This window comes from Pristiophorus japonicus, chromosome 15 (genome assembly GCF_044704955.1).
Source record: "Pristiophorus japonicus isolate sPriJap1 chromosome 15, sPriJap1.hap1, whole genome shotgun sequence".
Classification (NCBI taxonomy): domain Eukaryota; kingdom Metazoa; phylum Chordata; class Chondrichthyes; family Pristiophoridae; genus Pristiophorus; species Pristiophorus japonicus.
Window position 1 is genome coordinate 36,051,231 of NC_091991.1, and position 72,089 is coordinate 36,123,319.

The 72,089-nt window shown below is 42.8% G+C and overlaps 1 protein-coding gene across 4 annotated transcripts; it reads right to left on the minus strand.

Moving 5' to 3' along the window:
• Positions 1-17,541: 17,541 nt before the first annotated feature.
• On the minus strand, positions 17,542-44,435 carry ing3 (inhibitor of growth family, member 3). 4 transcript variants are annotated; one of them, XM_070900314.1, is made up of 12 exons: positions 44,264-44,434; positions 44,056-44,127; positions 40,869-40,969; positions 39,462-39,527; positions 37,413-37,509; positions 28,171-28,242; positions 27,523-27,639; positions 22,241-22,404; positions 21,332-21,519; positions 19,509-19,695; positions 18,490-18,528; positions 17,542-18,293 (listed from the first exon to the last, which is right to left on the minus strand). In XM_070900314.1, the coding sequence occupies exons 1-12, from the start codon at positions 44,289-44,291 to the stop codon at positions 18,177-18,179; spliced, it is 1,248 nt and encodes a 415-aa protein (XP_070756415.1). In that variant the 5' UTR covers positions 44,292-44,434; the 3' UTR covers positions 17,542-18,176. The 4 variants fall into 4 exon arrangements, with proteins under 4 accessions (XP_070756415.1, XP_070756416.1, XP_070756418.1 ...); XM_070900315.1 differs by lacking the exon at positions 44,056-44,127 and having other exon boundaries at positions 44,264-44,435; XM_070900317.1 differs by lacking the exons at positions 44,056-44,127; positions 44,264-44,434 and adding an exon at positions 43,841-44,049.
• Positions 44,436-72,089: the final 27,654 nt, after the last annotated feature.

Consider the following 72,089-nt stretch of genomic DNA (forward strand, 5'->3'; position numbering starts at 1 on the left):
TAAGGGATGGTTTTCTTGACCAATATGTCGAGGAACCAACTAGGGGGGAGGCCATCTTAGACTGGGTGTTGTGTAATGAGAGAGGATTAATTAGCAATCTCGTTGTGCGAGGCCCCTTGGGAAAGAGTGACCATAATATGGTGGAATTCTACATTAGGATGGAAAATGAAACAGTTAATTCAGAGACCATGGTCCAGAACTTAAAGAAGGGTAACTTTGAAGGTATGAGGTGTGAATTGGCTAGGATAAATTGGCAAATGATACTTAAGGAGTTGACTGTGGATGGGCAATGGCAGACATTTAGAGACCGCATGGATGAACTACAACAATTGTACATCCCTGTCTGGCATGAAAATAAAAAAGGGAAGTTGGCTCAACCGTGGCTATCTAGGGAAATCAGGGATAGTATTAAAGCCAAGGAAGTGGCATACAAATTGGCCAGAAATAGCAGTGAACCCGGGGACTGGGAGAAATTTAGAACTCAGCAGAGGAGGACAAAGGGTTTGATTAGGGCAGGGAAAATAGAGTACGAGAGGAAGCTTGCAGGGAACATTAAGACGGACTGCAAAAGTTTCTATAGATATGTAAAGAGAAAAAGGTTAGTAAAGACAAACGTAGGTCCTCTGCAGTCAGAATCAGGGGAAGTGACAACGGGGAACAATGAAATGGCAGACCAATTGAACAAGTACTTTGGTTCAGTATTCACTAAGGAGGACACAAACAACCTTCTGGATATAAAAGGGGTCAGAAGGTCTAGTAAGAAGGAGGAACTGAGGGAAATCCTTATTAGTCAGGAAATTGTGTTGGGGAAATTGATGGGATTGAAGGCCGATAAATCCCCAGGGCCTGATGGACTGCATCCCAGAGTACTTAAGGAGGTGGCCTTGGAAATAGCGGATGCATTGACAGTCATTTTCCAACATTCCATAGACTCTGGATCAGTTCCTATGGAGTGGAGGGTAGCCAATGTCACCCCACTTTTTAAAAAAGGAGGGAGAGAGAAAACAGGGAATTATAGACTGGTCAGCCTGACATCGGTAGTGGGTAAAATGATGGAATCAATTATTACGGATGTCATAGCAGCGCATTTGGAAAGAGGTGACATGATAGGTCCAAGTCAGCATGGATTTGTGAAAGGAAAATCATGCTTGACAAATCTTCTGGAATTTTTTGAGGATGTTTCCAGTAAAGTGGACAAAGGAGAACCAGTTGATGTGGTGTATTTGAACTTTCAGAAGGCTTTCGACAAGGTCCCACACAAGAGATTAATGTGCAAAGTTAAAGCACATGGATTGGGGGTAGTGTGCTGATGTGTAGTGAGTTGGTCTTACCGCAGGAGAAGGGTCCACAGCCAGATAGGGAATGGAAGACCAGCAGGAAGAGCAGTGCAAGAAAGATAGTGCAGGGGTCCCCTGTGGTCATCCCCCTGCAAAACAGATACACTGCTTTGAGTACTGTTGGGGAGGATGACTTATCAGGGGAGGGCAGCAGCAGCCAAGTTCATGGCACCGTAGGTGGCTCTGCTGCAAAGGAGGGCAGGAAAAAGATTGGGAGCGCGATAGTGATAGGGGATTCGATGGTGAGGGGAATAAATAGGCGTTTCTGCGGACGCAACTGAGACTCCAGGATGGTATGTTGCCTCCCTGGTGCAAGGTTCAAGGATGTCTCGGAGCGGGTGCAGGACATTCTGAAATGGGAGGGAGAACAGCCAGTTGTCGTGGTGCACATTGGTACCAACGACATAGGTAAAAAAAAGGGATGAGGTCCTACGAAAAGAATTTAAGGAGCTAGGAGCTAAATTAAAAAGTAGGACCTCAAAAGTAGTAATCTTGGGATTGCTACCAGTGCCACGGGCTAGTCAGAGTAGGAATCGCAGGATAGCGCAGATGAATACATGGCTTGAGCAGTGGTGCAGCAGGGAGGGATTCAAATTCTTGGGGCATTGGAACCGGTTCTGGGGGAGGTGGGACCAGTACAAACCAGACGGTCTGCACCTGGGCAGGACCGGAACCAATGTCCTAGGGGGAGTGTTTGCTAGTGCTGTTGGGGAGGAGTTAAACTAATATTGCAGGGGGATGGGAACCTATGCAGGGAGACAGAGGGAGACAAAAATGAGGCAAAAGCAAAAGACAGAAAGGAGATGAGGAAAAGTGGAGGGCAGAGAAACCCAAGGCAAAGAACAAAAAGGGCCACTGTACAGCAAAATTTTAGAAGGACAAAGGGTGTTAAAAAAGCAAGCCTGAAGGCTTTGTGTCTTAATGCAAGGAGTATCCGCAATAAGGTGGATGAATTAACTGTGCAAATAGATGTTAACAAATATGATGTGATTGGGATTACGGAGACGTGGCTCCAGGATGATCAGGGCTGGGAACTCAACATCCAGGGGTATTCAATATTCAGGAAGGATAGAATAAAAGGAAAAGGAGGTGGGGTAGCATTGCTGGTTAAAGAGGAGATTAATGCAATAGTTAGGAAAGACATTAGCTTGGATGATGTGGAATCTATATGGGTAGAGCTGCAGAACACTAAAGGGCAAAAATCGTTAGTGGGAGTTGTGTACAGACCTCGAAACAGTAGTAGTGATGTTGGGGAGGGCATCAAACAGGAAATTAGGAGTGCATGCAATAAAGGTGCAGCAGTTATAATGGGTGACTTTAATATGCACATAGATTGGGCTAGCCAAACTGGAAGCAATACGGTGGAGGAGGATTTCCTGGAGTGCATAAGGGATGGTTTTCTAGACCAATATGTTGAGGAACCAACTAGGGGGGAGGCCATCTTAGACTGGGTGTTGTGTAATGAGAGAGGATTAATTAGCAATCTCATTGTGCGAGGCCCCTTGGGGAAGAGTGACCATAATATGGTGGAATTCTGCATTAGGATGGAGAATGAAACAGTTAATTCAGAGACCATGGTCCAGAACTTAAAGAAGGGTAACTTTGAAGGTATGAGGCATGAATTGGCTAAGATAGATTGGCTAATGATACTTAAGGGGTTGACTGTGGATGGGCAATGGCAGACATTTAGAGACCGCATGGATGAATTACAACAATTGTACATTCCTGTCTGGCGTAAAAATAAAAAAGGGAAGGTGGCTCAACCGTGGCTATCTAGTATTAAAGCCAAGGAAATGGCATACAAATTGGCCAGAAATAGCAGCGAACCTGGGGACTGGGAGAAATTTAGAACTCAGCAGAGGAGGACAAAGGGTTTGATTAGGGCAGGGAAAATGGAGTACGAGAAGAAGCTTGCAGGGAACATTAAGGCGGATTGCAAAAGTTTCTATAGGTATGTAAAGAGAAAAAGGTTAGTAAAGACAAACGTAGGTCCCCTGCAGTCAGAATCAGGGGAAGTCATAACGGGGAACAAAGAAATGGCAGACCAATTGAACAAGTACTTTGGTTCAGTATTCACTAAGGAGGACACAAACAACCTTCCGGATATAAAAGTGGTCAGAGGGTCTATTAAGGAGGAGGAACTGAGGGAAATCTTTATTAGTCAGGAAATTGTGTTGGGGAAATTGATGGGATTGAAGGCCGATAAATCCCCAGGGCCTGATGGACTGCATCCCAGAGTACTTAAGGAGGTGGCCTTGGAAATAGCGGATGCATTGACAGTCATTTTCCAACATTCCATTGACTCTGGATCAGTTCCTATCGAGTGGAGGGTAGCCAATGTAACTCCACTTTTTAAAAAAGGAGGGAGAGAGAAAGCAGGGAATTATAGACCGGTCAGCCTGACCTCAGTAGTGGGTAAAATGATGGAATCAATTATTAAGGATGTCACAGCAGCGCATTTGGAAAATGGTGACATGATAGGTCCAAGTCAGCATGGATTTGTGAAAGGGAGATCATGCTTGCCAAATCTTCTGGAATTTTTTGAGGATGTTTCCAATAAAGTGGACAAAGGAGTACCAGTTGATGTGGTATATTTGAACTTTCAGGAGGCTTTCGACAAGGTCCCACACAGGAGATTAATGTGCAAAGTTAAAGCACATGGGATTGGGGGTAGTGTGCTGACGTGGATTGAGAACTGGTTGTCAGACAGGAAGCAAAGAGTAGGAGTAAATGGGTACTTTTCGGAATGGCAGACAGTGACTAGCGGGGTACCGCAGGGTTCTGTGCTGGGGCCCCAGCTGTTTACATTGTACATTAATGATTTAGACGAGGGGATTAAATGTAGTATCTCCAAATTTGCGGATGACACTAAGTTGGGTGGCAGTGTGAGCTGCAAGGAGGATGCTATGAGGCTGCAGAGTGACTTGGATAGGTTAGGTGAGTGGGCAAATGCGTGGCAGATGAAGTATAATGTGGATAAATGTGAGGTTATCCACTTTGGTGGTAAAAACAGAAAGACAGACTATTATCTGAATGGTGACAGATTAGGAAAAGGGAAGGTGCAACGAGACCTGGGTGTCATGGTACATCAGTCATTGAAGGTTGGCATGCAGGTACAGCAGGCGGTTAAGAAAGCAAATGGCATGTTGGCCTTCATAGCGAGGGGATTTGAGTACAGGAGCAGGGAGGTGTTGCTACAGTTGTACAGGGCCTTGGTGAGGCCACACCTGGAGTATTGTGTACAGTTTTGGTCTCCTAACTTGAGGAAGGACATTCTTGCTATTGAGGGAGTGCAGCGAAGATTCACCAGACTGATTCCCGGGATGGTGGGACTGACCTATCAAGAAAGACTGGATCAACTGGGCTTGTATTCACTGGAGTTCAGAAGAGTGAGAGGGGACCTCATAGAAACGTTTAAAATTCTGACGGGTTTGGACAGGTTGGATGCAGGAAGAATGTTCCCAATGTTGGGGAAGTCCAGAACCAGGGGTCACAGTCTAAGGATAAGGGGTAAGCCATTTAGGACCGAGAAAAGGAGAAACTTCTTCACCCAGAGAGTGGTGAACCTGTGGAATTCTCTACCACAGAAAGTAGTTGAGGCCAATTCACTAAATATATTCAAAAGGGAGTTAGATGAAGTCCTTACTACTCGGGGGATCAAGGGGTATGGCGTGAAAGCAGGAAGGGGGTACTGAAGTTTCATGTTCAGCCATGAACTCATTGAATGGCGGTGTAGGCTAGAAGGGCTGAATGGCCTGCTCCTGCACCTATTTTCTATGTTTCTATGTTTCTATGATGTGGATTGAGAACTGGTTGGCAGACAGGAAGCAAAGGGTAGGAGTAAATGGGTACTTTTCAGAATGGCAGGCAGTGACTAGTGGGGTACCACAAGGTTCTGTGCTGGGGCCCCAGCTGTTTACATTGTACATTAATGATTTAGACAAGGGGATTAAATGTAGTATCTCCAAATTTGCGGATGACACTAAGTTGGGTGGCAGTGTGAGCTGCGAGGAGGATGCTATGAGGCTGCAGAGTTTGTTGGATAAGTTAGGTGAGTGGGCAAATGCATGGCAGATGAAGTATAATGTGGATAAATGTGAGGTTATCCACTTTGGTGGTAAAAACAGAGAGACGGACTATTATCTGAATGGTGACAGATTAGGAAAAGGGGAGTTGCAACGAGACCTGGGTGTCATGGTACATCAGTCATTGAAGGTTGGCATGCAGGTACAGCAGGCGGTTAAGAAAGCAAATGGCATGTTGGCCTTCATAGGATTTAAGTACAGGGGCAGGGAGGTGTTACTACAGTTGTACAGGGCCTTGGTGAGGCCATACCTGGAGTATTGTGTACAGTTTTGGTCTCCTAACTTGAGGAAGGACATTCTTGCTATTGAGGGAGTGCAGCGAAGGTTCACCAGACTGATTCCCGGGATGGCGGGACTGACATATCAAGATAGACTGGATCAACTGGGCTTGTATTCACTGGAGAATGAGAGGGGATCTCATAAAAACGTTTAAAATTCTGATGGGTTTAGACAGGTTAGATGCAGGAAGAATGTTCCCAATGTTGGTGAAGTCCAGAACCAGAGGTCACAGTCTAAGGATAAGGGGTAAGCCATTTAGGACCGAGATGAGGAGACACTTCTTCACCCAGAGAGTGGTGAACCTGTGGAATTCTCTACCACAGAAAGTTGTTGAGGCCAATTCACTAAATATATTCAAAAAGGAGTTAGATGTAGTCCTTACTACTCGGGGGATCAAGGGGTATGGCGAGAAAGCAGGAATGGGGTACTGAAGTTGCATGTTCAGCCATGAACTCATTGAATGGTGGTGCAGGCTCGAAGGGCCGAATGGTCTACTCCTGCACCTATTTTCTATGTTTCTATGTTTCTATGCACCAAACTTGGGGTTCAATTTTCCCCAATTATTTGCGCCGTTTTTTTGGCAAGCAGTTTTTTTTGGAGTAAATTCAAATCTCCAAGTTTCTGCAAAGTTTCTGCGCTAGTGTAATTCACTCAGGTAGGATTTTTATAGGCTATGATTTTTTTTACCACATTGGGGACGTAACATGCCACCCACACCAATTCTGGCCATTTAAGCAAGTTCGGCCAGCTCCGATTTTCTCCAATGTTTCTTACGACGGCATATGTGACCACTCTGGAAAAACCTTCTGAGCAGTTAACAAAATCGCCGCAGGTAAGAGAATCAGTGCAGCAGATGCAGTTCCACGGCCCAGACAGCAGCAGCAGAGAGGGGGAGGGGAGAGAGGGGGAAAGGAGAGAGTTGCGAGGAGAGAGGGGCGAGGAGAGACGGGAGATGGGAGAGGGGAGAGGGGAGGGAAGCCTTTCGGCCAGGATAGGAGCAGCAACCGGCACCGTGAGGAAGGAGGCCTTTCGGCCAGGGTTAGGAGCAGCAACCAGCACTGGGAGGAGGGGGTAGGAAGGCCTTTCGGCCAGGGTTAGGAGCAGCACCTGGCACCGGGAGGGTTGGGGGGGAGGGGCGGGGGGGAGGGGCAGTGGGGAGGGAGGGATAGACTTTTGGCATAACCTCTTTAATAATTTAATACTGCTAAGCTGCTGCAATGTGTAAGGTGCTTGTGCAGGTTGCTGTGAGCTGGCCAGAATGTGTTGTACGTTTCACTTTGCAGCTTCAGCCCGCAGTGTGTCCCTCGTTACCCTGGCAACCCGATCTTTTTGGCGCAGATCTTAGGCTCCACCCCTAAAGCTAAAGGACAGGCTATGCGGCGCCAAAATCAACAATTCAAACGGGGAAAGTTGGATGATTTTTTTTTGGCGTAGTTGGACCCCAAAAAACGGACATAACTCTTCAAGTACGCCAAAAAACGGCTTTGGGGAAAATTGAGCCCTTGTTGTTGAACTGCTGAGCAGACTTGCAATGGTTTAACATGCTGCGCGAGATGGCAGGTGTAGCTGCAAAATAATTTACCAACATAGGCTTATTAAGGCAGATTTTTCAATCATCTTCATGTTTTAGTATTGTTGGTTGTGCAAGATATTGTCAACACCAGTGGAAACAACGAGGGAATATCAAAACCATTAAATGTCTGTATTAATATCTCCAGGCGTTACGTATGTCAATTATCTTTTACATTAAACTGACCTAATAACAGGGTCACAGATTCGCAAATTATTCTCAAAATTAATTTTTTAAAGACTATGTATGAGCTTTTAAAGTTCCCAGGAGGTCAGATGATAAGAGCCCTTTGAAAACTTGACTTGACACAGCATTAAAGATCCACACGGTGTTACCCCAACCTCCCAGAGGCACAGTTAGCAGCTGGGAGCAGAGCTCTGCATATGCACATTTACAAACTCTTTCTGCTGGCCACATTGTGACACTTTGCACTCTGCAGCTTTCTGTCTCACCTAATAGAGCATAGTCTTAGTTTAAATGGGAGGACAATGAGCTGTGATAAACAAAATATAGCATTGGTTTTACATATCTCTAATTTGATATTAAAGCCTTTAGGGCTAGAAATTGCGTTGCGTCCCATTTGGGGCGATAACTTTTCAGAGAGTACAAAAGTATCGGTGGGTGGAAAAGTTTTGCTTGATCAGGGAACTTCCGCTTTAGCGCTCCAAGAGGGAAGTGGAGCGCTAAATTAATCGCAACCACTTCGCTTAACGCGCTAAAGGGACTGAGAGGGGTGGTATTGGCAGAGTGCTGAGCAATGTTCGGGGCAGCGTTGCCATCTTTACAGGCTCCTTCCCTCCCTTAAAGGGAAGGGCCAATGCTGGATTGAATGAATCCTCAGGCTGTGTCTGTTGGGTCACGGCACCTGTGCTACGTGCATAGCGGTCCCAAGGACTCTGAGAGAGTGGAGGGCTAGCAATCCCGGGGGCAAAAGAAAGCAGGTGGAACCATAAATTTGGCCCTACCTGATAACCACTACATTTAAATATTGCTCCCCAAGTGGCCAGCCGAGGTGACAATGCCTCCTGCAGCTGCCACAGTTGAACCCCGGCAATGCTGCAGGGGGAGGAAGCGAATATCAAATCCGGGGCGGTAACAGGGCTGTGCACTGGATGATGTCACGATCTATGGGGCGCAAGAGAGCGAGGTGGTAAGTGTTAGCACCAGCGCAAAACCGCCAGGGAAGTCCGCAAGCGCGGTGATTTTGCCACACCCAGTCGGTAACCCATTAGAGCCCATTATCACCCCCCGCAGGAGCTAACGGGACACGCAAACCAGACCAAATTCTCCCCCATAATATTTTATCTGAAACATATTATCGCATTCTGCAATCTGAAACTATCCCTTCTAATCTTTTTTCTCCTTTAAGCTAAGGATCTGACTCTGGAGTTATGCTGGACTTTGCATTGATGACATGACTTTAGGCTGCACATTAATCATAAAATGGTAGTAAACCTGTATCCAGTACCTCTGATTAATCGGCACTGTTAATATTATTGGAATCTTTTACCGTATTAATTTCTCTAATCCACTTGAACTCACATTTTGAAGACAACAATATATCCATTTCTAGAAATATTTTGTAGTACGAACATACGAACAATGATGGACAGGTAAAGACCATCTGGTCCATTGAACCTGTCCCACACAGTAAGTCCTTGTATATATCAAACTTTATTTATGTCTAAACGATCATCCACTTATATCTAAAGGCTTGATTGAAGCTCTTCCCTTGCAAAAATAATAAATCAATTGAGAACTGTCTAATAATGAAGTTATAATAGACCTTGAATTCTTAGTGCAAGATTTCTTTAAAAATATTAAATAGGTATTATTTTGGTTACGTAAAAAAATAAAAACAGAAAATGCTGGATATACTCAGCAGGTCAGGCATCTGTGGAGAAAGAAACAGAGTTAACGTTTCAGATCAATGACATTTCATCAGGACTAAAGTAATATCGCCACAGATGCTGCCTAATCTGTTGAGTATTTCCAGCATTTTCTGTTTTTATTTCAGATTTCCAACATCCGCAGTATGTTGCTTTTGTATTATTTTGATTACGTTCGAACTATATAGGACTGGTACAGTTCATTGAAATAGGTTGGTTTAAGCAATTACCATTTTAATTCTCCATCCCATTCCCAATCTGACCTTGGCCTCCTGCACTGTTCCAATAAAGCTCAACGGAAATACGAGGACCAGCACCTCAGCTTTCGATTAGGCACTTTTCAATCTTCCAGACTCAACATGGAGTTCAACAATTTCATATCGGAACCACTGTTCCCATTTTTTCAGACAGCAGGTGCTGGTAATGATTCTGCTGTACATTTAATCACTCCTGCCTGCCACCCTATAATAGACCATCCCCAACCTGAAATGTTGGCCCAGATTTTACGGTGCTTCAGAATGGCCCTGCAAGTTCCAGGTTTCTGCATGTGCTGCGTAAGCGCGAAAACCCGGAACTTGCGATTTGTTAAGTTTCGATTGGACAGATTCACTGCATTCATTACAAAATCACTTTCACTAGCGCAGAGTTGGGCTATTTGCCCAACAAATGCCCACAAAACCCTTATGCCTGGTAAAAGCAGGCGTAAGGTCTTCTTTTATCAGCGTAAGGGTTAATATAATTTGTTTTAACGATTTAAACATTCACATACATTTAAAATTAGTTTAGATTAATTTTGTCCTGTTTTAAAATGTTTAAATGTGTTTGTCAAAAAATAAAATTTTGATTTTAAATGCTTAAAGGGTCTTTTAATTAATTTTGAACATGTGATCAGTTATTTTTATTTAAGTGGTGTGGAATTTTAATTATTTGGGGATTTCTATTATACTTCTGGAAATTCCGTACGTAAATGGAATCCCCACAAGCATCATAGGAATCCCCCTTTTTGATTGGTTGGCATGGCCCATGTGATCCCAGAGGCACTTCCAAACCGCATGTGTTCCTAGGACCATTATGCAGGCGTGCACCTGCAGACCCAGAAGAGTCCAAAGCTCCGGAGACACCAGGTAAGCTCAGGTTTTTTTATTCCGGGTCTGAGGTGCACGCCAGCGGCAAGCCTCCGACCGCAATTTCCAGGCCGTTAACTCTATTTCCCTCTCTCCACAGATGCTGAGTATTACCAACAGCTTCTGCTTATATTTCAGATTTCCAGCATCCGCAGCGTTTTGCAGTTCTAACTTCAAATTAACAGTGAATCCCAATCAATTTACATATCAGTTCAGTTGGAAGAATTTTGCAGGAGATTGAATAACCGGAATAATTTGAATGTACGTGTTCTGTTGACATATGCCCAAGTAAACTGATGCTTTAGGAAGGACTGGGGTGACCCAGTTAACCCCTTTTTAACAGAACATTGATATTTGATCTTGAAAGGGGGCATGACTCATTGACATTTAAAATATAAAAAGTTTTCCCCCTTCTCAGCAGTCAAAAGTCATGGTCGGGCAGGGCAAAAGACAGAGGACAAATTCAAGGATGAGCAAAAAGGAAAGATCAACACTAGAAGGTTTTGTGAAGTTTCAGAAGTTAGACAAGTTATAAAGAACCATTAAGCGGTTCTGAAAACGGAGTTTTAAGAGTCAAAATCTAACCCAAGTAAACCTTCCAAAGTGTATTGCTAAGTTATTTAATCACATGCCTCCAGGCATAAGAATTTGGAGCAGGAATAGGCCATTTGGCCCCTCGAGCCTGCTCTGCCATTCAATAAGATCATGGCTGATCTGATCTTGGGCTCAGCTCCACTTCCCTGCCCTCTCCCCATAACCCTTCACTCCCTTATCGCTCAAAAATCTGTTTATCTCCACCTTAAATATGTTCAATGGCCCAGTCTCCATAGCTCTCTGGGGCAGAGAATTCCACAGATTTACGACTCTCCGAGAGAAGAAATTCCTCCTCCTCTCAGTTCTAAATGGGCGACACCTTATTCTTAAACTAGGCCTCCTAGTTCTAGATTCCCCCACGAGTGGAAACATCTCTGTATCTACCTTGTTGAGCCCCCTCAGTATCTTATATGTTTCAATAAGATCACCTCTCATTCTTCTAAACTCCAATGAGTATAGGCCCAACTTGCTCATCCTTTTTTCATAAGTCAACCCCCTCATCTCCGGAATCAACCGAGTGAACCTTCTCTGAACTATCTCCAATGTAACTATATCCTTCCTTAAATAACGAGACCAAAACTGTACACAGTACTCTAGGTGTAGCCTCACCAATACCCTGTACAGTTGTAGTAGGACTTTTCTGCTGTTATACTCCATTTCCCTTGCAATAAAGGTCAACATTCCATTTGCCTTCCTGATTACTTGCTGTACCTGCATACTAACGTTTTGTGTTTCATGCACAAGGACCCCCAGGTTGCTCTGTACTGTAGCACTTTGCAATTTTTCTCCATTTAAATAATAATTTGATTTTCTATTATTTCTGCCAAAGTGGATAACCTCACAATTTCCCACATTATACTCCATCTGCCAAATGTTTGCCCACTCACTTAGCCTGTCTATTCCCTTTGCAGATTGTTTGTGTCCTCCTCACAACTTGCTTTCCCACCCATTTTTGAATCAACAACAAACGTGGCTACATTACACTCGGTCCCTTTATCCAAGTCATTGGGCTCAATTTTGCCCAAAGCTGTTTTTTGGCGTATTGCCAGAGCTATGCCTATTTTTGTAGGCCACAACTGCTCCAAAAATAGATGTGCCAAGTTTCCCCGTTCTATTTTTTTTAATTGGCGCCGCGCAGCCTGTCCTGTAGCTCGGGGGGGGGGGGGGGGGATGGAGCCTAACGTCTGCGCCGAAAAAATGATGCTGCACCTTCTGCACAGGCGCGGGAAAAAAAGGAAGTTTTTGACGTGATTCCTATGGGGGGACATGCCCAGTACAGCTCCCGGTCTGCAATCGGCCATTTTTAAAGAGCCAGTTGTGTGTGTGAGAACTTTAATTATCATTGGAAAAATCGGAGCTGCAATACAAGATGCAATGCGGCGCAAGGACCAAGAATTTCTCACAGGATGAAGTGGAGGCACTAGTTACTGTGATTGAGGGCAGATGGCAGGAGCTAGACACCAGCAGAGGTCACATAAAAGTTCCACCCAAAGAAATGAAGAAACACTGGAACCAACTTGCAGAAGATTACTGTGCAGTGAAACATAGAAACATAGAAACATAGAAAATAGGTGCAGGAGCAGTCCATTCAGCCCTTCTAGCCTGCACCGCCATTCAATGAGTTCATGGCTGAACATGAAACTTCAGTACCCCATTCCTGCTTTCTCGCCATAACCCTTGATCCCCCGAGTAGTAAGGACTTCATCTAACTCCCTTTTGAATATATTTAGTGAATTGGCCTCAACTACTTTCTGTGGTAGAGAATTCTACAGGTTCACCACTCTCTGGGTGAAGAAGTTTCTCCTCATCTCGGTCCTAAATGGCTTACCCCTTATCCTCAGACTGTGACCCCTGGTTCTGGACTTTCCCAACATTGGGAACATTCTTCCTGCATCTAACCTGTCTAAACCCGTCAGAATTTTAAACGTTTCTATGAGGTCCCCTCTCATTCTTCTGAACTCCAGTGAATACAAGCCCAGTTGATCCAGTCTTTCTTGATAGGTCAGTCCCGCCATCCCGGGAATCAGTCTGGTGAATCTTCGCTGCACTCCCTCAATAGCAAGAATGTCCTTCCTCAAGTTAGGAGACCAAAACTGTACACAATACTCCAGGTGTGGCCTCACCAAGGCCCTGTACAACTGTAGCAACACCTCCCTGCCCCTGTATTCAAATCCCCTCGCTATGAAGGCCAACATGCCATTTGCTTTCTTAACCGCCTGCTGTACCAGCATGCTAACCTTCAATGACTGATGTACCATGACACCCAGGTCTCGTTGCACCTTCCCTTTTCCTAATCTGTCACCATTCAGATAATAGTCTGTCTCTCTGTTTTTACCACCAAAGTGGATAACCTCACATTTATCCACATTATACTTCATCTGCTATGCATTTGCCCACTCACCTAACCTATCCAAGTCACTCTGCAGCCTAATAGCATCCTCCTCGCAGCTCACACTGCCACCCAACTTAGTGTCATCCGCAAATTTGGAGATACTGCATTTAATCCCCTCGTCTAAATCATTAATGTACAATGTAACCAGCTGGGGCCCCAGCACAGAACCTTGCGGTGACCACTCTGAGGTCTGGAGGCCAGTGCAAAAAGTGTCAGGACCTTGGTCAAGTAGTTAGTGTAAGCAATATTTTTATTTATTCAATGGAATTGCAATTGTAACTATGACCATCTGTATATGTCCCACCCAGCAGAAAGACACCCTCTCTTAAAAGGTATATTTTCATCTTTGCAGACGAAAGCGGCACACAACAAACGAGAAAGAACTCAATCAGGAGGAAGCCCAGCAAATCTGCACCCACTGACACCCTTGGAAGAGAGGGTCGCTGCTTTGATGGGTCCTGCCTGGAGAAAAGCAACCACCACTGCACAAGCTGGGCCCACACTCGAAGGAGAGGATATGTACTGCAAATTCCAGAGTCTTGTTTTGCTAAATGTTAAGTACTGTGCGAGTTAGCTATGCTTCGGTTCATGTGGATGTCTCCGTCAGCTTCGCTTAGGTTGATGCAATGTGCTATCATTCATCGTGGTCCTTCAAATGAGCCTACTCATACTACCCACCCTGCCCCCTCCTCTACTGCTAACTATTTGTCTTCTGTTATATTTTGCAGAACTTGAGGCCAACCCTAATGATGTAGAAGATTCAGACGAGATCGAGCCTGAAGAGGAAAACATCTTCCAATTCCATTTTCCAGACCAAGAGAATGGGGGTGAGGAGGATGGGGAGAGGATGGATGAAGTCCACAGTGTTGTACTCACTTTGGTGGAGGTGCGGGTGCCGCCCATTGAGGTGCTAGCCCTTTCCCTGAGTAGTGGTTTGAGGGTTGGTGGGACATTCCATGGTTTCCCACCGTCCGAGGCTGTGGGTCCCACTGGGATGCAGCAAGGCACAACCAGGGCCCCATCGTCCGAGGCTGTGGGTCCCACTGGGATGCTGCGAGCCACACCCAGGGTGAGGAGGGGAAGGAGCTCGACCATGCTCTCCTGAGGTGCTGTCAGTGAACATGAGGGAGGGAATGTTGCACGTAGTTGACACACTTTTGCCCAACATGAGGGAGGGTAGGTCACAGTTAGCTGAGACAGTCGGTGAACATGAGGGAGGGAATGTTGGAGGTAGTTGAGACACTGTCAGGGCAAGAGGGAGGGAATATTGGAGTTAGCTGCTGCAATAAGGGAACACGCCCAGACCCTGCGCCCATTCACAGAATCAACTGCCACTCCCACTCCAATCTCCAGACCAGCCTCTGAAGAGGCCCAAGCCGGACCTTCCACATTACCGCCTCCCCCCCCACCCCATCAAGAAGTGCACATTACCCAAGATGTTCGAAAGAATAAGCTTGGTACCAACCCGAGAAACACTGCGCCACCGCCTGCAAGCAGGGGTAGTGGAGTCACCAAGACCAAGCGCAACGGGCGGTCTCAGAATAAGATGGAGGAGAGATGGTTGGGTACAGCCTTTCTTTGCTGCTATTATTATTGTAATTATTCTCAAATTAAAAGTTTTTTGTAAGTTATGTAAATTTACAAGTTTAAAAGTTTTTAAATGATTTTAGAATTTGTAAGTGATCTTGTGAAAATTTTCAAGTTTGATAACTTTAATAAACATATTCTAGTAAGTTAAAACAAATGTTTGTTCAACTTTTGAACAAACATATATCTAAAATTATAACTGAATCATTTACATTATTTGTTCCATTATTAACAACTTTTTGAACTAAAGAACTTTCATTATTCTGAGCCAATATCATTTCTCACTACAGCACTGATCTCATTCTTTAACAAAGCTACCACACCTCCTTTTCCTTTCTATCCTTCCGAATTGTCAAAAATCCCCGGAATATTTAGTTTCCAGCCTTGGTTACCTTGCAACCACGTCTCTGTTAAGGCTATCAGATCATACCCATTTATATCTATTTGTGCCGTCAACTCATCTATCTTGTTACGAATGCTGCGTGCATTCAGATAAAGAGCTTTTCTAATTTTTTCTTTAACATTTGACCCCAATTTCTGACACTCTTAGTTTTATACATTCTGTCCCTTCCTGTCACTCTGGTTATCATTTCCCCCACCGCTACCCTGCTCTATTGCCTTCTCCTTGCTCTTTGACTTTTTTAATTTCCGCTCATCTGTGACTCTTGCATATTGTATGACTCTTGCATGTAGTAGAGCCCTAATAAAAATACATTTGCATGGTGGCTGAGCCAGGATAAGAAGACAACAGCCACAGATAGCAATGTATTACACCTTTCCAGAAGAAAGTCAACAGACAAGACCACAAAACCCAATCCAGGAGCCAGGTCTTATGTAATGATGTTAAATGGTCAGCGCCATTGAATCAAACAGTAAATCTAACGTTGCCAAGTCATACATCAACTTTAGACTTGAACCATAACTTTACTATTCAATAATCGAGAGAGCAAAGCTGTGACTGAAATATGGCAATACACTTAATGCATTTCCATAGGAACAGGAGTAGGCCACTGAGCTCCTTGAGCCTGTTCCACCATTCAATGAGATCATAGCTGATCTGCGACTTAAATCCATATACCCGCCTTTGGCCCATATCCCTTTGGTTAACAAAAATCAATCTCAGATTTAAAATTAACAAGTGATCTCGCATTAATTGCCATTTGCTGAAGAGAGTTCCAAACTTCTACCACCCTTTCTGTGTAGAAGTGTTTCCTAATTTCACTCCTGAAAAAGGTCTGGCTCTAATTTTTAGACTGTGCCCCCTATTTTCTAGCTTTTAACCATTTAGAAAGTACCCGGCTCTATCCTTTTTAGGTCCAAAGTGGATGACCTCACATTTGCCTACAATGAATGCTATTTGTCAGTTTTGCCTATTCACTTAATCTATCGATATCCCTCTAATTTTATGCTTTCATCTACACTGCCTACAATGCCACCTATATTTGTCTCATTGGCAATTTGCATATATGGCTTTCTATGCCATCATCTAAGCCATTAATAAATAGTGTGAATAGTTGACGTCCAAACACAGATCTCTTTGAGACACCACTTGTCGCATTCTGCCAATTAAAATACCTACCCATTATCCCGATACTCTGTCTCCTGCCACTCAGCCAATTTCCTAACCAGATCAATAATTTACCTTCAACTATCTTAACAGTCTCTTATGTGGGACTTTATCAAATGCCTTCTGGAAGTCCATATAAATAACTTTCATAGACAATCCCCTGTCCACTACCTCAAAAAATGTAAACAGGTTTGTCAGGCATGACCTATCTTTCACAAATCCATGTTGGTTTTCTCTCATCAACTAAAAACTTGAGCTGTTCAGTCGCCCTATCCTTAGTTATACTCTAGTAATTTCCTAAATGGATCTATAATTCCCTGGTTTCCCTCTCTCACCATTCTTATATAACAGACAGACATGTGCAATTTTCCAATCTAAAGGAACGGTTCCTGAATCGAGATTTCCATGCCTGCAATGATTGTAATCTTTATCCAAGTGCCAATTCTTACTTCAATGCTTAACCTTATGAAGATATTAGTTATTTTAACTTTAATGTTTTGTAATAGTTATACATTTCATTCGGCCTCATCTTTAAAGACTCTAGCAAAAAGGAGTAACTCAATCAATTAGGTTATACTGCGATTCTATGTTGATTGGCTTGAGGTGTAATTATTAAAATCACAATGATGATATGATGAATTATTAAAATCTTTGGACTGGATATGGAAGTTTAGAGCAACCTAAATTTGGCATTTTATAAATGTTAGAAATCTGGTTGTCAGTACATGCAAGAGAGGAAAAAAGGACAAAGATTAGTGTGATAGCCTTAACATATTTAAGCTGATTATCGGAAGTTCCAATAGTATATTCGAAATGCAAGAAAGGAAAAGAAATAAAAGGAAAGGAGAAAGAGAAGGAAAGAAAAAGAAAGGTCTGCATTTATATATAGTCTTTCACGACCTCAGTATGTTCTAAAGCATTTTACAGTCAATGAAGTACTTTTGAAGTGTAGTCATTGTTGGAATGTATGTGTAGGCTGTGTTTTCCATCTGCACGGTTATAATACAATGCACTAAAGGTGCATGAAATGGTTTGTTCATGTAAACAGTTTTGTTATTCTGCAAATGTAATCCAATCTCGGTTCCAGAAATTTAAAAAATGAAATCACACTTCACCGATCATGATGTTTTTACTGGTTAAACACTAATGTCATATCTAATACAAGTGAAAAAAAACCATGTATTTTCCACATACACAAGTCATAATGTTTTTCAATCAGTTTAGTATCAAAGACATTCTGATCATTTTATTTTTATATCCTTTATATCAAACGTGCTGCACCAAAACATTGAACACTAATGGCACAAACTGGCATTCATATGATAGAAATGTTTGTTCATGTATTAGGACACTACCATTTGCCAGCTCTACAAGATTTTATTGCCCATATTGCATTTTACTTCAGCCAGCTGAACTTTTAAGTTTCACAGAAGTAATAATTAAACATGAAAGTAAAGCATCTTTAAACAAATATTGACTATATATTTGGAATTTTTTTTGCTTCAGTTAGATTGTTTTAGAGAATATTTTGAATAAAGATTGATAATTAGTCATCTGGTGTTTTACACAAAAAAAATCAATGCAAAATCCAAGTTTCATCAATAAGCTTTACATTCTCAAATAGAACCATATACAAGTGTACTGCAAAAATATCACTTATTGCAGTCATTTGTTGCTCTCATTCAATGTTATAGTTAAAATTTGCATGTTTGGACAAAGCACCAGTCAAACTAATTCCTCTGCCTTGGAGGTTCACTTGTGGCGACTGCCACGCCTCTTCATTGCTGCTGTGCATTGTGGACAGTACCATTTTCCTTTTGGAGCTTCTGTTAGTCCAACACATCCATAATGGAACCACTCAATGGGGCACTTTGAAAGAAAATTAATTGTTTTTAGAAAGGTTGCAACCCAGCTTCATTTTACCGTGTTTTGATTTGGAATATATTTATGCACTGATGGTGAATTAATGATGCACAATGAATCTTTCACTTATTTCCTTATTTACAACCAAATTTTACAGCTTGTTGTAATGGTTCAAAACAGTTAGATAATGTAAAATACTTACATCTTGATTATCACATCCTACCATTTCACCATAGGATACCTGAAAAGAGTAGGAGAAAAAATACAAGTACATTTTCAGGTATATTTTCAAGCTCAGTGAGTTATTAGTGGGCTATTCAACTATTTGGGCCATCAACCCAAGCCTGACTGTACCTTACCGGGGAGCCACACCAATCAGTCTAGATTATTAAATTAGTGTTATTTTAACACCAACCTGGTTAAAATAAATGATTTAACTTTTTTGCGGCTGCATTTCTGGCCATTTAGAAACACTCTCAATGATTAGGACATTGTCACAACGTTTGTGCCTCACCAAGAAATACATTTCTGATTAGATAACTCATTTACCAGGTGCCCAGCACCTTTTACAACTGCATTCACATAACATGAATCAATGTGCTGGAGTCTTAGTTAAAGTGAAAACCATTTCCTTTCCTTCAGTCAGTCAGTCATTTAATTGAGCTTCCACTACATTTTGATCCCACAAGTGATTGGGGGTGGGGAGGTGGAGGAATGAAGGACGAATCAAGAGTTTGAATGAAGTTGGGATTAGGATTCAATTTTGGGTCTTCACATCCATTAATACACTAATGCACGATGACAGTATCAGATCTGATTTATTCAACAAAATTAAACATATTTCTAGAGGTCTGTAATGGGCCCTAGATTTGCTCAAATAATGGTTCTCATCCAAGTATCGCTGGTACTGTCTATTAAAATGACACACAACCAACCTTTTTTTCCATTCTCAATATCTTCTACAATTTAGAAACTATTACAAGTTTATTTGCTTTCAAAGTATACACCTGTGGATAATGTAAATTCGCAATCTTTGGAACCTGCATTGAAATCTAAAGCTACATTTCTACCATAAAAGTTCTAGCATAACTGTACCCACCTTCTGAAAATGTGTGTCTATTGCTTTTAAACATACAAAAATAACAGAACATTAAGTGTGCTTAGCATTGTGTTTTTGTGTCTATTTGTTCACAACTTTGTTCTTTTTAATTCCAAACTCACCTGATTGCAGATACAATAACGAGGCTCATTAGGATCATAGGTCCAATCCACTTGGCTATTGGAATCAGACTCTGGTAAAGCTGGAGTCTGCTGAGGAATCTCTTGTGCTACTACAGATGAAGAAGAGGAGGATGATGACGATGAAGATGACGATGAGGACTGGTGATTTGAGGACTTGTTGCTGTTTCTGAGAAAAAATGAATGAATATATAAAAATTATAGACTGGCAGCCTGACTACAGATTATAGATATTTATATAGTTCATATCTTATCAATACGTTGGCGGTATAAAAAAATAAAATGTTCTTAGAATGCTAACTAGACAGCAGAGCACAATCAAATCAAAGCTGGTACTGGTGACCACTGGTATACCAGCACTTAAGTATCCAACCTTCTGTGGCACAGCACAGCTGAGTGATCCTCAGCAGAATGCATAGGAGTTAGCTAGAAGTGAGACCTCAAACAGGCAATTAAAAAAACATATTAACCTATATTTTAATAGTAATATTTTATTAATATTTTTATTGACCAAAAGTAAGCTCAGTGCAATCTCGTGTTGCAAGCTTTTTTGGTTCTGCAACGGTGATTTAATACTTTATCCCAAAATTGTTATGAAGGACTAACACTCCCACAAACATTGTATTTTGGATTAACTAACTTCATTTGTCACTTGGACTAGTTGTTCATTTATATTTTTGTGGGGGAAAGTGCGACAGGCATTGGCAGCTTGCACAAATAATATTAAGAGGCTCAAGGCCCAATTTAAAGCTGGCCTCAGGCCTCCCAATTTGGTCGCACACTCCATGCACAGTGCCCATTTCTGGCCTGACACCATCTACTCGAATTTCATTTTCTTGCATCGTTTTATGTTTTTCCTTTTCAAATACTTATCCAATTCCCTTCTTATAGAATCAATGAAAGAATGAAAAATAACAGTCTATTTTCTAAACAATATTGGTAAGATCAGAAAAAATATTTCTGCCAACACCAACAGAAATTATACTGCTCAATGCATACTATCCCATACATTAAAGTCATGGTAGGTCTTTCCCAGAAAACACTTCAACTTACAATAAACAACTCTTCTTCTGCGTAACCCCTTGCTCTTTTATCTTTTCCCTCAGCTAGTTAGGTAACAAAATACCAGAAACAAGAAACTTCAAACAATCGCCAAACAGAATTGACAAGTAATAGAGTCTTACAAATAATATAGTCCACAACTGAATAATGTAATTCAAATGGCCTACTCCTGCTCCTATTTCTTATGTTCTTATGAGTAGTTAGGATCTGGAATGCACTGCCTGAAAGGGTGGTGGAGGCAGAGTCAATCGTGGCTTTCAAAAGGGAATTGGATAAGTACCTTAAGGAAAAAAAATTGCAAGGCTACAGGGAAAGGGTGGGGATTCTATGAATGAATTTTCACTAACTGCAGCTTGGTACAAAATCGTTTGACACAAAATAAAATATAAATATAATCTAAAATTGGAGTCCAGGCCCAATGTGACAACAAAGTGAAGCAGAGTGAGACTCAGAAGAGTTTCACTCCAAAGTGAAGTCAGGTCTTAAATCCGTATTAACATTATGCTGAACTGCCAGTGTCAATATAGCCTATAGAGTTGTAGTAGCTATTATTAAAATGAACAAAACTTTAAGGATGGATGTTATAATTGGCCATTATGAGATTTGTTTTGGCACATAGTTGACATAGGCTGTTTTTGTAGACATTTAATAAAATATATAATATATTCTAAACCTTGTTAAAGAAAAACAGTAACCACATAAAAGCAAAAAAACCTGAATTCCCCAATAGTAAAAACACTTACTTGTTTTTTCGACCACTGCGTGAATCTGTGGCTGACGTAGATAATGTCTGTGTCAGTGTAGAGGCTAACGTTGAGGAATATCCTGTTGATTCTCTGGAGATAGAGAATTCTCGTGCAAGCTGAAAGTCATTGTTTTTGAATGCTTCATAAGTGGCCTTTATAGTAGATGTCCTCCTCCCTTCCTTCATCTTGTACAACAAAAACAAAAGTAAAATCTTTGCATTTCAGAATAAGTGCATCACAAATATTTACTGTTTAAAAAAAAAATTAGACATCATTTCTACTTACTAATATTTGTAGCAAACAGTTCTTTAAAATATTTGGGAGATTACAGCTCAGTAACAAATAAATCATAGCTGCAAAACAGTACAAGGATACAAAGATTCGACACTGGGATTGTGGGATACACAACAAACTAAAGCCCAAGTCCATAGCTAATGTTGATGTCCTCAATTCAAGAGTAAAACATGTACATTTCTACAGTATAACTAGTAGAGAAATTTGATACAATTCATTTTAAACTGATAATTTACCATTTAACCCTATTTATGGACAAATTATCAGGCAGGTTTGATGAGACTACATTCCTATAGATATCCCTGCATTCCTATAGCTATTTCTAACATTTGAGTAGCTTTATTACCGTACATACGAGCTGAAAACTTTTGAAACTACCAGTTGATTAAGAAATAAAACTCATGACCAATTATTTCTTAACACTATTAATATATCTACATCAATAGAGCTAACGACAATTATAGAAGCATCCAGTTAGCATCATCTGCTCGATATACGAGGCTATCTGGGATTAACAGGGACGGTGTAAGTGGTGGGGACTGTATTAACTTATGTTACCAAATATGTTCACATTTCTACCAAAATAAAACCTTTGAGAACCATTTAAATTACCTGTGCTGTTGCTTGAACAGCCTGGGCTGCTGCCATCGTAATGGCTACAGCTCCTGGTCCTGCTCCTGGAGATAACGAGGTTAGATTGTACGAGCTGAGTGGCTGTGATGAATTAATATTGTAGACACTGTTAGAAGTTGATGTTAAATTACTGTTACGGCACCCTGAAAAGAACAAAAAAATACAATCAAGGAAAAGTGGGAACACATTCCATCAACTGCCAAAATATTTCTAATTAAAAGTAACCATATATGATGTATCACACTGATAATCCAGTGTTACTGTGCTTTTTAATAGTTCTTCCAATGAACAGACTGACTGTGGCACTTTGCATCCCTTAGGAGAATGTGAAATAGAAAATGAATTAGCTTTGGTTCAAATGTTGAAAAACATTAGAAATAGATAGCTTATGCTTTTGCTTGGAAGGGGAGGGGGACAATATTGGTACCACAGGGATGTATATACATCATCACAGTCTGTACTGGATTTAGCATTTTCTGAAGTGCATGATTGATGAGTGATTACTTTTATATTCTCACAGTTGGTGTGTAACGCGATGATAAGAAAATTACAAAAACTCTGATTGAAATTTGAATGGAAAGAAAATAAATTAGACACTGGGACAAAGTTACCAAAACTGCCAAAAAAAATCAGTTGCTGCATTAAGACATCTTTTCGTTTCGTTTCAGTTTTCAACTTCTTTTTTCAGCATTAAGCATGATCGGATCATGATTTTTTTTTAAAACTGTGGATATCCCTAGACTGCATTAAACAAACTGTGATTGTGACCCTTTTTAAAAGAAAAAAAGCACAAAGGTTCAACAATTTCTCCCATTTAAAAAGTGTTTTCTTCACCATACCCCATTTATCTTATATGTCCTGCTATGCGGAGCAGCAGGTTCCAGTCAGAAGATCAACACCATCAATACGTATCTACGTTTTAATCACCTACAATACCAATAGGGAATTCAGGAGAAACTTCTTTACCCCCAAAAAGTGGAAATAATGTGGAATGCACTACCACAAGGAGTAGTTGAGGCAAATAGCATAGATGCATTTAAGGGGAAGCTAGATAAGCACAGGAGAGATAAAATTATAGAAGGTTATGCTGATAGGGTTAGAAGAAGAGGGCTGGGAGGAGGCTCGTATGGAGCATAAACATCGGTATAGACCAGTTGGGCTGACTGACCTTTTCCTGTGCTGTACAGTCAATGGATTTTTGCTTAATGCTGAAAAAAGTTGAAAACTGGAACGAAAAGGGGTCTTAATGCAGCAACTGATTTTTTTTGGCAGTTTTAATAACTTTGTCCCAGTGTCTAATTTATTTTCTTTCCATTCAAAAAGGATTTTTGCTTTTTTCAAATATTTAGAAATTTCAGTCCAAAGACTACATACACAGAATAATTTACTTCACTTTGGACATCCATTAAAAGTACTGAACTAACACATTTATTGCACAAAAAATTCTCAACTATTTTGACACTGAGCCACACACATGGTGGTATATGCAGAAGCAATTTGTTATTTTAATATTCTACTAGACTCGTCGCCATAAGTGGCATGACATAATAAACAACTGGGTAGCAATGTACGGAACGATCTCACAGAGGACTTTGGAGCCCACTTATTATTATGGTACTCACTGAACACATACCAGCACAGCTCTCCATACAGCCATCTAATCTCAGAGCAGTACCAGTACTGGTTTATTTTACTTAAAAGTTCATTCACCCACTGAGAAAATAAACACAATGCAACCTTCCCCAATGCAGATACGCAGTTTAATCTCACTGAAATGCTGAGACCTGGCAAAACCAATAAAGACCAAAAATTAAAATGTTTCAAATGTTGTATAGTGCTGAGCTTTAAATAACTTGATGCAGGTTGATTCATAATAGGTAGCCCCATTTTGAGTTGTGCATATTTCAAAAGGAATCAGAAAAGTCCCAAAATGTTGTAACAAAGCATGCTATGAAACATCCATCTATAATTTATTATAAATCAGTAAAATAAAAGAACTTGCATTTATATAGTACCTTTTACAACCTCAGGATCTTCCAAACTGCTTTATAGCCAATTAAGTATTTCTAAAGTGTAATCACTGTCATAATGTAAGAAATGCAACAGCCAACTTGTGTGCTGCAAGGTTCCACAAACAGCAATGAAATAAATGACCAGATCATCTGTTATTTAGGTGCTTGTTGAGGGGTAAATGTTGGCCAGGACACCGGGAGAACTCCCCTGCTCTTCTTCGGATGGTGCTGTGGGATCTTTTACATTCACCGATAGGGCAGACAGAGTCTCAATTTAACGTCTCATCCGAAAGATGGCATCTTCGATAGTGCAACACCCCATTAATGCTACACTGAAGTACAGACCTAGATTATGTGAAGACAAGAATTAGGAGCAAGACCAGGCCATACGGCCCCTCGAACCTGCTCCGCTATTCAGTAAGATCATGGCTGATCTTCGACCTCAACTCCACTTTCCTGCCCTATCCTCATATCCCTCGATTCCCCTAGAGTCCAAAAATCTATCTATCTCAGCCTTGAATATACTCAGAGACTCGACATCCACAGCTCTTTGGGGCACAGCACTCAGTGAAGAAATTCCTCCTCATCTCGGTCTTAAAAGTCCAAAGCCTTATCTTGAGACTATGACCCCTAGTTTTAGACTCTCCAGCCAGGGGAAACAATCTCTCAGCATCAATCCTTTTACACCCCTTCAGAATCTTCTGTTTCAGCTATTTACAATATACATCAATGATTCAGATGAAGGAATTTAGTGTAATATCTCCAAGTTTGCAGACGACACTAAGCTGGGTGGCGTCGGTGTAAACTGTGAGGAGGATGCTAAGAGGCACTTGGACAGGTTAGGTGAGTGGGCAAATGCATGGCAGATGCAGTATAATGTGGATAAATGTGTGGTTATCCACTTTGGTGGCAAAAACATGAAGGCATATTATTATCTGAATGGCGGCAGATTAGGAAAAGGGGAGGTGCAACGAGACCTGGGTGTCATGGTACATCAGTCATTGAAAGTTGGCATGCGGGTACAGCAAGCAGTGAAGAAGGCAAATGGCATGTTGGCCTTCATAGCTAGGGGATTTGAGTATAGGAGCAGGGAGGGGTTAATGCAGTTGTACAGAGCCTTGGTGAGGCCTCACCTGGAATATTGTGTTCAGTTTTGGTCTCCTAATCTGAGGAAGGATGTTCTTGCTATTGAGGGAGTGCAGCGAAGGTTCACCAGACGGATACCAGGGATGGTGGGACTGACGTATGAGAGACTGGATCGACTGGGCCGGTGTTCACTGGAGTTTAGAAGATGGAGAGGGGATCTTATAGAAACATATAAAATTCTGACGGGACTGGACAGGTTAGATGCAGGAAGAACGTTCCCGATGTTGGGGAAGTCCAGAACCAGGGGTCACAGTCTAAGGATAAGGGGCAAGCCATTTAGGACCGAGATGAGGAGAAACTTCTTCACTCAGAATTGTTAACCTGTGGAATTCTCTACCGCAGAGTCGTTAATGCCAGTTCGTTGGATATAATCAAGGGGGAGTTAGATATAGCCCTTACGGCTAAAGAAATCAAGGGGTATGGAGAGAAAGCAGGAACGGGATACTGAGGTGAATGATCAGCCATGATCTTATTGAATGGCGGTGCAGGCTCGAAGGGCTGAATGGCACCTATTTTCTATGTTTCAATGAGATCACCCCTCATTCTTCAAAACCCTACTCAATCTCTCCTCATAGAATAACCCTCTCATCCCAGGGATCAATCTAGTGAACCTTTGTTGCACCATCTCTAAGACAAGTATATCCTTCCTTGGATAAGGAGACCAAAACTGTGCTCAAGTCTCTGGAGTGGAACTTTAACCCATGACCTTCTGACTCAGAGGCAAGAGTGGTACAACTAAACCAAGGTATATGGATCACGACATTCCATTTCAAAATGTATTGAAAAGTCCTATAACAACTTCTCTCTGATAAAACTCATTATAAAAAGGTGTAGACATTTACCTGCAATACCTGTTACAACTGTAGTTGGTTCTGTAACAATTGGTTTCATTGTTAATAAAATCACTGCTTTCTTTTCCCGTCATGTAATGCTTATGTGACAAAATATTTTACAATGAAAATACAAGTATAGTTGCAGTTGTAGGCTCTGGCCACTGGGTGGTGGTGTGGAACAAATCTCTGATCGGTTCCTTTATGCTGGATCATCATGTTATTTTTCTGGTTTGAGGTAAATAAACTTCCAGATAAGTTATTTTTCAACAATTCATTAAACTTTCAATTTAAAAAAACATTCTGATTATCTTTATCTGGACAGCTTCTTCAACCCATTCCGGCATTGTATTAACAGACTTTAATACTCCCAAAATTATGTGGTGCTGTTGTTTTTCCCAAGCTTCATCGGCCAGATCCATGCTTTAGGTGGTACTGCATGAACGTTTTATTAATAGTTATTTCTTCATCAGGCAGGCCACAGTGCTCCTCTTCGTACTACCTTGTCCTTTGCTGCTTCACACTCCACCTGATTTCTGCTCCAGCTGTCCGAGTCTTCATGACACCATCCTGCCATCATCTCCATGTTTCTTGAATCTCCCTGCCACTCCTCCCAAGCCCATCTTGCCTTTCTCACTTTCTTGACACCACCAGACTTCTCAGGACTTCCTGCCACTTCCCCTGGTTTTCCTGCCTGCTTCCCCTGGTTTTCCTGCCTGCTTCCCAGTGCTGAATAGCTCCACTGGCCTTTTACTGGGTAGCAGGTACTTTTGTTTTCAAAGTGCTAATTGCACTTTTAATGTATTCTCCAACTACAGTTATCTTTTGATCAACCACTTATAATGAAAGGGGACGAGGAAGTTAAATGATGAAGATGAGGAAGGGATGGCAAAAGGATGGGGGAGCAGAAAAGAAAAGTGAAAATGGAGAAAAAGAGGGGGAGGATTCAAAAATGGGAATGGGAAGCAACAGATGCCATGCAATTCACTACCTTCCACCTGAAGAAATAGAAAAGAAAACAGATGAAGAACCATGAAAATGAATGAGCCATGGCAGATCCAGAAATGTCTAATATTAATTTGTGCTTGTACTGTCCACTCTGTGCTCTGGTACACAGTCAAACAAGGACACTGCTCCCAGACAATGAAACAATTATCGTTTCATCGGCCACTTAAAATTATATCACTTTTACTATTCTAGATGATGATCCATTATATTTTGGTTATCTCTAAAATGATGCTATTGTTTTAGCTGTTAAGAGAATTCAAATTACCTGGTGTATTTTCTTTTGAAGCATCTGATGTAAGTGTAGATAAAAGAGCTTCTGATTTGAATTTCTTCTCGGGAATATGGTCTGTAGCATGGTGGGTGGATGGGTTATATTTCCGTTCTGCAAAAATATTTAAAAAAAATCAAATACAGATCAGCAGAATGTAAACACCTCATTTCCCAGCATTTTCATTTACTCACCAACAGCGGATTCTGTTTGAAAGCGATCAAAAACAAAAATCTCGGAAGCAGCCGAGTATAAATACAAATTAACAGTGTAATGATAGTGACGATGGTGCAGAGTGAGTTTTAAAATATTAATGCAAAAAGTTATTAGCTGCAAGGTGTCATTTAATCTTGGTGATTTTTCCACCATTATTTGTGTGCATATTTCATATTTTTATAATTCATTTTTTTGGAGTTTGCGAAGATGACATGGTGATTGCTGGGAAATGGAACACTTTTCCATCCGAGCCACCCAGTGTCTGCATTGAACACTCTCAGATCAGGTAAAAGCTGCTTGGTTTAAGTGTATGATCAAAACATTAATAACCATATAATAACTGTACTTATAGTCTTGTAATATGTACAAGGAACATGAAGTGAATCAGCCCAATAAAGCAGCTCGTAAAGGGCACTACTCAGCACTTACTTTCTAATGGAGTGTGTGAGTGAGCATGGTGGTTGTTAACTGGCTGAGGTGGATTGTCCAACTCCAAAGACCCTGAAAAAAAAGAAAGAAACAACAGCCAATTAAATGACTTCTTAGACCTGTTAATAGATGCTAAGATTCTATCCACTGAGCTCCAGATAACCCTGCAAGCAAATGCCATTATATTACAAATTCCCCACATTACAACACTGACTACACTCCAAAAGTACTTCATTGGCTATAAAGCGCTTTGAGACATCCGGTGGTCATGAAAGGCGCTATATAAATCCAAGTCTTTCTTTTTACAGGTTACGTGGACCTAGCTGCATAAGCGGCAAGACATTTACCAGTATTCTGTGCCGATAAACTTCATTGTTTTACCCAGTTAATTTTAGTAGTATCCCCAATACACTTTGGGTGGTTAAAATCAGGCTCTAGCCAACCTGTAGTGCAATCTTACAGGCAGATAATGCAAGTTTCATATGCGGCAAATGGAAATTCTACTTGTATTTTCAGTAATTTGGTTTTAATTAAGTGTGGTGTTGCTTATGTCAGGCTCCTGATTGATCAAAAAGGTTAGCAGAAATGCTATATATACTTTTGAACTGGAGTTACAATCTGCTTTAGTGCTTTGCAGTGTAGCTCACTTGTTCATTATATTCTTTTTTTTAATTAATTCTTGGGATGTGGGCGTCACTGGCAAGGCTGGCATTTATTGCCCATCCCTAGTTGCCCCGAGAAGAGGGTGGTGGGCTTTCTTCTTGAGTAGCAGTTTAATACAACTGAGTGGCTTGCATTGCATCAGAGGACAGTCAACCACATTGGTGTAGGACTGGAGTCACAAATAAGTCAGACCGTGTAAAGAAGGAACTTTTTCTTCCCTGAAGGACATCAATGATGCAGTTGGGTTTTTAAAGACAATCCGACAACTTCATAGTTACTTTTACTGACACCAGCTTGTGCAGGTAGGATCATCTTACCTTAATGACATTGGCTTGCAGTTGTTATCATAGCGGTTGTAACAATTGGTGTAGGGAACAAAACTATCAGGCAATGTTTATAGTAGTTACATTTACTAAAACACTTCCACATACAAAAATTTAATTGTATATTTCTACACATCTTGGATAAAGCTTCTTCAAATGCCATTATCTTTTCCACTTCGTTGATGGACAAGTGTGTGCAATTTTGTATATTTTTCATTTATCTCATGAAAACTCTAAGGTTTAACAGTAAACTAAAATGTCAGACTACATTTATTCTGTCATTGCATTAAATCAAAATATAGATTATACAATAACTACATGTTATGCAATTACCATCTTCAATAGAATATAAACTATAATAGATGAGGCATCAAGATCAACTACCTTACATATACTTAAAACCAGAAATTTTTAGTACGAGGCCATTTCTTGCCTGCGCTGCATTTAGACCCGTCTCAGGGGCCAACTTTACACAGTCCTATTAACCTGCCTTCTCTACAAACTAATCTCATTTTCCCGCTTTCTCCCCATATCCCCTTATACTTCTCTTGTTTAAAGTAATTTTCCAGTGCCTTTTGAATGTTGTAATCAATTTAGCATCGATCGCCCCATGGCAAGGAATTCCATATTTCAATAACTGCGTGGAAAAAGTTCCTCTAGTGTGTCCTTTATGCCTTCAATGCTTGTGCGGAAATCATGGTCTCCGCTGTTCAAATTTCCCCACCAATGAAAATAATCTATGTTTATCGTCTATTCCCTTTTATCACTGAACAACCTCTATCAAATTCCCCTTTAATCTTCTCAATTTAAGAGAATAGCACCTTCATTGCTCTAGCTATTCCTCATAAATCATACCTCTTTGTCCCTGCTATGATCCTGATAAATCTGCATTTCACTCTTTCCAGGGCTATTATATTACACCTCCTATATAGCAGAACCCAAAACTGCACAGTACTACAGATGTGGCCTAACCATTTTTCTCCTACATAAACTTGAACTCATCCAAAGCTCTGCTGCCCATATCCTGACTTGCACCAAGTCCTGTTCACCCATCACCCCTGTGCTCAGTGACCTGTGCTCATTGGCTCCCCGGTGCAGCAATGTTTCAATTTTAAAATTCTCATCCTTGTTTTCAAATCCCTCCATGGCCTCTCCCCTCCCCAACTCTAACCTCCCCTAGCTCTACAACCCTCAGATCTCCACGCTCCAAAAATTGCACGTCGCCAATTTTAAGTTCTCCACCATTGGCAGCCGTTGCCTTCAGCTGCCTGGGGCTCTGGAATTCCCTGTCTAAACCTCTCCCCCTCTCTCCTCCTTTAAAGATGCTCCTTAAAACCTACCTCTTTGATCACATTTTTGGTCATCTGTCCTAATATCTCATGTGGCTCAGTATCAAATTTTGGTTGATATTGCTCCTGTGAAGCACCTTGGGACATTTTAACAGGTTAACGGCGCTATATAAATGCAAGTTGTTGTTTTAATCTGTCAGTCTATTTTTAAAGGATGATACATCTGCACACCTAGATACATTTAGAAATTTACTATTTATGGTATACATCTATTCTTTATTCTTGTTCTAAAATGTACAATCTCATAAATTTCTGCATTAATCTGCATCTGCTACTTATCTCCTCATTATCCTGGCCTGTTTATGTCCTGAAGTCTCCCACTTTCCTCCTGGAAGCTTGGTGCTCTTCCAAGTTTGGTATCAGCAGCAAACGTAGCTATCCACCCTCTTGTGTTTAAACTCAGATTTTTTTTTTCTTATTGGCTCACGGTCAGACGTCCCTGGGAAAGCCAGCATTTATTGCTCACCCCTAATTGTCCTTAAGATGATGATGGTGAGCCGCCTTCTTAACAAAAGTGGCTTGCTAGGCCATTTCAGAGGACAGTTAAGAGTTAACCACATTGCTGTGGGTCCGGAGTCACACATAGGCCAGACCAGGTAATGACGACAGTTTTCCATCCCGGAACTAGACTTTTTTTTAAATTCCAAATTTATTTAATTAACTCATTTAAATTCCCCAGCTGCCATGGTAGGATTTGAACTTACGTCTTCTATCATTAGTCTAGGCTTCTGGATTACTAGTCCCGTAACAGGAGTTAAGGGTTATGGGGAGCGGGCAGGGAAGTGGAGTTGAGGCCAAGATCAGATCAGCCATGATCTTACTGAATGGCAGAGCCGGCTCGGGGGCCAAATGGCCGACTCCTGCTCCTATTTCTTATGTTCTTATCTCAACACTTATCCTTCCAATCTGGAAAACATCCATTTACTACAACCCATCACTCCCTCACCTTTCAGTCATCCCTCTATTTAAACAGCTACTTATTTTCTTCATCCAAACACATGGTCCACAAATGAACACTACAATTATGATCAGCCTGTGATACCAGGATTAGTACTTCACAAATTGTCTGCCATAATTAACATTTTCTGCAGGGATTATGGATGTCTCTATATTAGTTCCTCTTCAGATCCTTATAGTTTCCAATAAGATTAATTAAGTTTGTTTTAAAGGCATTTAATTGCCTCTGGCACCTTGGCCTAGCCTGATCAACTGTAATCATTTCATTTAGTGAGCAGTGAATGAAGTCCCCAGGTTCTTTTCCCCTGTAATGCTGTAATGAGCGATGTGCATATGAACATAAGAAATAGAAACAGGAATCGGCCATACAGCCCCTCGAGCCTGCTCCGCCATTCAATAAGATCATGGCTGATCTGATCATGGACTCAACTCCACTTCCCCACCCACTCCCCATAACCCCTTATCTTTTAAGAAACTTTCTATTTCTATCTTAAATTTATTCAATGTCCCAGCTATCTGAGGCAGCAAATTCCACTAATTTACAACCCTCAGGAGAAGAAATTTCTCATCATCTGTTTTAAATGAGCGGCCCCTTATTCTAAGATCATGCCCTCTAGTTCTAGTCTCCATCAGTGGAAACATCCTCTCTGCATCCACCTTGTCAAACCCCCTCATAATCTTATACGTTTCGATAAGATCACCTCTCATTCTTCTGAATTCAAATGAGTAGAGGCCCAACCTACTAAACCTTCCCTTTCTGAACAGCCTCCAAAGCAAGTATATCCTTTCATAAATATGGACACCAAAACTGCACACAGTATTCCAGGTGTGGCCTCACCAATACCTTATATAGCTGTAGCAAGACTTCCCTGCTTTTATACTCCATCCCCTTTGCGATAAAGGCCAAGATACCATTGGAGTTCCTGATCACTTGCTGTACCTGCATACTAGCTTTTTGTGTTTCATGCACAAGTACCCCCAGGTCCCACTGTACTGCAGGACTTTGCAATCTTTCTCCATTTAAATAATAACTTGCTCTTTGATTTTTTTCTGCCAAAGTGCATGACGTCACACTTTCCAACACTATACTCCATCTGCCTAATTTTTGCCCACTCACTTAGCCTGTCTATGTCCTTTTGCAGATTTTTGTGTCCACCTCACACATTGCTTTTCCTCCCATCTTTGTATCATCAGCAAACTTGGCTACGTTACACTCAGTCCCTTCTTCCAAGTCGTTAATATAGATTGTAAATAGTTGGGGTCCCAGCACTGATCCCTGTGGCACCCCGCTAGTTACTGGTTGCCAACCAGAGAATGACTCCCAACTCTGTTTTCAGTTAGCCAATCCTCTATCCATGCTAATATATTACCCGCAACCCAGTGAACTTTTATCTTGTGCAGTAACCTTTTATGTGGCACCTTGTCAAATGCCTTCTGGAAGTCCAAATACACCACATCCGCTGGTTCCCCTTTATCCACCTTGTTCGTTACATCTTCAAAAGAATTCCAGCAAATTTGTCAAACATGACTTCCCCTTCATAAATCCATGCTGACTCTGCCTGACCGAATTTTGCTTTTCCAAATGTCCTGCTTCTTTAGCAATGGACTCCAACATTTTCCCAACCACAGATGTTGGGCTAACTTGTCTATAGTTTCCTGCTTTTTGTCTGCCTCCTTTTTTTTAAAAAAAATAGGGGCAGTACATTTGCAGTTTTCCAATCTACTGGGACCTCCCCAGAATCTAAGGAATTTTGGTAATTTACAACCAATGCATCCACAATCCCTGCCACTACTTCTCTTAAGACCCGAGGATGCAAGCCATCAGGTCCAGGGGATTTATCTGCCTTTAGCTCCATTATCTTACTGAGTACCACCTCCTTAGTGATTGTGATTGTGTTAAGTTCCTCCCCCCCCCTATAACCCCTTCACTGTCAGAATATTGTTAGTGTCCTCTACCATAAATTGTCCCATTGACACATACAAAACCTGACACTGACCAGTTACCTTATAACCCCTCCTAACCCCTTGTAAACCCAAATTTCAGGCCACCTTCAATGCCACTTAACCCCACCTCACTAGTCTCTTTCACACCTACTGAGTAAAGTTTGTAGCGCTCGCTCTCTCCCACCCCACCCACAGAGCATCCTCCCACCAAATGTTTCCTGATAAGCTCTAACTCCATGAAATGTGTTTCTGGTCCCATTAATTAGCATATTTCATGACCAATGCTCCCTTCCCCTTCCCCCGCCCCCACCCCACCCCACCCCACCGTGTCTCGAAAGTGGTTATAGAGTTAGGGAGCGATGTGGCCCTAGAGGGAATATGAGTATGAGAATTTTAAAATCGAGATGTTGATGAACCAGAAGCAGTATGGATATGAAATTGACTAAGTGACAGTAAACAAAGAGTAGTGATGGACAGTTGTTTTTCAGACTGGAGGAAGGTACACAGTGCTGTTGCCCAGGGGCCGGTACTAGGATCACTGCTTTTCTTGATATATATTAATGACTTGGACTTGGGTGTACAGGACACAATTTCAAAATTTGCAGATGACACAAAACTTGGAAGTATAACGAACAGTGAGAGACTTCAAGAGGACATAGACAGGCTGGTGGAATGGGGGAACAAGTTGCAGATGAAATTTAACGCAGAAAAGTGCAAAGTGATACATTTTGGTAGGAACAATGAGGAGACACAATATAAACTAAAGGGTACAATTCTTAAGGGAACAGAGACCTGAAGTTATATGTGCACAAAACATTAACGGTGGTGGGGCAGGTTGAAAAAGTGGTTAACAAAACATATGGGATCCTGGGCTTCATAAACAGAGGTATAGGTACAAAAGCAAGAAAGTTATGATGACCCTTTATAAAACATTGGTCCAACCTCAACTGAAGTATTGTGTCCAATTCTGGGCACCACACTTTAGGAAGGATGTGAAGACCTTAGAGAGGGTGCAGAAAATATTTACAAGAATGGTTCCAGTGATGAGGGACTTCAGTTATGTGGATAGACTGAAGAAGCTGGGGTTGTTCTCCTTAGAGGAGAGAGGAGATTTGATAGAGATGTTCAAAATCATGAGGGTCTAGTCAGAGTAAATAGAGAGAAACTGTTCCCATTGGCAGAAGGGTCGAGAACCAGAGGACACAGATTTAAGGGCATTGGCAGAAGAACCAAAGGCAACACGAGGAATAACTTTTTTATGCAATGAGTGGTTAGGATCTGGAATGCACTGAGAGGGTGGTGGAGGCATTCAATTGTGATTTTCAAAAGGGAATTGGATAAGTACCTGAAGGAAAAAAAAATTGCAGGTCTACGAAGAAAGGGCTGGGGAGTGGGACTAGCTGCAGTGCTCTTGCAGAGAGCTGGCATGGGCCTGACGGGCCGAATGCCCTCCTACTGTGCTGTAACCATGCTATGATTCTAAGCCAATGTAGATCAATGAGCACTTCCCTTCCCCTGCTCATCTGCTTCTTCCCCTTTCTCCTCTCGTACCTTGATCCAATTATCCGCTCACCCCTTAACCATGCTTGATCAGAAGGGTGTGCTTAGTCTCGACTCACCGTGTGCAACACCACAGAAGAGCAACTCTATATACAAACAACAGCCCAGTTTACCAAGTGTAAAGGTAATACCTTCACACCAGTTGGACAAAGAAAGGTCAAACAGAACTGAGCTTAAATGTCAGTTACGCAACTTAGTGTCTGGTAATTTGAACAACGCTTTATCTGCTAAATTTGTTAATGGCAAATTCATTTATAATAGTTTCAATCTAACCTAGATGTGAGTGCTACCAACTGAGCCAAGGTATTTGACATTTCTAAATGCCCCAATTCGAGAACAACCCCACCTAAAGTGTGAATGTTACTTGGTCAATATAAAGTTTGTTATATTTTAGCATCATAATGGCGCATAAATTGTGGTTGAAGGCTTCCCACGGGCAAATACCTCAGACCTGAAAAATTTCTACGAATCTACCTGGTGGTCCGGGAGGTTCGGACACTTGTGGTCCTGGGCCTCTACACAAAGGCCTGTGTAGAGACCCATGTATCCCAGGGACTTGTGCGCTTCGTACCCATCCCTGGGATCATGTGGCTCGGCCCAAACAATCCAAGTAGGGGTATTCCCATTCATACTTAGTGATTCTGTTTGTACGGATTCACCATAAGTATGAATGGGATTACCACCAAAAACACCTCATTTAAAAAAAAAATCACATTTAAAGTGAATCAAAATGGAATTTAATTAATTATTTAAAGCAAAAATGTAATTTTTTGAAAAATAAATTTACATATTTTAACAGGTCTAAAAATAAATTTACCTTTTTTTAACAGAACCTTAACGGTTAAAATTATTGAAAAATTTTTTTTCTGTCCTTTAAAAGTCTTATGCTGATAAAAGCCAGCTTTACGCCTGCTTTTATCAGTCGTAAGAATTTCAAGGGCATTTGCTGGGCAAAGAGCCCAACTCTCCGCCTATGGAGGCCCTTTACTCCGCATGCCTAAATCCGGAGATTGCGGGGCACCTACGAGCATGTGTGCACCTTGTACGCCCGTAGGGGCTGAGAATTCAGGACCATTGGCTAAAAGTGTAATATCTTTGAGGATCCAAATCATTTATTTGTTTTTTCACATATTCAAAGAAAACTATTGAAGCCTTTTTAAATTTGTTTTACTTTGTATTTCTTTAGACCGGACTATAGACCGTGCACTAGTTCTCTGCATTTACACTGATAAAACGAATTACCGATTTTTGAAGTCGGAGCCAGTGGCATCATCAGGCCATGATGTTTGCATGTAAAATAGGCCCCCACTTTCCTGGGATGGACTGTCCGGACACTGTGGAACAAAACCCACTACCCACCCCCAACCCGTCGCCATTATAACTGCTCAGCTTGTTCACACCACACGGGCAAGAAGTTAATGACGACTCTGACCAGGCTGTTTGAGTGCTGTGGGCGATTCGGAAACCAGAACAGATGGATTCAAACAGGGAGTGGCAGGCACAGAATTGAATGCCGATGACATATTCAAGGAGCTTAGAGAGGAAAAGAAATTTGGTGATGGGTATTAGTTTAAGAGGACTTAAACTACGTCCAGTCAAGGTGGGATTTTTAAGAAGGAAGTTGATGGCAGCCTGAAATGAGTGGAGGACCGTTAGTTCAATAGCAATTCTCATAAAGGTAATGTCTCATCGGGGCTGGGGGAGTATCTACAGCATGTTGCAGGATGGAAGTGTGGGTAGCTGGGAAGGCAGGAGGCTAGAAAAGGTAGTCAAGTGGATAGTCTCTATCTTGTGAATGAAGAAGCCCATGAGCCCCTCACATTAGGTGTCAGAGGCGATATTGTTGCGCATGGAGTTAGAGACGACAATTTGGGATTATCCATACCCTCGAGGAGAATATTGGATTAGTGGAAGGTTTTGGCTGTAGAAGGCAAATTCAGTTAAGATGGTCAAGTCAGAAGTAGATGAGGCCAATCACAAGCCATGTATACTCCAGTATGCAGCCCTCAAATTTGAGGTTGTACCACAAAAGGTAGCAAGGTTGGGAGACAGGATCTGGTGGCGAGGAGTTTTTGCAGAGCTGGACATAGGGGCGCTGGTGGTTGGCAGAACAGAGGAGAGGGGAAAGAGAGTTAGCAGCTTCACTCTATTACATAAATTATTGTATTTTTGGTTAAAATGCTTTCATCCACAGAAAATGTATACAACATAGTTTAACACCTTGTAGGACATGAACAAAAATACACATTTTAACTGCATCTGGTAGGATTAGTCCTGCATCTTATCACACTATCAAATAAAAATTGCATTTTACAGACAACTACTGCTCATTTCTGAACTTAGCTTGAAGTCTGCCAGGAATATCAACTTAATAGTATTAATGTTAACTCTAAGATCTTGACATCTAGAATTAAAATACCATCCTGTAATACATTAACGTACTTACTCCTTTCTAAGATTTCAGTAATTCCAGCATTATCAGCTTCAAGCTCCATTTTAAATTTGGCAAGTTCTTGGTCCAATTTACGTAGATGTCTATCGACCTGGTTAATCAAAATACAAAACCTAATAAATAGATGAAACTATATACAGGGTACCCACAAAGTAAAGTTCTTTATTACAGTCCCTACCACTTACCACGGATTATCACGGGCAGCCGCATATAATCGTGCAAATGCCGCTAACCATTTGCCATTTCCACTGAAGTCAATTACAAAAGGTGCCACTTATAACACATTAAGCATGCTAACTATTTTCGACAATTCAATAATCTTTTCTCACATTATCATCATACTGTATTTGTAGTTAAATCATTCCATGGATCATCCTGTGTCTGGTTTCTCTCGGGTCTCAGTGGGTTTGGTAGTCATCAGGGTTGGCATTAAATATATTCCATACAGCACACTGTGATATATAAACATGCAACCTTTCTAGTTCTTAATATATGTCCGATTTTATTCAGTAGTAAGTCTGGACCTTCAGTACATTCTCTCAATCCATTTTGTTTGAACGACTTTCCAGACTGCAAAGTTTACCTGTGTGATTGTGTGAAAAAGATTGAACTCAATCACATCAATGGTATCTCCAATTACTAATTCAGTCTTGCGATTGGGTCAGAGACGTGTAATGACGGCTGGATATTTATCTCAAAGATGCTGATAAAAGACAATACACCCACCAACACATAGTGGGCTAATCGTGTTAACACCAACACGCCCACTATAAGTGCTGGGGACTGTATTTTACTTGGCAGGGAGCAAAATGTTAGACTGAGCAATATGAAAATATGTTGGAATCGTGTTCTATGAGAAACAACTCAATCACATCCTACAGCTAACATGCAGGACAGTAAACAATCAAAAACAAAAACAGGTTTGTACAGATAGCTTACTATCGTACTTGCTTAAAATCTGTCACATCTCTAACCTTTTCCAGTTCTGATGAAAGGTCATCGATCTGAAACGTTAACTTTGTTTCTCTTGCCACAGATGCTGCACTTTGTTTTTATTTCAGATTTCTAGCATCCGCAGTATTTTGCTTTTGTCATAATGTAAAGTATGGCTTTAGTTTTGGAGGGAGGAGAGTGTTACTGAAAGCACACAACAAATTTCCTCAAGTCCTGCCGATGTATACAGCATCATCATCATCATCATAATAGGCGGTCCCTCGAACAAGGATGACTTGCTTCCACACCAAAAGGAATGAGTTTGCAGATGTTTCAATGAAGGACCCGATATTCCAGTCCTGAACTCGAGGGGTGGAAGATGCCGGTGCGTGGATTTTTTTTAACGTATGGTGACCGTTGCACATCAGCCACCACACGGCTTGACAGAGCTAGGCCTTTATCCAGTGGCAAGGGTTAATTAACCAGGACGACTGGAGACCTGCTCTGCTGCACGGACCTAGTGCGCACACATATCGCAGTGTGGGCTGGCCCATGCTGCCCCTGGCTCTTCTGGGCCCCGTACCCCATTTGCCGCACCTCCGGCACGATCTCTTGCCGCTCCTCCGCCACGATCTCTCATCGCACCTCCACACCAAATATTAGCCGCACCTCCACCGTGATCACTCGCCGAATCTCAGCCACGATCTAATATTTTGTAGAGCATCACTCTTCTAACAAGTAACCACTTTTTCACCCCCTCAACCAATTCCTTATTCACATTGAAGTTTTACCTTGAATTCCAACTGATTTCAGTTTCAGTGGTAATCTTTTGAGGAGTTTTATTAATTTGGAGATTAAAGTGCACAATATTATATGATTTTCCACTGTCCACTATGAATGTCACTTCCTCAAAAAAAAGTCAAGACAGTCAGTCAGGCAGGATCTTCCCCTTATAAAACCATGATGGGTGTAATTTACTAGATTATTTTCATACAGGTAGTCCTTAAGTTTTCTCCCAGTTATTTTCAATATTTTTCCAAATATTAATATTAGTCAGATGTCTGGGTTAGATTTGTACCTTTTTAAAAATATATTGTGACACCTACTCACCAAATCGTAAATTTGGTTTGCTAACTGGACTTTTTCATCAGCATCTTCCAAGGCTTTATAGTAGTCCTATAAAAAGGAGATTCAAGAAATTAAACATTCACTTATTAAACTTAAATGGAGAAAGAAAATGGCAATAGCACTTCCGTTCTTTGCATGGTTACCCTAGCACTGGCACAAACTATATTTGTCTTCAATTATCATCCATACATGTTATTTACTGTTGAATTTGTTGCTACATTCTCTTACAGGAGCTCCAAAATACAAATCAAGATACACTACTGAAAGCAAATATACAGTCTGTAAATTTTACATTACATAAAGCAAAACCATTTATGGTTAAGCTTTAGCAATTCACAAATTCCATTTATTTAAATATTTTCATTATTTTAAAATAATGATTGGTTGCTGCCGCACATTTTCTGTGACGTGCACCGCCAAAGATATCCTCACAAACTATATAATCTCCTCACATTAAGTCAGCTGGAGGGTTAGTACTATAGAAATAGGGAAGAATTTCCATGGGGGTTCCCTGATTTCCCAGTAACTTTAACAGATGATCGGCGTAAACTCCGGAGAAACTACGTAAATGGCTGTTTTGCCATTTCTCTGGGGTTTCCTCTGATCTTCTGCCAAAGTTACGATGGGAGATTGAATTAACCCATATGGAAACTCCATCCCATATTCTTTAAAGGTCATAATTTGTGTTAGAAGTAATTTAGAATGAATTTTTGGCCAGTAATCACTTAATTAAAAAAAACCATAAACAAAATGCTTCCTGATGGTCCAGCAAGTTTATTCAGTGACCAGCTGAGCTATACAGATCAGGAAGATCCCAGGTTCAGTCTGTGGTGACCGATCTGATCTCAACTTGACTTCTGCACTCCCTAGTTAGGGAGGGGAAAATAGGCTAGCCTTCCTGCTCCTAGTCACTATCTAGTGATCTTTGATGGAAGTGTGAGTGTATGGCTACTGCATAAGCACAATATTAGGGTTAATTGCAATGGTGGTTGAAAAGCCTACTGACACTTGCAGTCAAAACTCACAAATTAATAATGGCTATTTAGGCAAAGTACCAGAGGGCAGACAGTATCTGTAGAACATCTTCAGAAGAGGATAGGGAAGGAGAGAAAATTGACGAGAAAAACACGCAAAAACAGGAAGTTTTTTTAATAATATGATTTTACAGTATCAATAATATGAATAATCAATGAGTTTACATTTTTTGCAAGATGATTTAGTAGTCAACTACTCAGTGAGAGAACAAGCAGTGACTGAATAGTACATGTCTATCACTTTTGTGTTTGTATCACCCAATTTGAGTTACTCTAATGTTATGAATTGGCACAGATTTACAACTGATATTTTATTCATAGATAGGTAAAAAAAAAATAACCCAACTGTACTTGCCTTCTTGATTGCTTCCATCTGTTCCTCTCTCCATTCTGGTTTGTTTTTTTTCGCATTGACAAAGAACTCATTCACCCTCTGTTCTAACTGATCCATTGCATCTGTGTATAGAGGAAAGAAAATCAGTGTTTTCACAATATGGATGACGGTATGTGGAGTTGCCAATCCAGCGCAACATGCAGGTTTAATTTACTTCAATATTGTTGATCTTTCATTGTTGTTGGGAACCAAAAAATAGATCGAATAGGCTCTAATTGAATTTAAAGTTAAACCTTACGAGCACCAAATTGATTTTTCTTATCTGGATTCATCTCATTGAGTTTGGAGCAGCTCTTGATAATAGGGCTTAAAGCAAGTCTTTGCAAAAGCCCCATTCTGCTATGATTTTGATGACGATTACCGATTTTTGAAGTTGGCCAATGCATCTCTACAATCTTTGCTAATTAGGAAACCACACAAGGATTCTACCACCTAATGGCAATGAAACACTTCCGTTCTTTCATGTTTCTCCCTCTTGCCCCCCCCTTTTATTATTGGATTGTACAAGAATTTACAGTTTCTCAAGTCATGGTAGGATACTGTGTAACAGAGTACATGGTGTTTTGTAGGTTACACAGCATCCATCAACTATATTCACCAGAATGCTGCAACTAAGGATTACTCAGAACAATTAGGATGCAGCTAGATTAAATCTCATTTATTTATTTCTAAATGGGACAAGTCCTTTATGCAGTACTCATTCAGTGCCCATGCTGCCACTAAGCATTATCTTCTTCAAGGAATATTAAGAGCTCCTAGGAATAGTGATCAATAGCAACTTATATTCATGTGAGGTGTCTTTTTTATTATTTTGCCCTCAATATTTCCTTTCACATTTATTAGATTACCATTTAGTTTTTTTTCTCATTTCTTCTGCATTGTTTGCATTTTATATTTTGAAAGGAGGTCTGAAAAGGGACCCAAGAGACTTCACAAGATAACTACAGATGAGGAAGGCCATTCAGCCCCTCCAGCAAGACTCTAAAGTCCCGCCACTGCAGCATGCAATTGTTTGTTAAATGATAGACAAAATAAACCCGGAAAAATACTTTCAGAAATGCCAGCGCAGCACAGGTTCAAAGTTGTGAAAGCAAAATTTAGGACAAATACAAAAAAAATAACTATTTACACACATGGGAATCAATGTTTGGAATGGTTGCCAGCCATACTGACTGAATATCATACCACCACACTAATGTAATAAATACCTATAACACTGTAATGAGAATTGGTATTCTAGAGAAATGAAATCCATAGTCCAAAGGGCCTTTTTTTTAAATTCGCAACTGATCAATTTTTTTTTAAATCATATGGTCTGTTTATACAACGTGGTTGTGAACTGATTGTTACCACAGTAACTTCAAATTTGATCTTTTTTAAAGTTATGAGGCCTTCTGATTGAATTTGACCTTTTTCTGCATTTCAATAAACCTTCCCTTGGTTATAACCATTTATTTTCTGATGTATGGGTTCCACAGATCAGTTGCAAAAACTCAGTTACTTTTTTTCATCCTATTTCACCTGATACTTTCACCAATGTTTACCTAGTAAACCTGACACACTAACAGTGAAAAAAAATATGCAAAATGATGAACACCTGCTACTGCATGTATTCTGCAAGGTTATTGTTTAGATCCTTGTCAAACTGTCTGCAGATCAGTGTTTTAATTACATAAACATTGTTAATTTGAATTGAATCAGGCTCATCAGAGGCTCTTAACTAGGGAGGGGTGAAAATAACTAATAATTGAGAGATCTGAAAAAAAAGCTTGCAGCAAAACACCGCTGCTTTATATAATTTAATGTATTAAACTAGTCAGGAAGAGGAAGCCTTCACAGTAAGTCTCTGATCAGTGGGAATAATAATAATTCTGTACGTAAACAATGTCACAATCCATTTAGCTGGACAATTTCAAATTAATTCTGCATTTTGAAGAGTTTATTGCAGTTATGTTAGGTGAATCTGCTGATACACCACCAGACATTGTTAGCACAGTTAGAAACAAACTTTTATTTAACGTGTATGAAAATGTTCTAATTAGATTTATAAGCAGCTGAAATAAGTCAAACTCAAATGTTTACATTCATATCTAAACAGTAGTGACCAAGGACTTATAGCAGAGAAATGGTGGTATTTATGCTGTGACAATAAAGTTGAAATATTTTTTTAAAAATCATTAATTTTACTTGCTTTTAGTTTAGATCATACTTATAAAATTTAAATTGCATCTATTATAGTACATCACTTCTATTTTATTTACTTGTTATTTATTAGTTAAGATTTACAGAATTTCATGAATCAAATTCTTAAATATACTCTTATTACCTCAAATGAGAATAGAAAAAAAGAACACAAATACAAAAGCTGCAAACAAAATTAAGACCAGTCTCATGGTTGGCCATATAAAAATTATTATTTAATATGTATGCACAAATGCAATATCTAAACAAACACAGTATCTCAAAAGTTACTTTTAAAGTGTGTGAATGAAATGAAACACGGCAAGCAGCTAAACGACATCATGAAGAAACTGCTGTGACATTAGCAGTTACAATGACATCAAAATGTATTTCGCAAGGGCAGATCAGACTACCCTCCACTTTCCCACTCCTAACCAGAGTGCGTGCATCGTTCCACGAGAGTGGAGTAAAATCATATTCAAAGTTTGCGCAATTAATTATTTATGAAATAAAAACAGGTCCAGAGCTGGCGACTTGCTCAGAGATAAACCTAGCGCTGGACGAAGCGATGAACGCTGTTGCTATGGTGTAGGTTGCTACAACTCTGCCGTCGCAAAGAACAAAACAGATTCATGACATAACATACAAATCACAAAAAAAAACGAATAATAATAATTCCGAATGATCGGATTGTATCCAAAAGAAAACAGCCTTCTGGTACCTAAACCAAAGTGAAACAGTGTTTGCTCAACTTTTCTTGACAGGCGATTTTAACTGCAGGTTTTAATTTACAATGTTGCGCCGTGCAATGTTAAAGAAGCCCTTGCGGCAAGCTGGGAGGGAAGGAGGGGGAGATTTGTTTTGTAAGTGTGCGGGGCCCTCGGCTCTCGCAAGCACTGTCAACATGTAAAAGTGAGATGGGCAGCGAGTTGTGCGGCGCTGACATGACTAACGTGGCGCTGCATACTCTGTACTTGCAGGTCCATCTCCCTCATTTCCGTAAACCTGTCGCGGAGATCCATGGGAAGTTGTTCGATCACTGTCCAGAGAGAGAAAAAAACACAAGCGTCAATGGAGGGGCGGCTTCTTTTTCCGTCCGACATTTTCTCCTTCAAACCAAAAAAATTATTTTAAAAATCACAACTTCACGCCAATGCCTTGCGCTCAGTACTCACTCTCCAGGTAATCTTCCAAGTACAACATGTTGAATAAGTGTGGATTTTAAACCGGACAGTTTTTTTTTCTCTCTTTAAAAATGGTTCCAATATGGCGTCTCAAGCCAGCGCCGTTCGTTCGTTAAAAAAAAGACAAGCGGGGGGGAAAAAAAATCCACGGCTTCTCGAGCGCCCAGCCCCGCGCGCTGATTACTCACTCGCCCATTGGCTGAACTGCCTGGCCTGTATTATGTCGTCACGGGCTGACCGACCCGCCTATCACCTGGCTGCGCGAGGAGCATGCCGGGAGATGTGGTTTGACGCAGCAGGCTGGCCGGCGGGTTCGGCTCCCGCCGCCTCGAGTCCCTCCTCTTTCGGCGAAAATCGTCCAAATAGCTAGTTAATGGGCTGCACGGTTTACATTTCACCAGCTCAGCTGTTAAATTGTTAAATTTGATTATTGTATCAGTTCGTTTTGTTGTTTTCTTAAAGAAACACATTTCCGATTATAGCGCCGCGTGCGCACGCAGGCACGCTCTTTAATTTGTATGCGCCCTTGCGCCTACTCTGCAAACTCCGCAAAGCAACTCGGCAGTTACCCATTTATTCGTGATTCATTGCGCAAAAATAAAGCTTGGTGAATCTTGCCGCACAGAAGGAAGCCATTTAGCCCATCGTGCCTGTGCTGGCTCTTTGAAAGATCTGCCCAATTAGTCCCATTCCCCTCCCTGCTCTTTCCCCATAGCCCTGCAAATGTTTCCTTTTCAAGTATTTACACAATTCCCTGTGGAAAGTTACTATTGAATTTACTTCCACCGCCTTCCCAGGAAGTGCATTTCAGATCACAACAATTCACTCTTTGAAGCACCTAAAATTTTTAAAAATGCTGTTCCTTGTTATGACTTATTAAATTAGTTATTTTCAACAAGTAGTTTTCAAATTCAGTGAAATGTAATCTTGACACCAAAAGCCTACTTCTTAAGGGTTAGGAATATTTCCAGTGGAACAAATTAAACTTAACTTCATACGAGACAGTTGCAGATGTAAACCCAAAGACTGATGTAAGCATTCGGTGGTAGCACGCTTGTCAAGTCAGAAGTTTACAGGTTTAAGCCCCAATCCAGAGATTTAAGACACTTCAGTGCAGTACTGAGAGAGTCTGCGCTGTCCAAGGTGCCATCTTTCAGGTGACAGGTTAAAACAAGGCCCTATCTATGCTTTCAGGTGGACAGAAGAGATCTCACGGCACTATTTGAAGCTAAAGTTAGTATGTAGGTACAGCAAGTAATCAGGAAGGCAAATGGAATGTTGGCCTTCATTGCAAGGGGGATGGAGTATAAAAGCAGAGAAGTCCTGCTACAACTGTACAGTGTATTGGTGAGCCCACACCTAGAGTACTGCATTCAATTTTGGTCTCCGTATTTAAGGAAGGATATACTTGCATTGGAGGCAGTTCAGAGAAGGTTCACTCGGTTGATTCCGGAGATGAGGGGGTTGACTGATGAAGATAGGTTGAGTAGGTTGGGCCTATATTCATTGGAGTTCAGAAGGATGAGAGGTGATCTTATCGAAACATCTACGATAATGAGGGTTCTCGACAAGGTGGATGCAGATATTTCCACATAGGGGAAACTAGAACTAGGGGACATAGACTCAGAATAAGAGGCCACCCATTTAAAACTGAGATGAGGTGGAATTCTTCTCTCAGAGGATTGTAAATCTGTGGAATTCTCTGTCCCAGAGAGCTGTGGAGGCTGAATATAGACAGATTTTTAAGTGTAAAGGAATAAAGGGTTATGGGAAGCGGCAGGGAAGTGGAGCTGAGTCCATGATCAGATCAGCCATGATCTTATTAAATGGTGGAGCAGACACCTCAAAGCACTAGAGAAGAACCACCAACACTGCCTCCGGAAGATCCTGCAAATCCATTGGCAGGATAGGTGCACCAGCGTCAGTGTTCTCGCTCAGGCCATCATCGAAGCATTGACCACACATGATCAGCTCCGATGGTCAGGCCACATTGTCCGCATGCCCTGTTATGTTCAGAATAAATTCACAGGACTATATCGCAAGCTCAAACTGTTGTGACCTTGGTCTCTTTATTCAGACTCTAGAGTGAGGAAGCAGCATGGTGAATCACCTTTTATACCTGCTTGTCCCAGGGTGCACAGGTGACCCTTAGGTCTCCCACAGGTGTGCCCCCTAGTGGCAAGTCTTACATTTGGGTAAGGTCTACATACATACATAACATCACTCCCCCCCCCCCGCAAAGTCTTATTGTGCAAGTTATTTGCAAGTTGAGGCGATCTGGCGCCCCGCACCCCAGGTCAATCGCCTGGGTTGAAGTCCTGACATGGTGGGTTCATCCTTGTGGTTGACGGCAAAGTTGATCGTGTTAATGGGTCACTGGGGGCCAGGTCCTTTCACAGTGGTTCCTGGTTATCTGTCGTTCACAGTTTGGTCTTGTCCAACTGCTTTACTCGTTAGCCCAGTACATGGTTTCACAATCAAACGCTCCATTTTCGTCACATATATTCCAATTCCCCCCTTGGCTTTTGTGGTGCTAGCGGCCCAACTGGGGCCCTGAACTTGGTCTATATCACTTATTCTGATGTCACGTGGAGGGGCCGTGCACCTATAGCGCATTCTCTGCTGATGACATGCGGAAGGCTCAGTGATTCAGTCTGGAAATTGCGTAACACCCAGGATGGCCGGGTCTGTAGGGAGTCTACCGTGGCACACATGGTGCTAGGTTTAGTGATTTGAGCACTGACCCTGAGGTCTGGCAAGCCTAGGATGGCTGCAATGGCCTTGACACTTGCGGTAGTGGCTGGAGGCCTAATGGTCGCCGTGGACATTGGGCCGTAGTTTGGGGGCCCCGTACCACTGACTGTGTGTAGCCGCCCTGCCTTGCTTTGCAACGCTGGGATGGGTCTGTCATCTCTTTGGTGGATAGGTTGCCACATCCGGTCTAGCAGTTCACCTTTGGCAGGCGGTAACATGGGATCCTGGCTGGTCCAGGTCTTAAGCTGGGGGGCCGTTACGGTTGACCCCTCACTTTCTAGCACTTCCACGACCGCAAGTGGGTCTGCAGGCTGCGCCGTTTCCACCCCGAGGGTGGGCAACGGTGCCCAACTGAGAGCATAGGTGCCACTCTCTGTGCCTGGCCCGTGGCGGATCATATTACAGTGCACAGACAGTGTTGGACATTCTCGAAACAACGCATCGATAATGGTGCCTCTGCTCTCCCAAGCTTGTGGGATGAACAGCTTGACTGACTCGAGCACATATTGGGACACTCTTTGGTACGTCTCTTTAGTCCCATGAACACAGGCTGCTGCTTTGTTTAATTTATTTGATACATGTTCAATCGTTTGGGGCTTGCCCGCTACTTTTGCTTGCTGCACAACACTCCCGACCCCGTGCGGTAACATCTCACTTGCTATGAATACTTGTTAGATACCTATAAAATTGGTTGGAGTTCGCCTGCTACTTTGGCTTGCTGTACAACACACCCGACCCCGTGTGATAACACATCACTTATTACAAGTACTTTGTCAGATACATATACGACCAGTTGGTGTTCGCCCACTACTTTGGCTTGTTGTAAGGTACCCCCAACCCCATACAATGGTACATCATTGGCCGCGAAAGACCGCTCGCAAGGGTTACATAGTGCACACAATTTATTTGAGCATACTGGGTTCCTGGCCTTCACCGCGGCTGCCCCTTTACCTTTGCCCCAAACCCAGTCGTCTATCTTGCTGGGCGACACATTCCTCCGTTCGGTTGCGGCGACCTTCCATGGTCTGGACGCTCTCTCGTCCCGTGGTCTGGATGCCTTCTCGTCCCGTGGTCTGGATGCATCTTCATCCCGTAGTCTGGACGCCTTCTCATCCCGTGGTCTGGATGCCTTCTCTTCCCGTGGTCTGGACACCTTCTCGTCCCGTAGTCTGGATGCCTTCTTGTCCCGTGGTCTGGGCGCCCTGTCGTCCGTGTCCGTGATGCTGACTGCCGTGATCTTCCTTCCCAGGGATTTTGCCTCTGGCGTCGGAAAGATGCATTCGGATCATTTCGGCCGGAGTCCCACTCCGCAAGGTCGACCTGGAGCCTCTTCCATCGTCGCGAAGGGGTCGTCGGCTTCGAGTGATGGGTACTGCGCCTGTACCGCCGCTCGGTTGAACTTTACTTCCACGTGGTTGTGATGAGCGGCCTGTGCCTCGGGGATCTGCAAATGGATCTGCACTTCAATGCCTGGTTCAGCTGGAAGTGGGGGTTTGCTCGGTCTTTGAGAAAGGGAGACCTCGTTCGCCAGAGAAGGTACGTAGAGGCCTTCTCAGTTCCATTGAATCATCCCCATCCACCTCCTGCCAAACAGCGTTGGCTCACCACCTGAAACAATCCACAGTGGTAAATCGTGCATTGCTCCCTCATGGAATACTCTTATGTCCGCACTACCAATAACTGGTATCAGTTCCTTGGTGTAAGTGCGCAGCTTTGCTTGAATCGGGATCAGCTCGGGTCGCTGTGCTTCGTCACACCACAGCCTCTCAAAACCCTTCTGGCTCATGACTGATTGACTTGCCCCTGTGTCTAGTTCCATGGAGACTGGAGTGCCGTTAAGTTCAACTTTTAACATTATCGGAGGGCTTTTGGTGGTGAAGGTGTGCATCCCATATACTTCCTCTTCATCCTCAGGTTCAGTTGCCTCTCCTGCTCGTTCATCGTGATCCTCGATGGATCGGTCGTCCTCTTCTGACTCTGCCATGTGGTGAGTCAGAGATCATTTACACATTCGTTGGAGGTACCCCATTGTTCCACAGCCCTTGCACACATAGGGCTTGAATCTACATTGATGAGCTCTATGACTGCCCCCGCAGTGCCAACATGGTGCTAATGGATATGCATTCACACCCCATGGCGGACTCTGAGTCACTCTAGGCCTAGGTCTGGCCTCTGCAATCGGGTGGGCCCTGCCCTGTGCCGTTCTGCCTGCTGCAAACATTATTTTGTGCACGGTGCTCGCCGGTGAGCTTCGATTCTGTGAAGATATCTGTTTTGTGTTATTGCTCGTGGATATGAAGGCTTTGGCTATTGTGATGGCCTTGCTCAGATCTAGGGATTCGGCAGATAGCAGTATACGAAGGATGACCTCGTGGCCAATTCCAAGCACGAAAAGATCCCGCAACATTTCCCCCAAAGATCCTGCAAAGCAAGGCATGTTAGTTCGGCGACAAAACTCGCCACATTCTGGCCCTCGGAGCGATGGTGCGTGTAAAAGCGGTATCTGGCCATCAGGATGCTCTCCTTTGGCTTGAGATGTTCCTTAGCCAGCGTGCACAGCTCTGTGTAAGATTTGTCCATTATTTTGACCGGTGCCAGCAAATCTTTAAGGAGGCCATATACCAATGACCCACATACAGTGAGGAGAATTGCCCTGCACTTGGTCGTCGTCTCAGCCTTGTCCAATTCGTTGGCCACGAAGTACTGATCGAGGCGCTCAACGAATCTTCCCAATCATCACCCTCAACAAATCTCTCAAGAATACCAACGGCAGCCATTACCACGTGAAAGTTCGTGATCCGTTACTCGTCGCCAATTTCGCAATAAATTCACAGGACTATATCGCAAGCTCAAACTGTTGTGACCTTGGTCTTTTTATTCAGACTCTAGAGTGAGGAAGCAGCATGGTGAATCACCCTTTATACCTGCTTGCCCCAGGATGCACAGGTGACCGTTAGGTCTCCCACAGGTGTGCTCCCTAGTGGCAAGTCTTACAATTGGGTAAGGTCTACATACATGCCCGATATGAGACACCCAAAACAAGCGCTCTACTCGGAGCTCCGACACAGCAAATGAGCCCCAGGTGGGCAGAGGAAATGCTTCAAGGACACCCTCAAAGCCTCCTTGAAAAGTGCAACATCCCCACCGACACCTGAGAATCCCTGACCCAAGACCGCTCAAAGTGGAGAAGAAGCATCTGGGAAGGCGCCAAACACCTCGAGTATCTTTGCTGGGAGCAAGCAGAAGCCAAGCGCAAACAGTGGAAGGAGCGCACGACAACCCAAGCACCCCATCCATCCATCCATTCAACCACCGTCTGCCCCACTTGTGACAGAGACTGTAGGTCCCGCATTGGACTCATCAGTCACCTGAGAACTCATTTTAGTGTGTAATTAAGTCATCCTCGACTCTGAGCGACTGCCTAAGAAGAGTCAAGATTACCACAATATTGTGGTAATATGTGGAAATTTATTCATCTTTAAGACCAAATATATCAAAATTTAGGAATGACCAACAAAATATGTTACATTTTTAAACCAACAGAATTGATTGTCACTCCTAATGCACATGGAGACAAGTCTATCACTATCCTCCTCACTATTCACTATACTTCCAAGTTTTGTGTCATCTGCAAGTTGAAAGGGTTGTATTAATAGAACCATTCACTGTAAATCATTTTGACACTGTACATTTGCTGGTCAGACCGCATCTGGAGTAATGTTCAAGTTTTGGTCCCCGATATGATGGGTCATTTAGTGGCCTTGGAAAATGTCCCCAGGAGAGCTACAGCAATGATTCCCAGCTGAAAGAACCTCAGCTGCACAGATAGGCTCAAGGACCTTGGTCTATTTACTTTCGTGCAGCGTAAACTTAGAGGTAACCTGATAGAGGTCTGTAAAATAATTAAAGGGCTGGATGGCGACCCTATTGATAGATTATTCCAGTTTAACAGATTGGGTAGGAATAGACTTGGATTTTAGGCAGTTCTTTTTTTCCCAGAGCATTGAGCTTCTGGAATACATTGCCAGCTGGTATGATGAGTGCTGACTCTGTATGCCTTTCTGGGGCAGAAAGCACATCATCTGAAAGGCAAGTGTCTTTATAGGTAATGCTTAGTCCGTGTGATCTCCTGGACTGGTTTTGATCGCCTGTGGGGTCGAAGAGGAATTTTAGAACATTTTTTTCCCCCTTATTGGCCCTGGGTTTTTTCTGGTTTCTTGTCTTTTCCAGGAGCTTACATGGCTGCGGGGGGGGGGAAGAAGTGTTTAGCCATAATGAGGGAGGCAGGTTTGATGGGCCAGCTGGTCTTTTCCTGTCCATCATTTTCATATGTTAATAAGTTTCAGATACAGCAGCTTTGCAACAAGCTGTGTTCTGTGTTTATAAAAGGGCTTGGAGGCTGTCCGTAGTTTATAATTTGCAGGCGTCCATTTTTTGGCAGTCTCCATCAATACAGGTTTCACTGTAGTCCCAATATTTCAAGTCTGTCTATCCTGTGTTTTATGACTCGCTAACATTGGTGTCTGTTGTAAGCTCATTCCCATTACTGGCTCCATGCATGCAGCATCTACTGAGCAATAATGAACATCGTCATCACACTCGCACTTGCTATTGTATAAAAATACAAAATAGATTAGAGTGACTCCAGTCTCAATCCAGGGCCATTTCCATATAATCCTGATATTGGTGCTGTGCAAGAACAGTGACCTGAGTTTCTGTATACTGGTATAAGGGGGATTCACACTGTCAACCTCTGTGTTTTTTTATTAGTTCCAAGGATGTGGCCGTCACTGTCAAGACCAGTCTTTATTGGCCATCCCTATTTGCCCTTGAGAAGGTGGTGGTGAGATGCCCCTTCCTGAACCGCTGCAGTCTGTGTGGTGAAGGTACTTCAGGGAGCAGCACGACCTGAGACGACAGCGAAGAGTGACATCGTCAAGGTTCAGGCCGGTGATTGGAGCGTGGGCAGTTACAGCAGGAGCGGCGAACTCGGGGCGAAGGAATGGCGTGAGATTGTGGAGGGACGTGATCGGGACCCAGGGGAGGTGTGAATTCGGGGCAGCATTGTCCAGCCCACACTGTACTACATCCGTGCATCAGAGCAGATCTCCAATCACCTTGGGTAATCCTTGCCACTGGACCAAGACCTAGCTCTATCAAGCCCGTGTGGTGGCTGGTGTGCAACGGTCACCACACGTTAAAAAAATCCACACACTGGCATCTTCCACCATCCAAGATGTAGTTCAGGACCTGGAACTTTAGGTCCTTCATTGGAACACCTGTGAACTTATCCTTTTTTGGTGTGGAAGCAAGTCATCCTCGTTTCGAGGGACCGCCTATGATGATGATGACATGGAGACAGACCTAGAACATGATGTATGTCGTTGATGACTTAACATCCAGTGAACATTTAAGACCAACTTTTAGAATGTGTAATTCAATTATTACATAAGAACATAAGAACATAAGAAATAGGAGCAGGAGTAGGCCTTAATACGATCATGGCTGATCCGATCATGGACTCAGGTCCACTTCCCTGCCCGCTCCTCATAATCCCTTATTCCATTATCGGTTAAGAAACTGTCTATCTCTGTCTTAAATCTACTCAATGACCCAGCTTCCACAGCTCTCTGAGGTAGCAAATTCTACAGATTCACAGCCCTCTGAGAGAATAAATTCTTCCTCATCTCAGTTTTAAATGGGCGGCCCCTTATTCTAAGATTATGCCCCCTAGTTCTAGTCTCCCCTATCAGTGGAAACATCCTCTCTGCATCCACCTTGTCAAGATCCCTCATAATCTTATACGTTTCGATAAGATTACCTCTCATTCTTCTGAATTCCAATGAGTAGAGGTCCAACCTACTCAACCTTTCCTGATAAGTCAACCCCCTCATCCCCAGAATCAACCTAGTGAACCTTCTCTGAACTGCCTCCAAAGCAAGTATATCCTTTCGTAAATTGGAAACCAAAACTGTACACAGTATTCTAGGTGTGGCCTCACCAATACCTTGTATAACTGTAGCAAGACTTCCCTGCTTTTATACTCCATCCCCTTTGCTAATAAAGGCCAAGATTCCATTGGCCTTCCTGATCACTTGCTGTACCTGCATACTAACCTTTTGTGTATCATGCACCAGGATCCCCCAGGTCGGGCTGTACTGCAGCACTTTGCAATTTTTCTCCATTTAAATAAATAACTTGCTCTTTGATTTTTTTCTGCCAAAGTGCATAACCTCACACTTTCCAACATTATACTCCATCTGCCAAATTTTTGCCCACTCATTAAGCCTGTCTATGTCCTTTTGCAGATTTTTTGTGTCCTCCTCACACATTGCTTTTCCTCCCATCTTTGTATCATCAGCAAACTTGGCTACGTTATACTCGGTCCCTTCTTCCAAATCATTAATACAGATGAAGTGGTGAATATTTTGTGTTGCAATTTTGCAAGTAATCTATTGGACCATAAATATTTTCCTTGTGCTAGTCAGGGCATCTTAAGAAAACAAAATGTCAGAAATTGCTTAAAGTCTGTGGGCATATAACCATTTTATGTCATGGATGTGGGATTATTTTTAGCATAGTTTATTGCCACCATAGAACTATTCCTTTTTTAGTACTCCAGTTGTTCTTTGAATCTCAAAATTTAATTAAGACTTGCTGTAGTTCGAAACACCAGTGGAAGAATTGAATGAACACACAGTAGCCAAATAACAGACAAAGCAGTGGTGTGAATTTTCTTCAAGCTTTTACGAATTGAGTTTTTGTCTCCATCTATCTATCTCATTTAAATATACAAATGGGAGGAACAATAATAAATCAGAACATGTTAATATGCAGATTATCTCTGTAAAACTGCCAACGTAAAATCAGTTTACATGTAGATAATATCAGTTGAATCCATCTGATATGAAGGATATCATGTGTACCTATAAGCAACGGACATCCTGTGTTTCAAAAAAATGTTGCATCATTTTTATTCACAAAACAGTCATTTCAGTTACATTGTCCCTGAGTACAGCGGAGAATGGAGAGGGTGGGGACACAGTGTAAGTAGGAAGCAGCAAGAGACCAGGCAAAATGACATTAATGTTCCAGGAACAGGGAAATGGGTTCACTGACAGTCTAGGATTGGAGAAAATAGATCCAGAATTGGCCTGGACATGGAGAGCTAGATCCAGAATTGGCCTGAGAGTGGACACAAACTGGACACCTTTTTTTCTTGTGGTCTTCATATTTCACTGTTGACTGGGTGACTGATCATATGACATTGCTCCCACAGATGCATCAGCTCATTCAAAATTGACATTGAAGGCAATCATAACACTCAAGACAGTCAGATATTTAGTTATTGATGTTTTTTCTCATTTTTGGTTATTTCAGCCTTAGTGGGCTAGGTTCAAACTGATTGGTATCAAATATGAAAGCAACAATGCTGATGTATACTCTAATTTCCCCCTCTTATGGAAAAGCACTTTGCTTTTGCTCAAGATACCAGAATTTAAAGATAGTGTCAAACCATTGATGCTGATACATAATAGTTACTACATTGAAAGAACAAATATATGCAAATTTAATGGCTCATGAAGTTGTTGCTTGTTGACCAAATTAAGTGAACTGTTTGTTTTAATGCTTCTGTACATTTTTTGTTGACAACAGATGTTACATCAGTTTTGTTGACCAGAAAACTCATTTTGGCATTGGAAATATGTTCCTCAGATTTTACTACCTATCTCCAGAGATTTCAACAGATGTCATCATAAATAAATGTAGAATTTATCAACTTTTTTGCAGGTTTCCAGTGATAATGTTCTTAGCTATTTATTTATATCCTAAACTCGCATTTGTCTCAGTGATTATCATATCACACTTGTTATAGTTCAGGCTGTTTGATACTATTTCTGTTCTAATGGGTGTATCAGACGACCCAAAAATAGCTCCTTACAATCCGGTAGCGTACATCCTAGGTGGGATAATCTGAGGCTAGCACTTACCGTATTTAGGAATAACATTGCACACTGGAAGTTGAATAGTTTTTGTAATGTATGTACGTAAGGTCTGCCCACCACCAGGGGGCACTACCGTCAGAGATCCGAGAGTCATAGGTACACTCGTGCTGGGCCCGGTATATAACCTGAACTTCACCTTTGCATCTTCAGTTTTGGAAGCCATTAAAGACTGACCAGGTTACACCTAGTCACTGGCTCACAGTACGGAGTTCATTATATCATTTCATACACTACAACTGGCAACGAAGCAAATACAAACCCACGCAAAAGTATGGCGAGCACAGCATGATCGAGTACTGTTGGAATTTTCGAGAGATTCAATGAAGGAGAGGATTGGAGAGATTTCATGGATCGTCTTGACCAGTATTTCGTGGAAAACGACCTAAACAAAGACGAGGATGCAGGGAAGCGCAAGGCAGTTCTTCTCACCATCTGTGGCTCTACAATCTATTAACTCAACAAGAATCTGCTCTCACCCACTCTTCCTACAGAAAAGGATTACAAAGAACTGTGTGCTCTAGTTCGGTAACACCTTAAACCCCCAGAAGGAATCCTCATATCCAGTTATCGCTTCTATATGCACGTTCGTCCAGAAGGCCAGGACGAAGCGGCATTTGTTGCTGACCTGAGACGTCTTGCAGGGCCTTGCAAATTTGGGCCTACGTTGGAAGACATGCTGCATGACTTTTTCGTGATCGGGGTCAACCACGAGGCGATCTTAAGTAAGCTGCTGGCTGCGGAGACGCTGGACCTCAGCAAGGTCATCACCATCGCCAAGGCTTGCATGTCCACGCAGAAAAGCACAAAGCAGATATCGCGACAAAACAGGAACTCCACGGCAAGTACTGTGTACAAAATTGTATCGACAGTTGGCAGAGCTGCACATGGCAGGGCCTACTCGACCACGTATGCGAGAACGGGAGCCGCTCAAAGTTTGCCATCGAGGGCCTACTCGACTGCATATGCGAGAACTGGAGCTGCTCAAAGCCCGCCATCGGGCACAAATCCGAGCTCAATGTGCTGGCGTTGCGGTGGCAATCACCGACCCGATTAGTGTCGCTTCAGGCAGTATGTATGCAGAGGGTGTGCGAAGACGGGGCATCTTCAGCGGACATGTCCGCAGCCGAGCAAGTGAGCTGCGACACACCACATGGATGATGGTCAATTCAGTGTGGATCTGGCGATGCAGCCTGAGGCATTTGAGAGCTCCGAGGAGGAAGTGTATAGCGTACATACGTTCCTAACAAAGAGATAACCGATAATGATGGAGGTAAAATTAAACGACGTGCCGGTATCCATAGAATTAGACACGGGTGCGAGTCAATCGATAATCAGCCAGAGGATTTTCGAAAAGCTTTGGGAGACCAGGGAAAAGACCCAAGCTGAGTCCGATAAATGCGAAGTTGCGTACCTACACCAAAGAGCTCATACCAGTGATCGGTAGTGCAGCAGTAAGAGTGTCGTACGAGGGAGCGGTTCATGATCTACCATTATGGATTATCCTGGGCAATGGCCGATCGTTATTTGGCAGGAGTTGACTCGAGAAAATAAAATGGAAATGGTACGATATCAAAGCTTTGTCATCAGCGGATGATGATTTGTGTGCTCAAGTGCTGAGCAAATTCCCTCACTGTTTGAACCGGGAATTGGCAGCTTCAAAGGAGCCAAGATGCAGATTCACCTAGGCCCAGACGCAAGGCCCATCCATCACAAAGCCAGGGTGGTCCCGCACATGATGAGAAAAGGTCGATCTCGAATTGGACAAGCTATAACGCGAGGGGGTCATCTCACCGGTCGAATTTAATGAATGAGCCAATCCCATTGTTCTGGTGTTAAAGAGCGATGGCACGGTCAGGATTTGTGGAGACTACAAGGTCACAATCAACCAAGTTTCGAAACAAGATCAGTACCTGCTACCGAAAGCTGATGACCTGTTTGCAATGCTGGTTGGAGGAAAATTGTTCACTAAATTGGATCTAACGTTGGCCTACATGATACAGGAACTGGTTGAATCATCAAAGAAACTTACGTGCATCAACACACACAAAGGACTGTTTATTACAACAGGTGCCCTTTTGGCATTCGTTCGACGGCAGCCATATTTCAGAGAAACATGGAGAGCCTATTGAAATCCATCCCCAGGACCGTGGTATTCCAAGTCAACATCCTAGTCACAGAACATGACAGCGCCGAGCACCTGCACATTCTGGAAGAGGTTCTGCATTGTCTGGACAAAGTGGGACTCAGGCTAAAACATTCGAAGTGCGTTTTCATGGCACCAGAGGTCAAATTTCTTGGACGAATGATTGCTGCAGATGGAATCCGGCCTACAGACGTGAAAACAGAGGCCATCAAAAAGGCACCCAAGCCCCAGAATGTGAAGGAGCTGCATTCGTTCCTGGGCCTTCTCAACTACTTCGGTAACTTCTTACCCAAATTGAGCACAGTATTAGAGCCTTTGCATAAGCTGCTCAGGAAAGGAGACGACTGGATGTGGGATGAACTTCAAGACAGAGCCTTTGAGAAGGCTAGAACTCTGCTGTGTTCCCACAAGCTACTGGTCCTGTATGACCCATGCAAGCGTCTAGTTTTGATCTGTGATGCATCATCCTATGGGGTCAGCTGCGTACTCCAGCAAGCCAAAGAGTCAGGCAAACTACAACCAGTTGCATACGCGTCTCGAAGCCTGTCCAAGGCGGAAAGAGCCTATGCCATGGTAGAGAAAGAGGCTTTAGCATGTGTTTATGGGTTAAAAAAAATGCACCAGTACCTGTTTGGGCTTCGCTTCGAGCTGGAAACCAATCACAAGCCACTTATATCATAGTTCTCGGAACATAAAGGTATCAAAACCAACACATCGTCCCACATCCAGAGGTGGGCGCTAACATTATCTGCCTATGATTATGTCATTCGCCATAGACCAGGCACCGACAACTGCGCTGATACATTGAGCCGGTTACTGTCGCCCACACCGGAGATGGAAACGCCAATGCCCGCAGAGCTACTCTTGGTCATGGATGCCTTTGAGAGTGAAGGGTCGCCTGTCACTGCTCAACAAGTTAAGACCTGGACCAGCCAGGATCCGATCCTATCGGTTGTAAAATGTTGTGTTCTTAACGGGGACTGGTCGACCATCCCCAAGGAAATGGGTGATGAAACCAAACCTTACAACCGTCACAAAGATGAGCTCTCCATCCAGTCCGACTGTTTACTGTGGGGTAATCGTGTTGTAATGCCCAAGAAATGCAGGGCGAGATTTGTACGCGAGTTACATAGTATGCATCCCGTTATTGTCATGATGAAGGCCATCACCAGGTCCCATGTTTGGTGGCCTGGCATTGACTCGGACTTAGATTCATGCGTGCATCAGTGCAGCACTTGCATGCAGTTAAGCAATGCCCCAAAGGAAGTTCCGCTCAGTCTGTGGTCATGGCCATCCAAACCGTGGTCTAGAATCCACATCGATTTTGCGGGCCCCTTACTCGGTAAAATGTTTTTTGTGGTGGTAGATGCATACTCCAAATGGATAGTGTTATGTATGCAACCCTATGAAACCAGCATTCTACCGACACCAGTGGGCGTATCTGTTGGAGTCGAGCACTGTATATAAGCAGGCCTCCGATGCTGTACCAGTACTCTGGAGTTAGAATAGAGAGACTAAGGTCAAACTTACTCACGTCTACAGTACTCAATCACGTTACTTTATTCGGGACATAACAACTGGCAACAAGATAACGAACCATCACGCGAAAATGCAGAGAACTGTTGGTATCCTGGAGAAATTCTCAGAAGGGGACAATTGGGAGGCCTTCATGGAGTGACTCGACCAATACTTCGTGGCCAATGACCTGGAAGGGAGTATGAACGCTACCAAACAAAGGGCGATTCTCCTCACCATCTGCAGGGTAACAACCTATGGCCTCATGAAGAATCTTCTTGCTCCGTTGAAAGCAACAACCAAATTGTATGAAGAACTGTGTACGCTGGTGCGGGAGCACGTAAATCCGAAGGAAAGCGTTCTGATGACAAGGTATCGATTTTATGCATGTCAACGGTCTGAAGGCCAGGAAGTGGCGAGTTACGTCGCCGAACTAAGGCGCCTTGCAGATTATTGCGAATTTGATGGATTCCTGGAGCAAATGCTAAGAGACCTTTTTGTGCTTGACATTGGCCATGAGGTTATCCTTCACAAACTGTTGACTTTGAAACACCGAACCTGAGCAAAGCCATAACGATAGCCAGGCATTTATGTCCACCAGCGATAACACCAAACAAATTTTGCAGCATAAAGATGTTTCAGTATGTACTATAGACAAAGTAATGTCATTTTCAGGCAGGAATGCATATGGCAGAAAGTGCACGCCTGCAGCTGCACGACCTCAGATGACTCAGCGTCCATCATCAAGCGTTAATGCGAGGCACTTTGACAACTTGTTGGCGTTGCGGAGGTGATCATCGAGCCCATCAATCCGCTTCGAAAACTATGTGCACAAAGGCTGTGGAACATGGGACACCTCCAGTGAATGTACAGACGAGCTGCAAACCCTGCAAACCACCACGTTGCAGAGGAAGACCGATCCATGGCGGATCAAACTGAACTAGAGACTCAAACCGAGGAGGCAGAAGTGTAGGTGGTACACACCTTCACCACAAAATGTCCACTGATCATGTTAAAAGTTGAACAGGACGAAATTCCAGTATCCATGGAATTGGACACGTGTGCGAGTCAGTCCATCATGAGCAAAAAGGCCTTCAACAGGCTGTGGTACAACAAGGCACACAGGCCCAAGCTGAGCCCCATTCACACCAAGTTGAGAACCTACACCAAAGAGCTGATCCCTGTAATTGGCAGCGCAGAAGTAAAAGTCTCCTATGATGGAGCAGTGCACGAACTACCACTATGGATTGTACCAGGAGATGGCCCCATACTGTTCGGCAGAAGCTGGCTGGGAAAAATCCGCTGGAACTGGGACGACATCCGAGCGCTTTCGTCCGTTGACGACGCCTCATGTGCCCAGGTTCTGAGCAAGTTTCCATCGTTGTTTGAGTCAGGCATTGGAAGTTTCTCGGGGGCGAAGGTGCAGATCCACTTGATTCCCGGTTCACGACCCATCCACCACAAGGCACGGGCGGTGCCATATATGATGCGAGAGAAAGTGGAGATCGAGCTAGACAGGCTGCAACGAGAGGGCATCATCGTGCCAGTGGAGTTCAATGAGTGGGCCAGTCCAATTGTTCCGGTTCTCAAGGACGATGGCACAGTCAGAATTTGTGGGGACTATAAAGTAACGATTAACCGTTTGTCGCTGCAGGAACAGTACCCGTTACCCAAGGCAGACGACCTATTTGCGATGCTGGCAGGAGGAAAAACGTTCATCAAGTTGGACCTGACCTCGGCCTACATGAAGCAGGAGCTGGCGGAATCTTCGAAAGGCCTCACCTGCATCAACATGCACAAAGGTCTGTTCATCTACAATAGATGCCTGTTTGGGATTCGATCGGCCGTGGCTATTTTTCAAAGGAACATGGAGTCTGCTAAAGTCAGTTCCGTGCACCGTGGTTTTCCAGGACGACATACTGGTTCCAGGTCGGGACACCATCGAACACTTGCAGAACCTGGAAGAGGTTCTAATCAGCTAGAACGTGTGAGGCTCAGGTTGAAACGTCGAAGTGTATTTTCCTGGTGCCAGAGGTCGATTTCTTAGGGAGAAGAATCGCGGCAGACGGCATTAGACCCACCGACTCCAAGACGAAGGCCATCAAAAACGCACCGAGACCACAGAAAGTGATGGAGCTGCGGTCGTTCCTGGGACTTGTCAATTATTTTGGTAATTTCCTACCCGGGTTAAGCACCTTGCTAGAACCTCTACACGTGTTGCTACGCAAGGGAGAAGACTGGGTATGGGGAAATCACAAGAGACAGCTTTTGAGAAAGCCAGAAATCTGTTATGTTCCAACAAACTGCTTGTCCTGTATGATCCTTGTAAATGTTTAGCGCTAGCTTGCGATGCGTCTTCGTACGGAGTCGGCTGTGTTACAACAAGCAAACAAATCGGGAACATTGCAACCGGTCGTTTATGCATCCACGAGTTTGCCCAAAGTCGAAAGGGCCTACAGCATGATTGAAAAAGAAGCTCTGGCATGCATTTACGGGGTAAAAAAAATGCATCAGTATCTGTTTGGGCTCAAGTTCGAGTTAGAAACTGACCATAAGCCACTCATATCACTATTCTCAGAGAGCAAAGGTATCAATACCAATGCCTCTGCTTGCATCCAAATCTGGGCGCTCATGCTGTCAGCATATAACTATGTAATTCGCCACAGGCCAGGCACAGAAAATGGCGCTGGCGCCCTCAGTCAGCTACCATTGCCCACCACCGCAGTGGAAATGGCACAGCCTGCAGATTTGCTCTTGGTGATGGATACATTTGAAAATGAAAAGTCACCCATTACGGCCCGCCAGATCAGGACTTGGACCAGCCAGGATCCTTTACTGTCCCTTGTAAAAAAAAAACTGTGTCCTCCATGGGAGCTGGTCCAGCATCCCAGCGGAGATGCATGAAGAGATCAAGCCGTTCCAGGGGCGCAAAGACGAAATGTCCATACAGGCGGACTGTCTTTTGTGGGGTAATCGTGTGGTTTTGCACAAGAAAGGCAGGGAAATGTTCATACACGACCTACACAGTACCCACCCAGGCATAGTAATGATTGAAAGCTATAGCCAGATCCTATGTGTGGTGGCCCAGCATCGACTCAGATTTGGAGTCTTGCGTTCGCCAATGCAACACTTGCTCTCAACTGATCAATGCACCCAGGGAGGCCCCACTAAGTTTGTGGTCATGGCCCTCCAAACCGTAGTCTAGGATCTACGTTGACTTCGCTTGCCCATTTCTAGGCAAAATGTTCTTGGTGGTTGTGGATGCTTATTCAAAGTGGATTGAGTGTGTAATAATGTCTGTAAGCACGTCCACTGCCACCATCGAAAACCTATAAGCCATGTTTGCCATGCACGGCCTGCCTGATGTCCTTGTCAGCGACAATGGGCCGTGCTTCACTAGCGCTGAATTCAAGGAATTCATGACCCGCAATGGGATCAAGCACATCACATCTGCCCCGTTCAAGCCCGCAGCCAACGGCCAGGCAGAACGGGCAGTCCAAACCATCAAGCAAAGCTTAAAACGCGTGTCGGAAGGTTCCCTGCAGACCTGCCTGTCCCGAGTCCTGCTCAGTACCGCACCAGACCCCACTCGCTCACCGGGGTTCCCCCAGCCGAGCTGCTCATGAAAAGGGCGCTCAAAACAAGGCTCTCTCTTGTCCACCCTGATCTCCATGATCACATCGAGGGCAGGCGGCATCAACAAAGCATGTACCATGATCGTGCAAATTTGTCATGCGATATTGAAGTCAATGATCCTGTATTTGTACTCAACTATGGACATGGTCCCAAATGGCTTGCTGGCACTGTCATAGCCAAAGAAGAGAGCAGGATGTTTCAGGTCAAACTCGCAAATGGACTAACTTGCAGAAAGCATTTGGACCAAATCAAACTGCGATTCACAGACAGCCATGAGCAACCTGAAGAGGACACCACCAACTTTGACCCTCCGACACATACACAAGTGGCAACTGACATCACAGTTGACCACGAAGCTGAACTCATCATCCCCAGCAACCCAGCAAGGCCAGCTGCGCAGCAGCCCAGCGAAGAACCAACCAACTCACCTGCACCTGCATTTGTACCGAGACGATTGACTAGGGAGTGAAAAGCCCCAGATCGCCTCACCCTGTAAATAAGTGTACTATTGACTTTGAGAGGGAGTGATGTTATGTATGCAACCCTATGTAACCAGCATTCTATCACCACCAGAGGGCGTATCTGTTGGAGTCCCAAGGGATCCCAGCATCCCTTGGGAGCATTGTATATAAGCTGGCCTCCCATGCTGTACCAGTACTGTGGAGTTAGAATAAAGAGACTAAGGTTACACTTACTTATGTCTACAGTATTCAATCACATTACTTTATTCGGGACATAAGAGATAGAATGTGTGATCATGTTATCCAGCACTTCCACTGCCACCATTGAGAACCTGAGAGCCGTGTTTGCCACACATAGTCTACCAGACATAGTTGTCAGCGACAACGGACCGTGTTTCACGAGTTCAAGAGTTCATGAAACGCAACGGCATAAAATACGTGAGGGCAGCCCCGTTTAAACCCATATCCAATGGTCAAGCGGAGCGGGTAGTTCAAACCATCAAGCAGAGCCTGAAACGCGTAACTCACGGTTCCTTGCAGACACGCCTGTCATGCATGCTGCTCAGTTACAGGACAAGACCACACATGCTCACCGGGGTCCCACATGCAGAACTCTTGATGAAGAGAGGCCTCAAAACCAGGCTCTCTCTAGTCCATCCTGACCTTAGCGATCATGTCGAAACCCGACATCAACGCCAGCAGTGGTATCACGACCGCATCGCCGAGTCACGCGACATATCTGTAAATGACCCAGTGTATGTACTTAACCATGATCAAGGGCCCAAGTGGCTCCCGGGCAATGTTACGGATAAGGATGGTAACCGGGTGTATATGGTTAAGCTCAAGAATGGGCAGATATTGCAGGAAACCCATTGATCAAATCAAGCTAAGACACACTGATGAACCGGAACAGTTGGAAGAAGTCACCGTGAGCTTAGACGACCAACCAACTCACGTCCAGCCATCAGAAGAACCCACTGTGGTTAACGCCCAGCCCCAAGTTGTGAGAGACTCAGAAAGCACTGGGATTGTACTGAGACGGTCAACCAGGGAGCGAAGGGCTCTGGACCATTTGAACTTGTAATATGGACTTGTGCCAAGAACTGGGGTGGGGGGGCAAATTATGTAATGTATGTACATAAGGTCTGCTGACCACCAGGGGGCACTACCGTCGGAGGTCCTCGGGTCATAGGTACACTCATGCTGGGCCCGGTATATAACCTGAACTTCACCTTTGTATCTTCACTTCTGGAAGCCATTAAAAACTGACCAGGTTACATCTGGTCTCTGGCTCACAGTACAGAGTTCATTGTATCATTTCATACACTACAGTTTTCTCATCACATTTTCTGTCTCCTGAAATAATCTGACTGATAGAAACTACGAATTGAATGTATTTACATTTAATTTACAAAAGCAATGATATTAGGTAAATATTTAGTACAATAAATAGAAATAGTCCTCAAGTAGATTATTTACCTTTTTCAAACTTCAGAGTTTCTTTGGATATAAATATACAATCCAGCTGAAACTGCTTTAAAATTTTCTTACAATATCTTGGAATGGCAGTTTTTTTTAGAATAAAATAGATGAGTTTTCTGTTGAGTTAGAAATTTAAGGTAAAGATGTTACGATTAGAATGTGTGAACCCTCAAAGAATTCACCTGCACAACTGTTGCAGATGATCCAAAAATCTTGGATTCGTAATGTGTATGAATGGAAAGAAGCTATGTACATTTACCTCTGGAAAATGAAGCTTAGAGCAGGCAATAGAAATTATTGAAAAGTTAACGAGCAGGGAAAAAAAGCCAAAATTTGGTATTATAAAGCATTGGGTCGACATACAGCATACTCAGAAAAGATGTTTGCAGTTTTGTGACAGCACTTTGGTGAAAATATTTCAAATGACACACCATTGATTGACTTTTATCCTAAATGCAACTATTTCTATAGTAAGTAAATGTTTCTCACACATGTGACTCCTGTGATTGACTGGAGCAGAGACAGAGAGAGCTGCTAGTGTACTAAAAGAAAGGTTATAACAGAGCTGCAGAAATTCAATGCACAACCTTGTGAAACCAACTAGTTTGTAGTGAAAAGTAGAAGTGCCTACTCCCCTTCATGATTTTAATTTTATCTGGATGGCCAAGATCTGGATTTTGCATTGGACTCTGATAGGAATGTACTATAAGAAACACTCCTGATATGTGCAGGGGCAGCTGAAGTGCTGCTCTAAGTTTTTATAACGTGTTCTATAATCATCGTTGCTACATAGCCCTCATTATGCTTTTGTGTGCTGCCGTGCATGGCTCCCCCAATGTTGTTATAAGCTAGGGCTGAAGAAGATAGCCTTGATCGTCTAGAAACCATCCTTCAAACTTCTTCAAACAGCCTATGAACTGAAAATTCTCTTAAGATGAAGGCATCATGACTGCTGCCTGATAAGTGAGCAATGATTTGCATAGTCACCAGAATCAATTCAAATTGAAGCTGAGGCACAACTCTGTTACTGCTACACTCCTGAAGCAGAACCTTCAAAGGCAGTTTTCCTCATACATTTCCAAGTAATTGTGTCAGCTGCTTTGATAAGGACCAACATGAGCAGTCAATCTCTAGTTCAATCAAACCTGCCTCACATCTCTGCTTTTATCCATTTTTTTCCTTGTTATGAGAACAGAGAAAGAGAGAAATCCCCTTTGGACCCATATCCGGAGATTATATTGTAGCAATAATAAATGTTGCTGATAAAAACTTGGCCAAATGCCTCCAAAAATAATGGCAAAATAAAATGGTCACATATCTGTCACAAACCCCAAATTAAAATCTACTTTCATGTTGCTTCACTTTAAACACTGATTTTGTCAGCCTAGAATGTGCCCGACTCCGATTCTATGTTTTATGCGGGAAATATAAGTATACAATGCATTCCTGCAAAAAAAAAATCAGGGAACCTGTGAATTTCTTATTAAATTGAGACTTTTGACTATTTTAGCCAACAGCACTTTAGGCAGCCTAACAGCTCATCAGAGGATAAAGCGTGGCACACGATAGCTGGAGGTTCAACAAGAGTGATCTTCACCCCATTTCTCAGCCTGGATAATGACACCATTGGTTATGTGACCAGAAATGTGGTTATGCATTGTATTCCTTTCAGTATCTTGCAGTGTCTTTTTGCTTCTGTATATTACTTCACCCGAATGATTTCAGCAAAAGCCTGAACAGTAACACCAACTTCCCTTCTTTATTCTTCCAGCCCTCCCCAACATTGCTCCCAAACACCATCTGCTCCTAAGCACTGTCAAAGTCTTCTCAGTGCTCGAAAACACAGTCCCCAGTGCTCCTAGCTCTCTGTCAGTGTTCTGGATTTCAGCATCAGAAACTCTCTCGTTGACTCCTCTGATGAAGTCTCCCATTGAATCAACAGATGAATCTCAGTTGCTGATGGGAAAAACAAATAATCCTGGACGCACATACATGGCCACATGTATTGCACTGAAAGCCAAATGAGGCTGATAGATGAATTGTCTTATGTGTCAGGCACTTGGCAGCCAGATCTCGCAAACTCGCAGCTTCAAATTCATTCAAACCAACCTGGCAGACATGCTACCACCATGGTATGTCAGTGACTGCATTATCCCAGAGGTTCGGGTTAATATTGCAAAATTTCAACATAGCCTTTATAGCATTGCTTCTGCCACTTCTATTGCAATATGCAGACTGCAGTCGCAAAAGATTATCTGCATTACTTTTGTTTTTTGCACGCAATCGGTGAAGTTTGAAGATGCCATAAGTTTGTGGGGTATTGACTAGATGCGCCTTTCACAGTTTTTGAATGCCTCAAGCAGTACCACAGCAAACAGTATGCTGAAGAGAGTTGGGGTAAGAACAACCTTGTTTGACATGGTTCGTGACTACCAATGGTGATGGCATGCGACCATGATCTATTACTGAAACCAGAACATCCGAACTTTAGAAGAATTTCCCCCAGTTTTTTTTTTGTTCATTCTTGTCAGATCAACTCCAGCGCCAAAAATCACTTTGCGCTACTACATTTGATCTTAGCCAAAAGGCCGAGAGGGGAAGCTGCACCGTTCCTGGAAATACCAGGTTGGTGCGTGTGTGGATATCTGAACGGAATATATGGAATTAAGGACAGTAAAGTAAACGGGATATATGAAAATGTATAAGCCATGGAAGAATAGCTGGGAGAATGTCAGATTGCAAATAGTGCAACATCAGCATAGCTAACAGTCTGTCTCAAGGTTTCAAGTCACTAATCCTGCCAATAATATATAATTGTAACATGAAATACATCTGCAGAATTGCAAGGTCTCAGTAAATAGTCACACCATTAGATTGAAACATTTGGAGGCAATACTTGAGCTTTCAAGAAGAACATCTCATATAGATTGACTAATGAGTGGCTGAGTTAGACTGTCAATCCATTTGTATTTTGTTATCTGATTTCAAAACTGTATAACTGTTAACGCTTTACGATGTAACTTCACCTATCCGTAGGGAGTGTGTACGCTCTATCCAGAGAGTATATCTTCTGTCTGATAGGTCTTACTGGCCGGTAATAAAGACTGCTTTGTTCAAAGCACAAGAGGTATTCGACTCAGTAATTTTACTGAACCAGATTGAAGTAAAAGAATCCAGGAATTAACATTTGGTGTCAGAAGTGGGATCTCAACGGACGACTGCCGAAAACTTGCGAATTAAGAGCCAGACTAGCCTTGGACGAGACGAGGGGAAAATGGCCACTGGAGTGAGTATGATTTCAATACTGCTCCAGTTTCCCCCGGTTTCAAAAGTCTGAGGAAAGTTTAGCCACTCGCTGGTTCTCAGGTAGTGTCTGAACGAGATCCAGGACAATCTGGTGAATACCTTTCAAACTTAGAATAGGGATAGAGATAGGGAAATTGTGCGATGATGCAAACCAAGCGGCGACTTGGAAAGATAGTTAGAGCTAGATAGGGATAGATGATCAATCATGGATCCAAAAAAAATTAATAGGAAAGAAAAGAGACTCTTATGAATTTCTGTTTAAATGAGAAATGCTTCTGTGACTTTTACTGTAAAAAAAAAAGCCGGGGAGTTGTGGTTTGTTTTATCTCAAACAGAATGAAAGTTTGTTTTAACCCTTCGTAGTGCTGTCCTGTATGTGGGAAGTTTAAGAGTGTGAACCTTATTGAATTACGTATATTCGGATGATAAGTTGCGGAGCCAGGAAATGCCCAAAGGATAGATTTGTTAAAAAGAGAAAAAATTACATGGTCCCGGTGGTTTAAAAAAAAAGAAAAACTTGTTGAAAGAAAACATTCAGAGAAGGCACAGTAAAACAACTGAGATGGATTCAAAAGGATTTAAAAAAAATTATATTAAATAACACGACCTTGAGGCTGGAACAATTGAGATAACGAAAAGCAGTCCACAGCCTACGTGCCAGACTTCTCTCTAGTTATAAAAAAAAAGTAACGTACTAAATAGGTGCCGAAAGAAAAAAAAAATGTTCTGAGATTTTAAATTATGAAAAATATAAAATCACTCCTGTCCAATTGGCAGAAAAACTCCATTAAATTAGGGCTTTCATTGACTGATTGAATTTAAACTGCGCAGTAACGCGAAAGGATCGGGAAATTTGGAGACTAAAAGAAATTAATTGAGGCTCATAAGAAATCAAAATTAGAAAATTAGGCTCACAGGGAATAAAATGGGGATTTAAATAGAAGATAGGTGTTCAACTCAGGTACGACGTCGACCTTGTATATCACTTGGCCCGTCTAGGCTCTGATTGAATTTTAAAAAAAAAACCCCCGCAGCAACTCGGAAAGTAGGGCCGAAGCGAACGCGCAGTGACGTAAACGCGCAGTGAAGCGAACGCGCAGTGACGTCAACGCGCAGTGACGTAGACGCGCAGTGACGTAAACGCGCAGTGACGCCGACACGTAGTGACGCAGAGGCGCAGCAACGCGAATCGCGAAAGTCAGTGCTAATGGCAGTAAGTCTGTAAGTCTTAAAGTGTTTAGAGTTTTAAGTTTAGTTTTAAGATCGCGCGGCTATGCGGACCGTGCGGTGATGCGGGTAATTTTGTAGATCGTGCGGCTATGCGGACCGTGCGGTGATGCGGGTAAGTGTTAGAAGTCTTTGTCTATTTTGTAGATCGCGCGGCTATGCGGACCGTGCGGCGATGCGGGTAAGTGTTTGAAGTAAAGTTAAAGTATCTTAACTCGCGCGGCGACGCGAGCCACGGGTCGACGCGGATTGCGCGGCGACGTGAACTGCGAGGCAACGCGGATTGCGCGGCGACGTGAACTGCGAGGCGACGTGGTAGTTTAGTATTAAGATCGTGCGGCGACGCGGACCGTGCGGTGATGCGGGTAAGTGTTAGATTTGGAGTTAGTTAAAGTCCGTGTTAGTTCTGTAAAGTCTGTGTCTATTTGTAAGTTTGTTTAAATTGCACGACGACACGAACGCGTAGCGACACAGTAATACGAGGGGCAGTGTGAAAATGGGAAATCAGTTAGATAAAACCACGGATGCGGGTAGTCCGCTACAAAAGTTATGTGAGGAATTCCCTGAAAGAGCTGAAGACTTTAGAAAATTATCAGGAGCCCTTAACAAATTATTAGGGGATGACCAGTGACACTAGAAGCGTAGAGGTAAAAAAAAAGCACAGGGATTAATTTGGAGAAGGGGACGAGGAAAAGGGGATAAAAAAATTTAATTGCAACCTGGCGACATTATTGTCAGAAATTAAAAGATGCATCACTTCTATCGAGTTGGCAAACAATGCTATTAAATTAGGACTTGCATTGACAGAGGGAACACATGTTAAAACTGTAGACGTCTTTAAAAAAAAAGAATGAATGTGCGCACGAGAAACTTGCTAAGAGATCCTCTGGGACCTCTGAGAAAGGTATTGATCAACTACAAGTTAAAATGGCTGGCTTTGTGTTAACCGAGGCTGATGATGAAATTGATGAGTGGCCACTGACTCAGCGCCCAACGGCGCCTCCCGCACCCCCTGGCCTCTTGCTCCAGTCCTCTTCCCAACACCCTCCACCTAACACTCCGGTAAAAAGAGTTAGGAACAACCACATATCACCAAAGCAACAAACCCAAACTGACTCCTCATCCTCTGATAGCGATTCGGATCCCCAGTTTACAAGCAATACAGCCGAAAGAACCAGATCTCACACTCGAAAGGGCAGAACTATATCTCAACATCACAAACAGTCCTGTAAATCTTCTAGTCAACCTACCAGTCCAAGTTGTGAAAGACATAGCAAACACCCCCGCCGATCGAGACGCAGAACTGTCAAGCAGTCAGACAGCTCTGAAACATCCTCCGGCCTGGAAATGATTTCCAAGATCCCAAAGTCCCGACACCAATTCCCTGTCAGACCAATGCCAAACCCTGATGCACAACAAGCTGCAGACCACCTCTCTATAGATGTCTGTGATCTTCAAACAACTATTTGATTGCTCACGCTATCCGGACAGATGGAAAGGGCAGTTAAATATTATTGGCAGAAAAAGAAAGGGGAGGGGGGAGGTGCGCCCCCAACCCGGGTCAAGACTGAATACGTGACTAGAAAGGAAGAGCCATCTCGGGAGGAAGGATCAATAGAACCGCAGTGTTGCATACAGGATTGGATGGATAAGCAAGGATACGGTTATACTAAACAACCAAACGGCCCGAGCCCTGCTAATAAACCTCCCTATTGTCCCCGGCATGGTATGGGAAGAGGCCGGGACTGGGTAAGAGGAATTGACTGTTTTAATTGTGGGCAGGAAGGACATTGGAATAAAAATTGCCCCTACCGTCAGCATGGAAAAGGAAGAGGAGGAAGAACAGGGGGGCAAGGGGGGAGAGGAGGATCTTACACTAACTTCTCCCAGAACAACCCCTTTGGTCAATTGTCCCCCGATTGACTACGCAGCTTGATTGTGCAGGGATCCTCCCCGGACGACGAACCCATTCTGAATGAGTGGCAACCCTTTTTGATAGATACGGGAGCCTTCATGTCTTCTGTACAATCAAAGCTTAAACTCCCTGCTTCTACTGAAACACAGGAACTTTCAGGATTCCTGGGACAAATCTCGACATTCCCAGTGTCAGAACCGGTTAAAATGGGTTACCAGGAAGAATCGGTGGAACATCGAGTTGTTATCACAACCAATCTGGACTGTAACTTGATGGCTAGAGACCTCCTTTGCAAATTCCAGTTGCATTTGGAGTGTGGAGATAACGGGATTATTGTAAAACAGGAAACCCTTAAGCGGCAGTATTATACCACTAGAACCCCTCAGTGGTGGTCTCTGGACCTGCCGCAGGCACCCTGTCACGTGACCCTAGCATACGATCCCAGTGGAAAGAATCAGGTCCTGCAGAACTTTTATCAGGATCACGAAGGGGAAGTGAAGGGAATTCTATTAAGGGCTAGAGTGACTGGACTGGAAAGAGAGGCAGATTTTGTGGAAGTGGATAAGAATCTGTGGAAACAGCCCCTAACAATGGCACCGCATATTGCTTGTGAAGTATTAGCCCCTCACCATGCTAAAGATTTGGGAGTTATGGTACGCAAGGCCATAGATGAGGCTGACCCTACCAGCCGGGATGTGCAAATTTAATGGGGACCCCGAGAAAGTATTAACAACTCTACAGCATCATACTGGCTCCGGCATACCTGACTATGTGTGGGCAGAGAACCCCTCCCAAGTGGGTTATACTCCCATTGATCCGATTGAGATCTCAGTGCAGGGCAATCCGACAGAACCCACTGAAATCACAGGCAATCCTAAAATGACTTTTTGGCACTATACTGCAATTAATCCGGCCTGTTTTCTTACTGAGCCACCCCAAGATGAGGAAGAACCCAGTCATGATTGTTTATGTTTGTTCACGGAAGTACTTCTATTAATCCAGAAGATACACGAATCTCAGGATACGCCATAGTAAACCAGGAGAATCAGGTCTTGGAATCTGCTGCTTTGAAACCGCCTATTCTGCTCAACAAGCTCAACAATTCGCCCTCACCCAAGCCTGTATCTTGGCCAAAGATCTCAAAGTCAATATCTATACCGACTCTAGGTATGCCTTTGGGGTGGCGCATGATTTCGGACAATTATGGAAAAATAGGGGATTCCTAACCTGACAGGGGAATGAGATATCTCATAAACAGTTAGTATCTGATTTGTTGCAAGCCCTCATGTTCCCCAAACGCATTGCCATTGTACCAAGAGGCCAAACAGGCCTCTCGTGACCAACAGATGGTAGTGCCCAAAATTATGAGTCA

What these genes read in the sequence shown, in the direction of transcription:
- ing3 (XM_070900314.1), bottom strand. Translation starts at nt 44,291, where the DNA reads ATGTTGTACTTGGAAGATTACCTGGAGA. An exon ending in TTCAAAAGAAAATACACCAG is followed by an intron (nt 22,405 to 27,522) that starts GTAATTTGAATT and finishes TGTTCTTTTCAG; the next exon opens with GGTGCCGTAACAGTAATTTA. An exon ending in GTTATTGTATCTGCAATCAG is followed by an intron (nt 18,529 to 19,508) that starts GTGAGTTTGGAA and finishes TACTCTTTTCAG; the next exon opens with GTATCCTATGGTGAAATGGT.